The 67,500-nt window shown below is 39.6% G+C and overlaps 2 protein-coding genes and 1 long non-coding RNA gene across 5 annotated transcripts; 2 read left to right on the top strand and 1 right to left on the bottom strand.

The window, feature by feature from the left end:
- Positions 1-22,403: 22,403 nt before the first annotated feature.
- LOC115218985 lies at positions 22,404-25,586 on the top strand. Its single transcript, XM_029789024.2, has 2 exons — positions 22,404-23,235; positions 25,270-25,586. The coding sequence occupies exons 1-2, from the start codon at positions 22,545-22,547 to the stop codon at positions 25,563-25,565; spliced, it is 987 nt and encodes a 328-aa protein (XP_029644884.1). The 5' UTR covers positions 22,404-22,544; the 3' UTR covers positions 25,566-25,586.
- Positions 22,833-23,691, bottom strand: LOC118765888. Its single transcript, XR_005001798.1, has 2 exons — positions 23,553-23,691; positions 22,833-23,304 (listed from the first exon to the last, which is right to left on the bottom strand). It is a non-coding gene; the product is annotated as an uncharacterized LOC118765888 (long non-coding RNA).
- A 4,766-nt stretch (positions 25,587-30,352) lies between the features above and the next one.
- On the top strand, positions 30,353-55,962 carry LOC115219239. 3 transcript variants are annotated; one of them, XM_036508630.1, is made up of 2 exons: positions 30,353-31,126; positions 55,638-55,962. In XM_036508630.1, the coding sequence occupies exons 1-2, from the start codon at positions 30,436-30,438 to the stop codon at positions 55,934-55,936; spliced, it is 990 nt and encodes a 329-aa protein (XP_036364523.1). In that variant the 5' UTR covers positions 30,353-30,435; the 3' UTR covers positions 55,937-55,962. The 3 variants fall into 3 exon arrangements, with proteins under 3 accessions (XP_036364523.1, XP_029645244.1, XP_029644883.1); XM_029789384.2 differs by lacking the exon at positions 55,638-55,962 and adding an exon at positions 34,666-34,985 and having other exon boundaries at positions 30,356-31,126; XM_029789023.2 differs by lacking the exon at positions 30,353-31,126 and adding an exon at positions 46,474-47,226.
- The last annotated feature ends 11,538 nt before the right edge of the window (positions 55,963-67,500 follow it).

Genomic DNA, 67,500 nt, shown 5'->3' with positions numbered 1-67,500 from the left:
TCCATGTCCCCCTACATGGCCTTGCTTTTTGCTTTTTGAGCCAAAAATTAACTAACTAACTAACTAACTAACTAACTAACTAACTTGATGACATCAGAGCTTCAATTTCTAACACGAATCAGCTCTTACTTAAAAAGAGAATGAAATATTTTAAGAGCCTGCGATGAAACTTATGAAGTTGAAACGAGGATAAAAATCTAGAAATATTCACACTGACCTTGGTTTCAAACTCCCATCTTTACTCCTAAAGAGAAAATTTCATTTACTATCTTTTACTCTTTTACTCTTTTACTTGTTTCAGTCATTTGACTGCAGCCATGCTGGAGCACCGCCTTTAGTCGAGCAAATCGACCCCAGGACTTATTCTTTGTAAGCCCAATACTTATTCTATCGGTCTCTTTTGCCGAACCGCTAAGTAACGGGGACATAAACACACCAGCATAAGTTGTCAAACAATGCTAGGGGGACAAACACAGACACAAACACACACACGCATATATATATATATATATATATATATATATACATATATACGACAGGCTTCTTTCAGTTTCCATCTACCAAATCCACTCGCAAGTCTTTGGTCAGCCCGAGGCTATAGTAGAAGACACTTGCCCAAGGTGCCACGCAGTGGGACTGAACCCGGAACCATGTGGTTGGTAAACAAGCTACTTACCACACAGCCACTCCTGCACCTATATGTTTTTATCTTTATTTTTTAAGCTTTTCTTTAACTTGCTTTTAATCATTGCACTGCAGCCCCATCCTGGGGCACCGCCTTAAAAGGTTTACTCGAACAAATCAATACTTGTACTTATTTTTAAGTCTGCTACTTATTCTGTCAGCCTCTTTTGTCCAAAGTCATGGGGATGGAAACAAACACAAAGACACACATCATACACACACATACACGCATGTATGTGCATACATATACACATATATAAATATATATGAGTAACTGTGTGGTAAGTAGCTTGCTTACCAACCTCATGTTCTGAGTTCAGTCTTACCCCGGGCCTTTGGTTGATGGAAACTGGAAGAAGCACATCGTATATACACGTACATATATATGTTTATGTGTCTGTGTTTGTTCCGCCACCATCGCTTGACAACCGATATTGGTGTGTTTACATCCCCGTAACTTAGTGGATCAGCAAAAGTAACCAATAGAATAAGTACTAGGCTTACAAAGAATAAGTCCTGGGGTCAATTTGCTTGACTAAAGGCAGTGCTCCAGTATGGCCACAGTCAAATGACGGAAACAAGTAAAAGAATAAAAGAATATATGAGTGGCTGTGTGGTAAGTACCTTGCTTAATAACCACATGATTCTGGGTTCAGTCCCACTGCGTGGCATCTTGGGCAAGTGTCTTCTACTATAACCCCAGGCCGACAAAGCCTTGTGAGTAGATTTGGTTGATGGAAACTGGAAGAAGCCCATTGTATATACATACATACATACATATATATATATGTATATATATATATATATATATATATACATATACTTATATGTTTATGTGTCTGTGTTTGTCCCCCACCATCACTTGACAACTGATGTTGGTGTGTTTACATCCCCATAACTTAGCAGATCAACAAAAGAGACCAATAGAATAAGTACCAGGCTTACAAAGAATAAGTCCTGGGGTTGATTTGTTCGACTAAAGGTGGTACTCCAGCATGGCCACAGTCAAATGACTGAAACAAATAAAAGAATAAAAGAACACACACACACACACACACACATATATATATATACATATATATATACACACACCGGAGTAAACACATAAATGTGAAAAAGGTGGAGAAAAGATAACTCAAATACCAGAGGTAGAGTAATATGCTTTATTTAAAAGCAGCAGAAATTTAACAAAAGCTGTTACTCGGAGTTTCACGTTCCCATTCGTCAGACAGTTTTGTTAACAAAAATTTCTGCTGCTTTTAAATAAAGTATATCATCATCATCATTGTTTAACGTCCGTTTTCCGCGCTAGCACGGGTTGGACGGTTTCGACTGGGGTCTGGGGAGCCAGGGGCTGCCCCAGGCTCCAGTCTGGTCTGGCAGTGTTTCTACAGCTGGATGCCCTTCCTAACGCCAACCACTCCGCGAGTGTAGTGGGTGCTTTTTACGTGCCACCTGCACAGGTGCCAGAGGGGTCTAGCATCGGCCACGGTCGGTTGGTGCTTTTTATGTGCCACCTGCACAGAAGCCAGTCGGGGCGGCGCTGGCATCGGCCACGTTCGGATGGTGCTTTCTATGGGGGGGGGCAGAAATATAGGGGAGCACCAGTGGGGAGGGGTGTTCGTAGAACGTTGACAGTTTCTAGACAAGTAGAACGTAGGATATCACGAGAGGGGTAATGCATGGTGAAATAGCGTATTGAAGAGGGGGTTCGAAGAGTAGACACCTATAATGGTGGGGGGAGAAGCGACATCCGGTATAGATGGAGCAAAAAATATAGAGATATCCGGTATTGGTGGTGGGGGTGGGCAAGGGCGGGTGCACCGCGAATACGCGAAGTGAAAATAAGTTTTCAACTTATCTGTACTCAGGAATATCGCTGCTAGGTGAATGAGAGAGCACGTCTGGGGTGGCCTTTTAAGTATAAGTTGACGACCGGAAGGGGAATTTTTGGACAAGGCGGAAGTGTACTAAAGAAACAGACTTCAAGATGGCGAAGGTTGATAGACGAGAGAGCGAGGACTTGAAGGGCAAAATTAATAAAGGAATACGCGAAGGTTGATAGACGAGAGTGCGAGGCTTCGGAAGTGAAAAAGGTTGATAGACGAGGGAGCGAGGGCTTCGAGAAGTGAAAAAGGTTGATAGACGAGGGGGGGCGAGGACTTCGAGAAGTGAAAATAAGTTTTCAACTTATCTGTACTCAGGAATATAGCTGCTAGGTGAATGAGAGAGCACGTGTGGGGTGGCCTTTTAAGTATAAGTTGACGACCGGAAGGGGAATTTTTGGACAAGGCGGAAGTGTACTAAAGAAACAGACTTCAAGATGGCGAAGGTTGATAGACGAGAGAGCGAGGACTTGAAGGGCAAAATTAATAAAGGAATACGCGAAGGTTGATAGACGAGAGTGCGAGGGCTTCGAGAAGTGAAAAAGGTTGATAGACGAGGGAGCGAGGGCTTCGAGAAGTGAAAAAGGTTGATAGACGAGGGGGCGAGGACTTCGAGAAGTGAAAATAAGTTTTCAACTTATCTGTACTCAGGAATATAGCTGCTAGGTGAATGAGAGAGCACGTGTGGGGTGGCCTTTTAAGTATAAGTTGACGACCGGAAGGGAATTTTTGGACAAGGCGGAAGTGTACTAAAGAAACAGACTTCAAGATGGCGAAGGTTGATAGATGAGAGAGTGAGGACTTGAAGGGCAAAATTAATAAAGGAATACGCGAAGTTGATAGACGAGAGAGCGAGGGCTTCGAGAAGTGAAAAAGGTTGATAGACGAGGGAGCGAGGACTTTGAGAAGTGAAAATAAGTTTTCAACTTATCTGTACTCAGGAATATAGCTGCTAGGTGAATGAGAGAGCACGTGTGGGGTGGCCTTTTAAGTATAAGTTGACGACCGGAAGGATATATATATATATATATATATATATATATGCACATACATATATGAAAGGCTTTCATACAGTTTCTGTCTACCAAACTCATTCACAAGGTATCGGTTGGAAGACACTTGCCCAAGGTGCCAAGCTGTGGGACTGAAACATAAAGCTATGTGGTTGCAAAGCAAACCTCTTAACCACACAGCCAAACCTGCCCTTATTTCTTTTTTATCACTTAGGAGACAGGGCAATGTCTATGGCTCTTTCAAAGGATTTCAAGACATATAGATAGGAAGGGTGAAGCTATCCTCAAACAGAAGGCCTGACCTGAATACTAGCAACAGAATGGACTTTGCTAACACCACCCAAGGGCCAAGTGGTTTTGTCAATCTGAGCAATAAAGTAGGCCTGCCATCCATGTAGGCCAAGGAAGGATCTGAATTTGGAACACCAGAACAAAATACCACAAGGCATTCTATTCAGCACTGTTATTGTTCCATTTGTGCACCGCCCTAGACAGGTACTTTTGTTGTCTCTCCCCACCCCTGAAGGATGAAAGACAAAGTTTACATCAGCAGTTTTCAATTCAGAATGCAAAGCATTTTGTTCTAATGCTTCTGTCAACTTGATACCCCAAAACTGTGAATATTAGAATACCAACACTATTGTCATCATCAGCATCATCATCATCAACATCATCAACATCATCATCATCATCAGCAGCAGCAGCAACAAGTGGAGGTGCAATGGCCCAGTTGTTAGGGCAGCGGCCTCGCGGTTGGAGGATCGTGGTTTCGATTCCCAGACCGTGTGTGTTTATTGAGTGAAAACGCCTAAAGCTCCACAAGGCTCCAGCAGGGGGTGGTAGTGACCCCTGTTGTACTCTTTCGCCTCAACTTTCTCTCACTCTTTCTTCCTGTTACTTGTCCCCGACTTCCTACGCAACTGCTGAGCCTGGATGCGCATTCATCCATCTGTCGATGCTCTGGGTGTCGAGGGTTGACCTGCTTTCTCTTCTGCGGGTCTCACAAATAGCAAAGGACCACGTTTCGAACTTCTCCCATCTTGCGAGCTCTGGGACGAAGACCGTTCGCTCAACAGCAACAGCAGCAACAACATCATCATTATCATAATCATCGTCAGTAACATCTCCATCATCATGTTTATCGTCATCATTGTTTGAATGTCTGTCACTCCATGTCTATATGGGTCAGACAGAATTTCTCTGAAGCAGAGTTTCTACAGCTGGATGTCCTTGCTGTCACCAACCAACCCTCACTTGTTTCCGAGCAGGGTAATGTTTTTCAGATGGCTGGACATAGTAGGCCTTTCATAGAAGACTAGAAAGAAACAACACTGCTTCTATGACAATGAGTGACAGTTGTTTACAGCCATCATACAATAGGAACACAGGGACACACACACACACAGATTATTAATATATAGCAGAAGTAACAGAGTGACTCAAGGCCCGACAGTTCCATTGATAAGTGCCATCGCATGAAACTCTTGGAGCTTGAATCACTTTGTTATTTCTGCTATTCTTTTTTATTCTCTTTTACTTGTTTCAGTCATTTGACTGTGGTCATGCTGGAGCATCGCCTTTAGTCGAGCAAATCGACCCCGGGACTTATTCTTTGTAAGCCCAGTACTTATTTTATTGGTCTCATAGCAGGATCTGAACTCAGATTGGGAAGTTGTAACTACACCACCAATTATACTAATCCACTAACCTATCCTAAATATTAATTTCAAATTTTGAACCAGGTGCAGGAGTTGCTGTGTGGTAAGCAGCTTGCTTACCAACCACATGGTTCCGGGTTTGGTCCCAGTGCGTGGCACCTTGGGCATGCTAGCATGGGTTGGACGGTTCAACTGGGGTCTGGGAAGCCAGAAGGCTGCGCCAGGCCCAGTCTGATCTGGCAATATTTCTATGGCTGTATGCCCTTCCTAACACCAACCACTCTGTGAGTGTAGTAGGTGCTTTTTACGTGCCACCGGCACAGGTGCCAGATGAGGCTGGCAAACGGCCACGATCGGATGGTGCTTTTTATGTGCCACCGGCACGGGGGCCAGGCAAGGCTGGTAATGGCCACAATCAGATGGTGCTTTTTACATGCCACCGGCACGAGGCCAGTTGGGGCGGCGCTGGCAACGGCCACGTTCGGATGGTTCATGTATGTGTGTGTATATGTTTGTCCCCCAACATCGCTTGACAACTGATGCTGGTTTGTTTACGTCCCCATCACTTAGCGGTTGGGCAAAAGAGACTGATAGAATAAGTACTAGGCTTACAAAGAATAAGTGTTGGGGTCGATTTGTTCGACTAAAGGCGGTGCTCCAGCATGGGAGCAGTCAAATGACTGAAACAAGTAAAAGAGAGAGTAAAGAGAGAGGCCAGCAATTTCAGGGAAGAGGAGAAGTCAATTACATCAACCCCAGTGCTCAACTGGAGCCTTACTTTATTGACCCTGAAAAAAAATGAAAGATAAAGTCGACCTTGGTGGAATTTGAACTCAGAATGTAAAGAGGGATGAAATGATGCTAAGCATTTTGCCTGGCATGCTAACAATTCTTATTTATTTTACTGCCCACAAGGGGCTAAACACAGAGGGGACAAATAAGGACAGACAAACGGATTAAGTCGATTTTATTGACCCCAGTGCATAACTGGTACTTATTTAATCAACCCTGAAAGGATGAAAGGCAAAGTTGACCTCGGCGGAATTTGAACTCAGAACGTAACGACAGACGAAATACCTATTTCTTTACTACCCACAAGGGGCTAAACATAGAGGGGACAAACAAGGACAGACAAACTGATTAAGTCGATTACATCGACCCCAGTGCGTAACTGGTACTTATTTAATCGACCCCGAAAGGATGAAAGGCAAAGTCGACCTCGGCGGAATTGGAACTCAGAACGTAGTGACAGACGAAATACTGCTAAGCATTTCGCCCGGCGTGCTAACGATTCTGCCAACTCGTAGCCCTTTATGCTAACAATTCTGCCAGCTCACTCCCTTACCTCTGCTAAATATTGATATCTGTGATCTTGAGCACATTGGTTTTGAACATACACATAGGTGCCCCATCATGGCCACAGCTCAAGAGCTGAAACTGGAAAACACAAACACAATAGGTAAAACTTTTTTTTCAGCAGAGTTTGCTTTAGTAATACAGTTTCATTTTAAAGTTAAAAAATACCATTCCCATTAGAATATATATAACATTTTATTTTCATTGAAGATACTTATATGTTTTGACAGCCAGAGACCCATTCTATATTTCTTAAGGCATTTTGTTATGATATATGTGTGTGTGTGTGTATATATATATATATATAGATATATATACATATAGATATATATACATATAGATATATACATATATATATATACACACATATATATACACCACATATATATATATATACATATAGATATATATACATATATTACACACAATATATTAATATATATATATATAAGATATATATATACACCATACATACACCACACATATATATATATATACAGATAGATATATATACACACACATATATAATATAATATATATATACCTATATCTATATATAACAATATAGATATATAGCATATATATATACTAATATAGATATAGGATAATAGATATCTATACATAATATATATATACATATGTATATATACATATATATATATATAAGGTATATAAACATATAGATAGATATACATATATATATATATACATATATATATAATATATACAATATAATATATATAATATATATGTATAGGCATATACATATATATATATATATATATATTATATATATATATATATATATATATATATATATATATATATATATTATATTGTACATAGACAGATATTTTACAAATACAGATACACATATGTATACATATATAAGTGTGTGTCTGTGTGTATGTGTATCTTTATCATCATCATCATCATCATTGTCATTGTTTTACTGCTTAATTTTCCATGCGTGCATCAGTGAGATGAGAGTGTGATGGGGTAAAATCTTCTACAACCAGATGCCCTTCTTGTTGCCAACTACTCCCCCATCCTCCACTCCATCTGTTTCCAAAAAAAAAAAAAAAATTTCTCAGTCTATCAAATAACTTACAGCTCAGCTATGAAGATATGGAGAACTGGAAACAGATGACTATCAGTGAAGCCACTGTTTCTCAACTAGTGAGTGAAACTCATATCTAGATGAGAGAGATATGAAATCACTCACTCACTCACTCAATTACTCACACACACACACACAATGATACTATAAAAAAACAAGAGAAGCAGTAATAGTACAAAGCACAACCTTTCCAATTTATAAATAAATGTACGCACATGCAAATAAATGTATGTATGTATATATATATATATATATATATTTATCAAAAGAAAAGCAGGATGCAAAGGATTTTGCGGTACATATGTTTCTGGCTTTATTGAACAATTTATATTAATGCATAATTGATATAACATGTAGGTCAACATGTCGCGTACAATTACCACACCTAAGACATATATTACATTATAGCAGATTTGAGAAAAAGTTTGGGAAAAAAACGAGTTTCATTGGGAAGGTAAATCCTCATAGTCGTATATATATATATATATATATATATTTGGTTTAAATGTTTAACAACTCAACACCATCCATTGGACAGGGGGGCGTTTTGCAAGTGTACTATATATATATATATATATATATAATATATATATATATATATATATATATATGTACACTATATAAACGCCCCCCTGTCCAATGGATGGTGTTGAGTTGTCAAAAATTTAAACCAAATTTTCTCAAAACAACTTGTCCGACCGTCCCATAGGCATCCCCTTTGAGAAACACTGATTTAACCTAAATTTGAGACACCAGCAAAAGAAGAAATAAAGATAGCCTTTTTTCTATTCCAAAGAAAAACGATTTTATTCACTTTATCGATTGCATTCTCACCTGGAATCGATTTTTGTAATTTTTTCAAGACTTATACATGCCCTGATACCATCGGTATCTACATATCAAATTTGAGTGCAATCGGATGGAAGATGCCCGAGATCCCAGAAGACACACACACACAGACATACAGAACGGATTTTATATAATAGATGCATCATCATCATCATCATCATCATCATCATCATCATCGTCATCATTTAACTTCCATTGTCTATGCTGGCATGGGTTGGATGGTTTGACTGGAGCTGACAAGCTGGGGAGCTGCACCAGACTCCAGTCTAACTTAGCATGGTTTCTACAGGTGGATGCCCTTCCTAATGCCAACCACTTTACAGAGTGTGCTGGGTGCTTTTATGTGGCACCACACAAATGCTTTTACATGGTACTGACACAACTGCTTTACTCCACCAGAGTAAAACTTATGTATATATATATATATATATATAGGCGAAGGAGCGGCTGTGTGGTAAGTAGCTTGCTACGCAACCACATTGTTCCGGGTTCAGTTCCTCTGTGTGGCACCTTGGGCAAGTGTCTTCTACTATAGCCTCGGGCCAAACAAAGCCTTGTGAGTGGATTTGGTAGACGGAAACTGAAAGAAGCCCGTCATATATATGTATACATATATATATGTGTGTGTGTATGTTTGTGTCTGTGTTTGTTCCACTAGCATCGCTTGACAACCCATGGTGGTGTGTTTACGTCCCCGTAACTTAGCGGTTCAGCAAAAGAGAACGATAGAATAAGTACTAGGCTTACAAAGAATAAGTCCTGGGGGTCGATTTCCTCGACTAAAGACAGTGCTCCAGCATGGCCGCAGTCAAATGACTGAAACAAGTAAAAGAGTAAAAGAGTATATACACACACACACACACACACACACACATATATATATATATATACATATACATAAATACACACATATGTATATATATATATGTATGTATATATATAGTCAATCCAAACATGAACAAGCAAGAAAAAACAACAACACGAGGACGTAGAACAAGTACAGTGTTATTGGACGCTCAGGAAAAGAAAGAAAAGAAAGAGGATTTCACGTTTCGAGCGGAGCTCTTCATCAGAAATATAGAAAAAGATCCAAAGAAGGGAAGATGGAGAATGAAAATTGCCAACGATACACACACGGTCATTTATTGAAATGACCAGAAGGAAACAGACAAAGAAAAAGTTCTTTCAAAGACAGGAGAGTGCAAGAGAAGGAGGTATGTGCGTGTATGTGCATGCACGCATGTCTGTATGTATATATAGATTTATAATTAAGGGAACAAGATAGTACCAGCATTGCTAAAAATCAGAGTTGAAAAATACTCAAATAAGCCACAATATCACTGCAAATTCTTTTGGTTAATATGCATGCTAGCCACTTGTATAATTATTATTTATTAATAATATTTGTATTATACACTTCTATCATTTGAATTTGGAACTAGTTTTTCAATGATTTTTACAAGTAGGAGTGGCTGTGTGGTAAGTAGCTTGCTTACCAACCACATGGTTCCGGGTTCAGTTCCACTGCGTGGCACCTTGGGCAAGTGTTTTCTACTATAGCCTCGGGTCAACCAAGGCCTTGTGAGTGGATTTGGTAGACGGAAACTGAAAGAAGCCTGTCGTATATGTGTCTATATGTATGTGTGTGTGTGTGTGTGTGTGTATATGTTTGTGTGTCTGTGTTTGTTCCCCCAACATCACTTGACAACCGATGCTGGAGTGTTTATGTCCCTGTAACTTTGTGGTTCAGCAAAAGAGACCAATAGAATAAGTACTAGGCTCACAAAGAATAAGTCCTGGGGTCAATTTGTTTGACTAAAGACGGTGCTCCAGCATGGTCACAGTTACATGACTGAAACAAGTAAAAGAGTAGGTATGATGAACTAGGGTATTAGTTTAACCCCAGGCAGCGAGACCCACTGAAGGGAACTAAGAGTAACATCTTAGAGTTTTAAAATCACATGATATGAATATATCTGCAAATTCTTTTCTGTCTTTCACCCACACAATGGTAGGTTAGCTTTTCACTCACTCCTTGATTTTGTCAGCTCGTTACATTTTCAGTGATATTATGGCTTATTTGAGTACTTTTCCACTCATATTTCTAGCACTATCTTGTGCCCTTAATTATAAATTTACCTTTTCATAAGGACCCCAAATTAAAGGAAATTCTAAACACACACCAAATCATTAAAAGCTACAAACAACCTAAATCACTTAAAAAGATTCTCACAAAGGCAAAATTGTTTTCTGAAATTACGGATGCAAAAGTAAAAAAATGTGGTAGATCGAACTGTGCAACATGTCCAAACCTGCTAGAAGGATTAGAATTCCTCTTCAAAGAGGGACAGAAATTCAAGATCAAATCTAATTTTACTTGTGCCTCTGAAAACATAATTTATGTCATAAAATGCTCGGGCTGCCACCAAAACTACGTGGGGTCCACGGGACTATCACTCAGACGTAGATGCACACTGCATCAACAACAGATTGCATTCCCAGAATACAGAATGATACCCTTTAGTAAGCACATTGAGAAATGCGCAAAAACTACTACCACAATTTTTAATCTTTCCATTTTACCAATGTGCTATCGGAACACCAACACAAATTAGACTAAACAAGGAAACATTCTTCATTGAAAAAGACAAGCCCAAACTTAACCATTCCAACATTCTTATACAGAGAAACTCACTCCAAAAAAAGGCAAAAAATATTAAGCGATTATCTCCCTTACACTGGAAGAAATCACTTATTACCTCCCCTTGACTGGAACTCTTTCTTCACACTTCTCAACGTAAACATAATGATGTAAGAAATTTGAAAAGCTGAACGCGAAACCGGTCATTTCTTCAAAAACTATGTCATTGTATAAAAAAAATTTATAACATTCTTCAGACATATTGACTCAAATATATATTTTTTAACCTTTTAAAACAAGCCTTCTGTAGTTTTTTCACTTTTTGCTATTTTCTATATATTCAACCACGTGCTTTCACACACCAACTTTCTCACCTATATATATAATATATATATATATAATATATATATATATATATATATATAGATAGATAGATAGATAGATACATACATACATACATACATACATATATATACATATATATATATATATATATATATATATATATATATATACAGTTTTTATTCCCCTTGATTGGATGAAAGTGAAAGTTGGCCTCAGAGGAATTTGACCTCCAAACTCAAAAACTGGAATGAATATTGCATAGCATTTTAGTTGATGCTCTAATGATTCTGCCAATTTGCTTGGCAGAATACACACATACAAACACACACATACAGACGTGCTTGTGTATGTGTATGTGCATGTGTGTGTGTGTGTGTGTGTGTGTTTTACACATTAAACTATACATAATAGCATGTAAATATTGGGCTGAGAATTCTTTTTGAAACCCAGAGGCAGCCTTTGGTTTTTCTATCCAAAAGGGATTTTTAATATCCATTACTTACATGCCATTAGTTATAGCTTTGTGTGTGTACTGCAAGATATTCCAAAAGGAATGAGTGTGTGTGTTTGTGTGTGTGTGTGTGTGTGTGTGTGTGTGTGCTCATATGGTAAAGAAATCTTTCTAACATGAGTCCTCTGGGACCCACAAATAAAGAAAGGTATATATATATTCTTTTATTCTTTTACTTGTTTCAGTCATTTGACTGTGGCCATGCTGGAGCACTGCCTTAACTCTTGAACAGTCAGATTATTCTGTCGAATGTAATGCTCATTTATTTACATTAATTTGAATTACCCATGCATTATCTTGTAGCTTTAGTATTCCAATGGTGTGATTATTTAATTTTAGAATGAAATTATGGGCTTCTTTCAGTTTGTGTTACAATGCTTTGGTCACAATGCTTTGGTCAGCCTGAGGCTATAGTAGAAGACACTTGCCCCAAGTTGCCATGCAGTGGGACTGAAGCCTGGAACCATGTGGTTGGGAAGCAAGCTTCTTACCACACAGACATGCCTATGTCTATACACGCACATACACATATGTAAAGCATTTTCAGCTTTGCACCTCTGATACTGTTACAATCAAGTAACCAAGTCCAGCAGACACAAAAGTTTTAGAATAACAAGAATTTTCAAATGAAATATATTACTAAATTGCAAATAATTTACGGACACTTTTTCATCCCCACATCTAGTCACAAATAAATTTCAACTAATCTTCAATTTCTTCTAACTATAGAAAATACTTTTAACATAAAATTCATTTTAACTAACAGTAATGGCTTCTTTTGATAAATTATATTCCATATATTGGCAAAGCTCTTTCTTAGAACACGTACCGTACCATCTGATAAATTCAGAACTTAGACTTGAATATCATTTAATGTGGATGTGTGGTAAGAAGCTTGCTTCCTAACCACATGATTCTGGGTATAGTCCAACTGTGTGGCACCTCGGACAAGTGTCCTCTACTTTAGCCTCAGGCCACTGAAACCCTTATGAGTGAATTTAGTATACAGAAACTGAAAGAAGCCTATCATGTATGTGTGTGTGTGTATATATACTTATATATATATATATATATATATATCATATCATCATTCATCTCATGTTAACGTCCGTTTCGTGCTAGCACGGGTTGGACGTTCGACCAGGGTCTGGGGAGCCAGGGGCTGCCCCAGGCTCCAGCTGATCTGGCAGGTACAGAGGATGGCTTCAACGGCCACCACTCGCGAGTGTGGGTGCTTTTTACGTGCCACCTGTAAGGTGCCAGCGGGCTGGCAACGGCCACGGTCAGTTGGTGCTTTTTTGTGCCACCTGTACAGTGCCAGAGCGGTCTGGCATCGGCCACGTTCGTGGTGCTTTTTTTTTTTATGTGCCACCGGCACAGAAGCCAGTCAAGGTGGTGCTGGCATCGGCCACGTTCGGATGTTGCTTTTTATGTGCCACCGGCACAGAAGCCATTCGAGGCGGGGTTGGCATCGGTCACGTTCGGATGGTGCTTTTTATGTGCCACCGGCACAGAAGCCAGTGGAGGCTGCACTGGCAACGGCCACGTTCGGATGGTGCTTTTTATGTGTCACCGGCACAGGTATCACAACTACTGTTTCCATTGATATATATATATATATATATATATATATATAATTATATATTTATGTGTCTGTCTGTCTTTGTCTCTGTTTGTCCCCATCCCCATCACAGCTTGGCAACTGGTGTTGGTGTGTTTACATCTCTGTAACTTGGTAGTTCAGCAAAAGTTACTGATAGAATAAGTAAAAAAAAATGAGTCTACAGGTTAATTTGTCTGGCTGAAACCCTTGAAGGCAATGCTCCAGCATGGCCGCAAGTCAAATGACTGAAACAAGCAAAAGAATAAATGAATAATATATCTAGTCTAACCTTTAACCTAGTTACTGTTTGACCATTTACTAAATTTTTGGCTTATTAAATGCTCCATTTCTCTTCTAAATAACGTTTGTTTTAATTTTCAATTTATTACAAAATTCCATCTTGTTTTGCTTCTTTCAAAACACTAAGTTGTTGCCCTTGCAATGCATTCTCTAAACTACTTCATTAAAATTTTTGGTAAACAATAAGTTATTTTTATTTTATCGTCATAGAAATGGATTTTAAAAATCCTACTAATAATAGGTTTTAAAAAGATTGACTTGAATCTACAGTAATAAGTAAATGATTTTAAAGTTAATGAAAATTGAAATATTAATTAAAATAAAATCTTTTTGACATTTTTCTTTTTAATACAACTGAATCTCAACTGAACAATGCTGTGTATTTTTTTAGAGCTTTACTGATAATTAATTAAAATTAAAATTAAATTATTAATTAAAACAGAAATATTTATAAATTAAAAATGATAATTAAATACAGAATACTTTCACTTCATCACCACTGCCATCATCATCATCATCATCACCAACACCACCACCACCATCACCATCACCATCATCATCATCATCATCATCGCTGCTGCTGCTACTGTCATCATTGTCATTTTAGCGGCACAAGCAGTCAGTGCTGTATTAGATGAGATCTCGCGGCACCCATTGCCATCTCCAAGACTGGAGCGAGACTTCACCTGCATCCATTTGCCGTACGTGAGATCACAACGAGGCTCGCGATGGCAAACTGTATATAAGGGCAAAACAGATTGAGATTCCTCCTCTTTTGCTGCCTCTTAGCAGCAGCGCTTGCTGAGCACACTTCACTGGCTGGGCCAGTCTGTATGTTGCACCTCCAGAGACAATGTGCCCGCACTAACAGAGCTACTACACAATGCACACAGCTAAAGATGGTTGCTGAGAGCAGCACACTTCACCTGTTCTGTGAACCCTGTAAATAAAACCAGGTGTAAATTGCATTTGTACTTGAAGTCTTCTCTCTTCACCTGCCGAAGCCTAAACTACATGAAGAACAAAAAGAGATAATGGAAGAAGGGGATATTCTCCCAATATCATAAACCTTGCCATCCATTATATCCTTTTATGTTTGCTTTCCATGCTAGCATGGACTGATCAGGTTATCACAGTCCGAGTCACTTCTTTGGAGCCCCTGCTCTCAAAAACAGATCAGAAGACCATGGTCTCTTTCATATGTTTTAGTTTTGATAAAGTTTTTAAGGCTGGCTACCCTTTCCTATCATCAACCAGTGGCACATAAGAGAATCATCCGAACGTGGCCATCGCCAGTGCCGCCCCGACTGGCTTCCGTGCTAGTGGCACGTAAAAAGCACCATCCGATCGTGACCATTTGCCAGCCTCGCCTGGCATCTGTGCCAGTGGCATGTAAAAAGCACCCACTACACTCATGGAGTGGTTGGTGTTAGGAAGGGCATCCAGCTGTAGAAACACTGCCAGGTCAGACTGGAGCCTGGTGCAGCCTCCTGGCTTCCCAGACCCCAGTTGAACCGTCCAACCCATGCTAGCATGGAAAACGAACGTTAAACGATGATGATGATGATATATGGATGCCATTATTAGTACTGCTAACAAGGAGGTGAGCTGGCAGAATCATTAGAATGTCAGACAAAATACTTAGTGGCATTCTGTCCATCTTTATGTTCCGAGTTTAAACTCCACCGAGACCAACATTGCCTTTCAGCTTTTCGGGGTCAATAAAATAAGTACCATTTGGGCACTGGGGTTGATGAAATCAACTATTCCCCTCCCCCAAATTTTCAGTCCTTGTGCCAAGAATAAAAAGGATTATTATAATAATAATAATAATAACAATAATAATAATAATAATGATAATAATAATGAAATTATTGTATACAGTGCTCAGGTGCACCACAACTTGTCAGAGCATTTGCAGTAATGTACAAATGTCTGGAAAGCGAACAGTGTATGCTTGTGTGTGTATGGAGGGGAGAAGATCAGGTGTAGTGTTGGCGAATCTCAGAAAGCATGGAAGTTTTGAAGGATGCAGTGCTCCGACAACTAACAACTGATGCCGGCAGTTTGTTCCATGCTTCAGCAACTCTCAGCGTGAAAAAATGTTTCCTAAAGTCATGGGAGCTGTGCTGTTTTCTGACTTTGGCTGTAAAGAAGACATTTTAATTAATTAAAGAAAGGAAGAATTTTGAAGACAGTTAGGAAGTTATTACTGAAGTTATTTACAAAAAAAAGATTCCTGTTTTCATGCAAAAGGCAGGCTTATAAATCCTGTAAAAAGAAATGAATTACTCGATGGTGAATAAATACAGATATTAGGTTCAGGTATGATGTGTACACATGTGAAGTATGAGCAAGTTATGATCTCTGGAATGTGTACCATCAAATCGTAAAATAAGCTGACTCAAGAAATTTCTGTAAGATTGGTTGTCATTGACAAAATTAGTACATTTTGATAGTAGAAAATGCGCAGGAGTGGCTGTGTGGTAAGTAGCTTGTTTACCAACCACATGGTTCCGGGTTCAGTCCCACTGGCTTCCGTGCCGGTGGCACGTAAAAAGCACCATCCGACCGTGGCCGTTGCCAGCTTCGTCTGATCTCCGTGCCGGTGGCACGTAAAAAGCACCATCTGATCGTGGATGTTTGCCAGCCTCATCTGGCACCTGTGCCGGTGACACGTAAAAAGCACCCATTACACTCACGGAGTGGTTGGTGTTAGGAAGGGCATCCAGCTGTAGAAACACTGCCAGATCAGACTGGGCCTGGTGCAGCCTTCTGGCTTCCCAGACCCCAGTTGAACCGTCCAACCCATGCTAACATGGAAAGTGGACCTTAACCGACGATGATGATGATGATGATTTAAATACAGAAATCCATATAGAATGTCCTAATATATGATCAATGAACAGCACATTTAAGAACTATAAGGAAATCTTCCAGTTTCCAATTTTTATAATAATTAAGTAGTCTATATTTGATCTCAGACTTTACTATTACAAAAATGAAGAGGGCTTTGTACCGTAAATCCTCGTGTAAAATCCGCACTTTTCCCACAAAATTTAAAGGTCAAAATCTCAAGTGCGTACTACATACGAGGTTAAAAATGAAAATTATTTTCTAAGCAATGTCCGAGTTTCTATTTGCTGTCCGGCAATGTTCATTCAGACGCATTTTGTGATGTTGGGTGCGAAAATAAGTCGATCACATCGTTTCCCCTGTTCAACTAGTGTGCATCTATACAAATTTATTTATGTCCCCTTTTCAAGCCTAGCCAGTCTCATGAGCCCGGTTTCCTGGTTTCTATGGCGTATGTGTCCCCTCCCCCCAGCTGGACGGGATGCCAGTCCATCGCAGCGTTACTCAAGAAACAGGACGAAAGAGTGAGAGAAATTTGGGGTGAAAGAGTACAACAGGGGTCACCACCATCACCTACTGGACCCTCGTGGAGATTTAGGTGTTTTCGCTCAATAAATACACGATTCTCCGATCGCGACTCCGCTGCTCTAACCACTGAGTCATTGCGCCTCCACTATATATACAAATACAGAAATGTATTTGACAAGATATGTTTTGCCCCCCCCCCCCTTTTTAATGGTTTTTTTACGTTCAAGTTAATTACTGCAAGGGGGAACAACCTAGGGAAAAAAATAATGCTGTAGATTGAATTATGAATTTTGTTATCTCCCCTGTTTATTGGGCGATTGCAACGTTCAGAATAGGAATCACTTTGCTATATAAGAATACCAAATCGAGCTAAAGGGGGAGCCTCGATATAATCATGTGGCCTGCTAGAAATAGAAGTAACATTTCCCTCAAATCACACTATGCTGTCTTGAAATGTCGACCCCGCCCCGCAAAGAAAAACAAAATGTAACAGTATCAGCTCTATTAGTACCTTGTTATATAAATCTGTATGCATTTACATTCATACACATACATAGGAAAATATACATACATACATACATACGTACATACGTACTTACATACATACATACATATATACGTAATCAGCAAAACTTTCCAGAAGTTTGTCATTTAAGTATATATGAGCATGTCTAGATATGTGACCTCGTGTGTACCGTTGGCGATTTTATTTCCCTCTGTCTTCCCTTCTCTGGATCATTCCTTCTCCTATGTTTCTGACGAAGAGCTCTGCTCGAAACGTTAAACCCTCCTACTTTCCTTAGCGTCCAATAATACTATATTTGTTCCACATCCTCATGTTGTTGTGTTTTATTGTGCTTTCTTGTTTGGATTAACTGTATATGCAAGTATATGGATGAGAAGACATACATAAAACAAAGCGTACAAAACTGCATGTATACAAACAAACAAAAATATCCTGTTGTTGATGATGAAATTCCGATGAAGGAGCCTTGGATCTAGGTTATAATCTGGCTCTTTCTCTATTTGCGCAAAATTTTGAAATATAACAGGACAATGACATACATACATATATTTTGGTGGGGTGGTTGCATGGATGAAAAATAAGTGTGCTACAGTATAGGCTAAAGTAACCTGGACATTGTCTTCCTTTATCAACTGTTTACTGGAGATGACAGTTTTCAGCAATGTCCAACAGTATTGCTTCTATCAACAGAAGGGTCCCATATAGCATGTTGTATGCAACATTGTCTGTGTGTGTGTGTGTGAATATGTAGATGATGATCTATACATATATGAATATGCATATTATATATATGTGGCTGTGTGGTAAGTAGCTTGCTTACGAACCACATGGTTTCGGGTTCAGTCCCACTGTGTGGCACCTTGGGCAAGTGTCTTCTGCTATAGCCTCGGGCCGACCAAAGCCTTGTGAGTGGATTTGGTAGACGGAAACTGAAAGAAGCCCATCATCTATATATATATATATATATATATATTTATTTATATATATGTGTGTGTGTGTTTGTACCCCCAATATCGCTTGACAACCGATGCCGGTGTGTTTACATCCCCGGTTCGGCAAAAGAGACCGATAGAATAAGTACTAGGTTTACAAAGAATAAGTCCTGGAGTCGATTTGCTCGACTAAAAGTGGTGCCCCAGCATGGCCACAGTCAAATGACTGAAACAAGTAAAACAGTATATGCTCATATATGTATGTTGTGTGTGCATTTACATACAAACATGTATCCATTATTAAATATGAAAATGTTTAAACAGCTTTTGACAGGGACACTTTGTTCATATGACAATCGACGAGCGATCTACAAGACCCAACACTATTCCCTTTTCGTTGTCATCACACAGAAGGGAGACAATTACGAATAAATTGTCTCCTGTTAAATTTTAGCATTAAATAAATAAAATAAAATTTATTTTCAGGTGCACTGTAGGAAGCAATTTAATTTCAGGTGCATTGTAGGAAGCAAAAAAGATGGAGCTTGAGCTGGACCTGAAACAGAATAGCAATTATGATTTTACTTTGTATCGGGTGGGGCAGAGAGGATGGACATTTTGAAAAATTCACAAAATCACTAATTTTAGCTGCAAACAAATTTTATTGACATCAATGTGTTCGTATTGAATTTGCATTCAATTGAATTAGCAAAATTTAGTGTGGAAAACAGCATCCGTCATGTGGTGTCCGTTTTCATTGATGCATATCTGAAGGTGTTCTTGGAAGTTGGCCTCACTCTCTCCAGCATTACTCTATGCATAGTCCCATGGTTTCAACTGTTGCCCAATGACCAATTTGTACGGGTGGAAATGCAGGTCTTCATGCAAAATATGCTTTACTGATCGATTACCGATGACAAGTTCCAAGGAATGCCTCCGAGCAGAGCTATTTGGACTCCGTATCAAAGCTTGTCTGATGCATAACTGTTGTAGGCAAACACACGATGCTCTATCGTCCACAGTGCTAGGGCTTCACTTGAAAAAACAAAATGCTAAGACACCATGGATGAAATGGCACCTGTTGGACATATGTCCCTCTCCCTGGGGCTGAGCAATAGCCATTTCAAAAACAGCTGTCCTCTCTGCCCTACCCTGTAAATGGAAACTTATGAATCAGTATTCTAATATCTTAAAACTCAGTTGTCTCTGTTTAATCACGGAACATTAATTCCTGAAAGACTAGTGATATTCCAAAAATTTTCAATACTTCAAGAAATTGGAAAAAATTTAACAAGATCCCCATGAAGGGAAAATAAAAGGTTAATGGATAAGAATAATTTTAAAGTAAATTTTTTTTTCTATATGCATAATACTTTTATTAACTAACTAGCAGTATCGCCCGGCGTTGCTCGGGTTTGTAAGGGAAATAACTATATAAGCATTTTTAGAGAGTTATAGCCAAAAATTAGCAAAAAAATACATTAAAAATGGGAAAAAAATTATGGTAAATTTTTTAAATCGTTGACTCATCGTAGACATTTTTAGAGAGTTACTTCCCTTATATAATAGCGAAAAATACATTAAAATGGGAAAAAATTATGGTAAATTTTTTTAAAAATCGTAGACTCATCGTAGACGCGCGCTAATACCCAGAAGGGCTCGATATGAATCACGACTATAAGATACCCGGTTTTGGTTAAACTGCACCGCAAAATGTGGGAGTAGTTTAGGAATCTAAAACGTAGGAGACAGACACCACACAACCTCACTTTTATATATAAAGATTTACACATAAAAAAGATGACTATAAAAGAAAAGAAAATGAGGGGGTGGGGGCAAAGAAGCGGAAGGCGGTGGTGGAGAAGTGATGGAGGAGGGGGGGGGGGCACATATCCTCGAAAAGGAAAAGTCACGACCTGAGTTAAAGACGCTCATCACAGTGTGAACAGGTTAATCTAAATTCTTTTTAAAAGTAGGTGTACTTGGGACGGTTGAATTGTAAGCCTCGTTGTGAAATGTTTATATGTATCCACGGGCAACGAAATATTCGGTCGTTTTGGTAGCGAGTTCTGTTTGGAAATATGAAACTGTCGACCAACGCATGACAATGTTATTTCGAACGACCACGTGCTTGATATAAATAGTTGTATTTTTTAAAACGTTTAATCCACAATCGTTTGTCCGAGAAACAGAAACATTTTGCCGGACTAACGATTTTTCCCCCTCTCAGACTTATCTTTATAAACCTAGTAGTTATTCTGCCGGTCTCTTTGCCGAAACGCTAAGTTACGGGGGTCATCAACACACTAGCATCGGTTGTCAAGCGTGGCAGGACACACACACACACTCACACATACATATATATATATATGTTTTCGTCTATCAAATCCACTCACAAGGCTTTGGCTGACCCGAGGCTCTAGTAGAAGACATTTGCCCAAGATGCTACGCAGTGGGATTGAACCCAGAACCATGTGGTTAGGAAGCAAATTTCTTACGACACAACCATGCCTGTGCCTATAAACTATAGCTATACCCTATAAATTTCTCTGGGCCATAAAACGAAGTCACGTGTTCTCAATAAATCTACAAATAGTCAGGGCAATTCCAATATTTTGCACGCCGCGGAGATGCATAAAGGTTTGTTTATATTACACAGCGAAGCTTATAACCTCAAAATATTAAGTATATCGCCAATATATCAGATCACGGTACTGGCAGAATCGTTAACACGCCGGGCGAAATGCTTAGCAGTATTTCGTCTGCCGTTACGTTGTGAGTTCAAATTCCACCGAGGTCGACTTTACCTTTCATCCTTTCGGGGTCGATAAATTAAGTACCAGTTACGCACTGGATTCGATGTAATCGACTAAATACCTATGTCTGTCCTTGTTTGTCCTCTCTATGTTTAGCCCCTTGTGGATAGTAAAGAAATAGGTACTACTAGCGAACACGCAGTTGCGCATCCGCACTAGCTAGTCGTAAATAGTCGATCCTACAACGACTACCTAGCGAAGTAAATAAAACACAAAATAAATAATTTTTTTACCCAAAGTAAATAAGTTTTGTTAAACAAAATAAATAAAACACAAAAACGCAAAGTAAGTAATTTTTTAAACAAAGTAAATAACACACAAAGTAAGGATCGACTTGTCACGACTAGCTAGCGTGAATACGCGAGCGCGCGCACTGGGACCACTATTCGCTAGTAGTACCTCAGATCACATTACTTTTGTAATACTTCAAACAAATTATTTATGGAACTAAGGGAAATTCAGATTAATTATTTTGTGTATTAACAACGAATTTTGGTACTACTTAAATACAGAGGCCCCAACGCATCTACATAAACCTAACTCTAATCCTAACCCCCTAAAACAGTGCTTTTCAAACTTTTTGCTGGAGCGGAACCCCAAGGAAACATTTCACTGGCTCGAGGAACCCCTGTGCAATAATTTAATGGTTTTATGCACAAATATCTGCACAGGAGAATTAAAAATTACTGCCGATTTTAGCAGTTTTGTAACTTCTTGCGGAACCCCTGGACTGTACTGGGGGGAACCCTGGTTGAAAACCACTGCTGTATAAACATATCGTTACGTAGATGCATCGGGACCTCTATAGTTCAGTAGTGCCCGAACATTTTCCGTAACGTAAAGCAATTTATACGAAATTAGTAATTTTTTCATAGCATTAGTTTCGCATAAAGCCAATATTATTGTTTACGTTCTTTGCCATGTCCCGCGGTAATCGCCCAATTCGGAAAGTGATTTGCACCGACATCGTCGATGACGAAAACATTAGGCAAGAGTCTTGGACATTTTCTGATCTCTTTCAACAAACTTCCACAAAAGATGTAGCAGTTACATGGTTAGCAAGATATAAACTCATAAGCAATTCTTTTAGGTGTCTCGTTTGTGACAAACAATGTACATTTATAAACCAGAAAGATATTATCGATGGAAAACGGTGGAGATGTCGGAAGCATAACTTCGTCCGATCGATCCGGAAGGGGTCCTTTTTCGAGAATAGTCACCTCTCGCTGACAACATTCATATGGCTTATGTATATGTGGTCAAGAGATTATCTACATAATGAAATCACTCATGAGACAAATGTTTGTGCAAAGTCAACTATTGACCTGTTCAGGCTCATCCGAGAACTACTAGAACGGTTTCTGGAAGACCATCCCACTGAAATAGATGACGCACCTGAGATAGGCGGCTTCGATTTACAGACAGGTGAACCAAAAGTCGTCGAAATAGATATAACTACATTTTCCAGATCTAAATCCAATAAAAGGCATTTGAAAGGATTTCGTGTTTTTGGTGGGATCGAACGTGGCACTGACAAATGTTTCCTTGTACCTATTGAACATGAAAATAAAGACGCGTTCGAAGCTGCAATTATCCGATGGATTTTACCAGGTATGACAAAATCAAGTTTCCTTTGGAGCGGAGGTAAAGAATACGCACATCACCCATTTTCGGCGTAACCTTAACCTATTTCTTTACTACCCACAAGGGGCTAAACACAGAGGAGATAAACAAGGACAAACGGATTAAATCGATTATATCGACCCCAGTGCGTAACTGGTACTTATTTAATCGACCCCGAAAGGATGAAAGGCAAAGTCGACCTCGGCGGAATTTGAACTCAGAACGTAGCGGCAGACGAAATCCCGCTAAGCATTTCGGCCGGCGTGCTAACGTTTCTGCCACCTCGCCGTAACCTTAACCCTAACCCTAAACACCGGGTGTTCGTATTCTTTACTTTCGCCTTCCTTTGGTTTGTGTGGTCGTCGTTTCGATATACTATTCCTAAAATCCAGCTTTGCCTTTACTTTTCTTTCGTTCTCCCTGTTGGGGATTCTTAGATAAAGGGGGCACGTTGTCAAACTGCTTCTTCTACAATTTCTTTTGACGGCCAGCGACCTAGGACTAAACAACGGTTAATATTTAACAATACTTAAAATGAATAGTTTATTCTTTTACTTGTTTCAGTCATTTGACTGCGGCCATGCTGGGGCACCGCCTTTAATCGATCAACTCGACCCCGGGACTTATTCTTTTGTAAGCCCAGTACTTATTCTATCGGTCTCTTTTTGCCGAATCGCTAAGTAACGGGGACATAAACACACCAGCATCGGTTGTCAAGCAATGCTAGGGGGACAAACACAGACACACACGCATATATATATCTGGACTCTTCGAATTTGAAACACACACACAAACGGAAGGGTCTTTTAAAGATATGTATATATTGTAGTTTAACTTCAGGAGACCGGATTAAACAAAATTATACCAGCTGTAGTTTGAAAAATGAAAGCAGAGCCTGGTACTACTTAGAAGAGTGATCCCGGTGCGCGTACTCGCGCATCCGCGCTAACTAGTCGATCCTTACTTTGTGTTTTTGCGTTTTATGTACTTTGTTTTAACAAAACAGACAATACAATTGGTTAAAATTGCAGATTTAAACTACGTTTAAACTTATAAAATACATTTTTCTCAAAAAAACTAGTTGAAATTAATGTTTTCTTTTGACACATTCTACCAGTATACGAAGTTTCAAATTATTTAGTTAACTAGAAAAATCTGGCCTTCTTTTAGAAAAGATCCAAAAAATTATTTACTTTGTGTAAAAAAATGATTTATTTTGTGTTTTATTTACTTTGCTAGGTAGTCGTTGTAGGATCGACTAGTCACGACTAACTAGTGCGGATGCGCGAGTGCGCGCACCGGGACCACTCTTCTTAAGTAGTACCGCAGAGCCTGATATTCAAAGGTCACAATCCTTGGCTAAATTTTTTTCTTTTTCCCTATCGCACTAACAATTTAGAAGCGCAACTCTCCAAGAAAATGATGTTTACTTGTTAGAAAAAGTTACAAAAATGGGAAATATCTGGAAAGTGAACAGTGTATGAGTCAGATACATGCTTGCGTGTGTATGGAGGGGGGGAAATCAGGTGTAGTGTTGGCGAATCTCAGGAAGCATGGAAGTTTTGAAGGATGCAGTGCTCTGACAACTAACAACTGATGCCGGCAGTTTGTTCCATGCTTCAGCAACTCTCAGCGTGAAAAAATGTTTCCTAAAGTCATGGGAGTTGTGCTGTTTTCTGACTTTGTAAATATGTCCACGGGTGTTAGACAGGTGGAGTTTGAAAAGGTGCTCAGAGTTAGTTTGTAAAATGGTTAATAATTTTATGGGTGTCTGCCAAGTCAGCTGCCGGACGTCAGAGTTTCAATGTATCCATGCCCAAGGAAAGACATTGGAATCAGGTTCTGGGGAGGTGGCTGTGGTCACCGAAAGTAGGGGTCCTGATGCACAGCCAATTTGCCCCTGGTCCACTTGATTAAATCTTTTTGCTCATTTTGTCCTTTGGAAAATGTATTAATGAAACACCTCATTTTAGTTCTACAAATAAGTCATCATTTCTGTATAAACTATCATCTTCATTACAGGCACTCATATTATATCAGATATATGGGCTGAATATCTTCAAATTGACCAGATTGAACAAGGCATATACACTCATGAATATATAGACTATGAAAATCCAAATGATCCGGAGATCCACACCCAAAATATTGATGGGATGTGGCTGAGAGTTAAACAAAAATTGCAACGTAAACATTCAATAAATAATAAAGCCTTATTTCACTCTTATTTAACCGAATTTATGTGGAGATCTCATTTTAGGAATAATGATAAATTTGCTGCTCTCATTTATTGTATCAAACATTTGTATAAAGTCTAATAAATTTGATTTTATATTTTTCTACTTAATTTAGTTTTTTTTTCTCTCATAATTCTTGTCCAACATTTAAGCCTGTGTTCAGTTATGTTACAAAACATATTGTGTACAGAGAGGTTCTTATCTGAATAATGTGATACTATGAAATTTACACCTGCTGAGCTGTGCTAAATATTTGGCATTGTTTCTAACAATATGTTTGTTCCTTCTCAAGCCATGCCTGGCTCATAATGGACCAGTTTCTCCAGTTCCATTGGCGTATAGGTTTCCCACCTGGATGGACGCTGGTCCATTGCAGGTGAGCTGCTAGATATAGGAGGAAAGAGTGAGAGAAAATTGTGGCGAAAGAGTCAGCAGAAGTTTGCCATTACTTTCTGCTGGAGCCACATGGAACTTAGGTGTTTTGCTCATAAACACACACATTGCCCTGTCTGAGATTCGAACCCACGATCCCTCAACCGCAAGTCCGCTGTTCTAACCTCTAGGCCATGTGCCTCCACTTCTAACAATATAAGTTACCTAAATATAAATTTTTCAATAACCTCAATTGTTGTCTAGCTTATTATCATAAAAACCTTTAGCATAATGAAACAATATTATGATAGCTTATAGTTTTGTGATCAAAACTCAAGTTATATGGTGCAAACATTTACAACAGAAATTCAAGTAGTTGACCAGCCACCTTATCATCTAAATATTAGGCAAACACCGACTTCATTCTCATGAGCAAACAAGACAGGTAGATGCTTGTAAAAGCTAAGTGTTTCTCTAGTGAAGAAAGCACCAGCATAGATGAGTGATTAGTTACTTTAGAGTATGAGATTGATAGACTCAGAGACAGAGTACAATTTGGAGAAAGATGACATGGAAGGTAAAAGAACCTCCAGCTAGATTCTGAGAGATTCTAGCTGATAGTGGAAGCACTCCGTCGGTTACGACGATGAGGGTTCCGGTTGATCCGAATCAACGGAACAGCCTGCTCGTGAAATTAATGTGTAAGTGGCTGAGCACTCCACAGACACGTGCACCCTTAACGTAGTTCTCGGGAATATTCACAGAGAGTGACAAGGCCAGCCCCTTGAAATACAGGTACAACAGAAACAGGAAGTAAGAGTGAGAGAAAGTTGTGGTGAAAGAGTACAGCAGGGATCACCACCATCTCCTGCCGGAGCCTCGTGGGGCTTTTAGGTGTTTTCGCTCAATAAACACTCACAACGCCCGGTCTAGGAATCGAAACCACGATCTTATGACCGCGAGTCCGCTGCCCTAACCCCTGGGCCATTGCGCCTCCACTCTAGCTGATACTTATGACAGGAAGAAAGACAAGATAGAGACTTTTCAGCACAGAAGATCTGGAAGTTATTAGCAATCTGTTGCAGGCTGCAGATGAAGCCTGTGGTTGGTGCAAGGTTCCAGTTCAACACAAGCTGAAAATGTGGTGGAATAGTACTGTAAATCATCATCATCATCATCATTTAATGTCCGCTTTCCATGCTAGCACGGATTGGACGATTTTGACTGAGGGCTGGTGAACCAGATGGCTGCACCAGTCTCCAATCTTGATTTGGCAGAGTTTCTACAGCTGGATGCCCTTCCTAACGCCAAGGATGCCCTTCCAAATGCCAGGGTGCCCTTCCTAGCGTCACTCTAAATAGAGTATTAAAATCATATAGTCATACTTAAGAAGCCAGGAAGGAAGGGAGCAGCTGAGTAAAATGTTAAATAGCTTGCAAAGGGAGAGGCAAAAAAAAAAAATGGTTTGCGTACGTTCTATGATGTGAGACTCAGAGGTGTGAGGCGTGTCATGAAGAATAACTGCACACTTTCTGTTACTGATGTTGAAATAAACTTATACTATTAAGAGAGCTTATGAGCATGGAGAATATATAAAGGAGAAAGAGATGATGGCTATCTGCAAGTATGAGACCTGTGAGTCAGAGTGGCTGTTCCATAGCATCTCCCTTGCCATCCTCCAGAGCGATGTGTTTTCCATTTTGTTTGCTGGGATTATGAGGTGGTCTGAATTACAAAAAAGTGAGAGAATTAAAAAATTTCATAGCTTACTACCCGCAGCTGGTTTAGTATTGATATCAACAAGAGACAAATTGTCATTGTTAACTCAATGACCATTGGTCACAGCTTACAAAATGGGTACAATATGTCTGAATGATTAAGAAGAAGTGAGAAAGATTAGATCCGGGTCAATGTAATTCTAAACAAGGCCTAACTGAAAAATTAGGACTTGTGTAGAAAGAATATTTTTGTGTTCTTTTTTCATAATTATATGATTAAGAAGTGAGAAAGACTAGATCCATGTCAATGTAATATCTTTGTGTTCCTTTTTCATAATTATATTTTTCTCCTGCACACATGCAAAACAAAAGACGTTTTTGAATAATCTGAGCACGTGTGCTGACACACACACATGCACACATACAAGACACTTTTATAATTTGTATACTCAGTCACAAAGAAGCTTTTACAATTGGTACCATGCACACACATACACAAAATGAAAGAAGCTGCAGTAGTTTATCTCTTGTTTCTCAGAGACCTTGAATCATTCATAACTTTTGCTATTTCTGAAAGTGCTTTCTTAGGTGCAAAAGATCACAAAATTTGTTTTTCGAATCATACTGCCCACCTTTCCAAACATACAAAAATAAATAAATAAACAGGCGCAGGAGTGGCTGTGTGGTAAGTAGCTTGTTTACCAGCCACATGGTTCCGGGTTCAGTCCCACTGCGTGGCACCTTGGGCAAGTGTCTTCTGCTATAGCCCCAGGCCAACCAAAGCCTTGTGAGTGGATTTGGTAGACGGAAACTGAAAGAAGCCCGTCGTATATATGTATATATATGCATGTGTGTGTTTGTCCCCCTAGCATTGCTTGACAACCGATGCTGGTGTGTTTATGTCCCCGTTACTTAGCGGTTCGGCAAAAAAGACCGATAGAATAAGTACTGGGCTTACAAAAGAATAAGTCCCGGGGTCGAGTTGCTCGATTAAAGGCGGTGCTCCAGCATGGCCGCAGTCAAATGACTGAAACAAGTAAAAGAGAAAGAGAGAAAGAGAAACAAGCTGGAAAAGAATTTGAAAAATGTAAAAGGAGGATATTTGGCACTACTTAAATACAGAGGTCCCACTGCATCAATGTAATGATATGAAGGGGAGGGTTAGTTTTAGGGTTATGGTTAGGGTGTCATTACATGTCCACATAACGTATATTTAAAATGTTGTGTACGTATCACCTGTATTTAAGTAGCACCAGATGTTTTGGATGCAGTAGTTCTGGAAGACTTATCACTGTTTCTTGAAGGAAAAAAAAAAAAAAAAAGAGCATGAAAATTGTAGAAATTTAAAATTTTGTTGGGTGGTGGCATCTCTGCTGTGTGGAAAAAAAGAGGGAAGACTTTCTCCCAATTATTTTTTCCAAAAACCGTTGTTTTCGGATACGGAGATTCCAGGAAAAAAATCGTCATTTTGAAATTTCGGCCCCCTTCCCCCCAATTTCTTAATTTTTCACTTTTTTCCCTAACCCTATCCTTAACCGTAATCCTAAAACCCTAACCCTAACTTCAAAAATTTTTGGACATTTTTTTCAGAATCATAATCTCCGTATTTTACCGCATATTTTGAAAAAAAAAAAATTCTGAAAAACGAGTCAAAAATGAAGAAATTGGGAGTGGGGGATTTCAAGATGCTAATTTTTTCGTATTTTTCCCAGCCGAAAACAGGGGTTTGTTTAGGAAAAAAAATAAAAAAGGGGTGTTTTTTGTGGAGTGGGGTACAAAAGGAAGTCTCGCCAAAAAGAAAATAGATAAAGGAAAGAAAAAAAATCCTTGATACATGTCAGTTATCTTCTCCCACGAGGTTGCAATCACCTGTTAAAAATTTCCGCTGAAAAATTCACCAAAATATTACTCTTTTACTCTTTTACTTGTTTCAGTCATCTGACTGCGGCCATGCTGGAGCACTGCCTTTAGTCGAGCAAATCGACCCCGGGAGTTATTCTTTGTAAGCCCAGTACTTATTCTATCGGTCTCTTTTGCCGAACCGCTATGTGACGGGGACGTAAACACACCAGCATCGGTTGTCAAGCAATGCTAGGGGGACAAACACAGACACATACATACATATATATATATATATATATATATATATATATATATATATACATATATACGACAGGCTTCTTTCAGTTTCCGTCTACCAAATCCACTCACAAGGCATTGGTCGGCCCGGGGCTATAGCAGAAGACACTTGCCCAAGATGCCACGCAGTGGGACTGAACCCAGAACCATGTGGTTGGTAGGCAAACTACCTACCACACAGCCACTCCTGTGAATTTTTTTTTTTTTTTTTTAGCATAATCATAATCTTTCATACTGAAAACATTTAATTCGTCGAGGCGATAGAACACCATATAAAAAATGCGTGAAAACTATTGAAAAAAGCGAAGCAACAACAAAAGAAGTTCTCGCCGTTTATTTATGTATGAAGGTGCTTTGGATCCGGACTCCACCCCTTTCGGATCTGAAATGCAACATTTGTTTACATTTCACAACGAGGCTGACATTTAAAAATCTAAGTTTACCAACATTAAAAAAAAAAGAAAAAAACAAAATAAAAAGATTAAATTGCATCTTTTCCTTTCTGTTAACGAAAAGAGGCAATGCTTCAAATAAGTTACTTTATTAGAATTAAGTCCTATATTTCTGAATAAGAAATTTTATGTTAATTATTATTAATTAATTCATTCATTTGTGATGCAAATTGATTGATACGAAACTGACATTTCCTTTAAGAATCTTGATTTCGCCTGTAGAGAAATTTTCTTCCCTGATTCCTTTTCGTGGTTTGGTTTTGTATCAGAATGTCTCGCCCTAAGCAACCCAGCCGCAAAATGATAAGTACGGACATCATAGACGATGAAGAAATTAGGCAAGAGACCTGGACGTTCTCCGATCTCTTCCAACAGACCTCCACGAAAGATACAGCGATGATGTGGTTAGCTAAATACAAGCTTATAAGCAATTCTTTCCTGTGTCCCACTTGTAGTAACCCTTGTTCGTTCGTCACTCGCAACAGCGGAGGCGACGGCAAACGATGGAGCTGCCGGAAGCATAACTTCGTTCGATCTGTCCGCAAAGGGTCCTTTTTCGAAAACAGTCACCTCTCCTTGACAACGTTCCTATGGTTCATGTACATGTGGTCGAGAAATTACCTGCATAATGAAATCACCTTTGAAACAGACATCTGCACGACATCAAGCATTGACCTGTTCAGGCTCATCCGAGAACTACTAGAACGGTTCCTGGAAGACCACCCCACCGAAATAGATGACGCACCTGAGATAGGCGGCTTCGATTTACAGACAGGTGAACCGAAAGTTGTTGAAATAGACATAACTACATTTTCCAGATCTAAATCCAATAAAAGGCATTTGAAAGGATTTCGTGTTTTTGGTGGAATCGAACGTGGCACCGACAAATGTTTCCTTGTACCCATTGAACATGAAAATAAAGATGCATTCGAAGCTGCAATTATCCGGTGGATTTTACCAGGTATGAGTAATAGAATCTACGATTTTCAAATCAGGTGTAAGTGCAAAGTTTGGCGCTACTCCTTCCGATTTTGTTACCTGTTTTTTTCTTTTCTTTTTTTTGTAAAATGCATATTTTAAAATTATATTTACTATTGGGTTTTTGAAGGTGTATACCACAATTATATTAATATAATTTAGAAACTTTTCTGGGAGGTGTTTCGGATAATTCTCCTTTCATTCATTCAACTTTTGTTTCTTCATAAAATGCATAATTTTAAATGTAATTCGACATAAATACGTTTCCGGTGGGGAAAATTACGATTATGTTGATAAGATTTAGGGAGAAAAAATGGTTTTGAGGAAATGAGCTCAAGATGTGAAAAGAAAATTATCTGAAACTTTTCCATATTTTAATTTATTCATTTATTATTAGGCATACCTACACAAGTGTGCCCCGAGCTAACTGAATCGTTAGCACGCCGGGTAAAATACTTAACACTATGTCTCCCGCCTTCTCTGTTCTGTTCTGTTCTGTGTTTAAATGCCGCCACTGTCGACTTAGCCTTTTCATCCTTTTGGAGTTGATAAAATAAGTGGCGGTTGGATATTGGGGGTGGAATGGGTCGATGTAATTGACCTAACCCCTTCTCGAACTTGATGGCCCTGTGCCAAATTTGAAACCATTATTATTATTACTGATTTTTGTTTGTTACAGAAAGCATTTATTAATTTTGCTAGCATAATCTATACTTCTCGAAAACTTATCACTGCAAAATTTAATTTTTTTTTTAAATATGCATTTTCCAAAAAAGTTATGAAGAAACAGAATCAGGTTTAGCACAAAAATGTTGTTAGGCTTCACGTCATTAAATTGTTTATTTTTAGGTCATTAAACAGTCTATCTTTTTAAAAAAATTAGCTTCACCGATACTTACTTATAACCCCTTGACATAGTAATTGGACCACTTTAGCTTTGTTACATGTAGCTATCGTTTTATTTCACGATCTGGGCCTGTTTTACAACGGTTTTCTATTCATGGTTTTTTTTATCTAATTCGAAACATTAATGAATTCGGTTTAATTCTTGTGTTTCTGTTGTGATCAGAAATCACTCAACAGCTGACTTTAGTTGCAACATCTGGTTGTTAATAAAATGATTGATTATGTCAACCTGGCCTTGCAACGTCGATGTAACTGCACATCCCCACTTCTTATAGTGCAAGACCTGTCCGAAACCTGTAACAAAAAGATCAGTATGAATATAATAGTATTAGGTTTTGTAAATACCTTTAACACCTGTATCGTTTAATAAACTAATATATATAAATGTAAACTCTATCAACACTAGGGCTCTAGAGCAGTGGTCCATAACCTCTGGAGGGCCATATAAGATTTTTGGGGGTCCATGCTTCTTTCAGTTTCCGTCTACCATATCCACTCACAAGACATGTTTACAAAGTCAGAAAACAGCACGGCTCCTATGACTTTCGGAAATATTTTTTCACGCTAAGAGTTGCTGAAGCATGGAACAAACTGCCGGCATCAGTTGTTAGTTGTCGGAGCACTGCATCCTTCAAAACTTCCATGCTTCCTGAGATTCACCAACACTACACCTGATTTTCTCCCCTCCATTAACACACAGGCATGTATCTGACTCATACACTGTTCACTTTCCAGACATTTGTACATTACTGCATATGCTTTATACGCATTTTTGACAAGTTGTGGTGCACCTGAGCACTGTATACAATAATTTCATTATTAGTAGTTTTTTTTATTCATTATATATGTTTCTGGTATAAATTAATATTACTAAGAAATATTACTGGTCCCTGGCACATTGAAAAAAAAAAGGCACCTGCTAGTATGCCACATCAGATAGTTTGAGAAGCACTAATCTACAGAATGACAAGCTTAGCCCAATTTACAGCAAGTGAAATTTAAGACAATTTTGAACTTTGATTTGTAACCATGTGTCATCATCATTTGATGTCTGTTGTCCATGCTGGCATGAGTTGGATGGTTTGACCAGAGCGGCGAGCTGGCAGAAACGTTAGCACACCTGCAGAAATGCGTAGCCGTATTTCGCCTGCCGTTATGTTCTGAGTTCAAATTCCGTCAAGGTCGACTTTGCCTTTTATCCTTTCGGGGGTCGATAAATTAAGTACCAGTTACACACTGGGGTCAATGTAATCGACTTAATTCATTTGTCCTTGTTTGTCCCCTACTGTGTTTAGCCCCTTGTGGGTAGTAAAGAAATAGGTTTGACCAGAGCTAGCAAGTTGGAGAGCTGCACCGGACTCCAGACTGATTTGGCATGGTTTCTACAGCTGGATGCCCTTCCTAACATCAACCACTTTTCAAAGTGTGCTGGATGCGTTTACATCACACTGGCATATGTACTTTTACAGGATACCAACACGGGTGCTTTTACATGGCACCAACACAGGCACTTTTATGTGACACCAACACGGGTACTTTTATGTGACACCAACATGGGTACTTTTATGTAGCCCCAGCACCCACGAGCCTGCATGATTAAGCTCACTTGAAAGTGAGGGTATATAGAGGACATGCCTGTATACTTGGACAGCCAGTTCATCTTTTTTTTTCTTTTACATAATGTCGTGCATGTCAATTTAGACTCATTAAACATCATTATCATCATCATCATCGTCGTTTAACGTCCGTTCTCCATGCTAGCACGGGTTGGACGGTTCGACCGGGGATCTGGGAAGCCAGGAGGCTGCACCAGGCCCCAGTCTGATCTAGCAATGTTTCTACAGCTGGATGCCCTTCCTAACGCCAACCACTCCGTGAGTGTAGTGGGTGCTTTTTATGTGCCACCTGCACAGTTGCCAGGCGAGGCTGGCAACGGCCACGGTCGGATTGGTGCATTTTATGTGCCACCGGCACGGAAGCCAGTCGAGGCGGCACTGGCTTCGGCCACAATTCGGATGGTGCTTTTTACGTACCACCAGTCCAGGGGTCATGGCATCCAAGGGGTCCTAAACAGTGAAGCTTATAACAAAAGGCAGTATATTACATGAAGTAATTGAGCTTCTTGGGATTAAATATGTTAAACATGGGAAATCTAACACATAAAACAGGATTGTAAGATCTTAATGGCAGAATCTGTAAATTAACTTTGAAGATGAAATGGTTTAACATTTCTGTTCACTGCTCACCATCATTGTTTAACCATGGTCAAGACAATGGAATTTACCATGCTACGCCAGACTTCACGGTCCATCATAGCATTATGAAGGTCCTGTTGCTGGATGCCTGTATCCCTGGAGATTACATCAGTATATAGTACAGTATGTGACTCTGTAGTCATTCACACTTGGATATACCTTCTTTCAAGACAGATTACTGCATATATAGATGGTAACTATATTATTTTAGTTTTGAAATTACTATGATACATCAATATGTTTTTGGTGAGTGAAGTCTGTGATTTAGTTTTGCTATGTTAAATCTCTGTTTCACTTGTTTTTTAACTTTGGAAAAACGTATAAATCTTTTATAAATAACTCTTCATTACTTTCATTACAGGCACTCATATTATATCAGATATATGGGCTGAATATCTTCAAATTGACCAGATTGAACAAGGCATATACACTCATGAATATATAGACTATGAAAACCCAAATGACCCAGAGATCCACATTCAAAATATCAGCAAAATGTGGCTCAGATTCAGGCAACAGCTACGACGAAGACATTCAATTAATAACAAAGCCTTATTTTATTCTCATTTAACAGAATTTATGTGGAGATCTCATTTTAAGAATAACGATAAATTCGCTGCCCTAATTTACTGTATCAAACATTTGTATAAAGTCTAATAAATTTGCTTTTATATTTTTGTAGCCAGTCGTGTAATTTTCACATCATAATTTTTGTTAAACATGTGCTTAAGAAAAATTGACCAAAATAATTACAGGCACAGCCATAGTTGTGCGGTTATGAAGGTTACATTGCAACTACACGACTTCTGGTTCAATCCCACTGCGTGGCACTTTGGGTAAGTCTCATCTACTATATCTCCAGGCTTACTCTCTTTACTCTTTTACTTGTTTCAGTCATTTGACTGCAGCCATGCTGGAGCACCGCCTTTAATCGAGCAACTCGACCCCGGGACTTGTTCTTTGTAAGCCCAGTACTTATTCTATCGGTCTCTTTTGCCGAACCGCTAAGTAACGGGGACATAAACACACCAGCATCGGTTGTCAAGCAATGCTAGGGGGACAAACACAGACACACAAACACACACGCACACACACATATATATGCATATATACGACGGGCTTCTTTCAGTTTCCGTCTACCAAATCCACTCACAAGGCTTTGGTCGGCCCGAGGCTATAGTAGAAGACACTTGCCCAAGATGCCATGCAGTGGGACTGAACCCGGAACCATGTGGTTGGTAAACAAGCTACTTACCACGCAGCCACTCCTACGGCTGTTGAAGAAAATCTTTGAACTGAATAAATTACTGACCATGTCTGTTCATTATTACACCATGAAACTTCCCTCAGTAATCTCTTTAGGGAAATTGTCAATCCTTCAAAAGCATTGTCATATCTTCTGTATATGCTGTCAGCGGATGTTAAACGATGATGATGATGATGATTTCATTTCATAATGATTAAAGAAAGTTTAGTTCCATGTCTGTCTTGATTGTGCAAACATGATCAAAGGTATTCCAGTCACGACCATTCTGTATTTTTGAGGGATTTATTCAAATTCTACAGCAAACTAATCTTCCTCAGGGTCTAGTCCTTGTAGAAAAGTGGTAGCTTGTGTGCATCAATGACCCTCAAAGTTATACTGGCAGATCCCAAGTAGGACCACCCATGCTGGACAGTGTAAAGGATAGAAGCCATATGGATGTGAATCACTTCTTCCCAGGGGTAAAAATGAGTTTATGTAAGGTATCTCTATGGGGTCAAGTGGCTACATAGCTTCTCCCTTTTTCCGAGACATTGCACCAAGACCACGTTGCTCAAGCTGTCCTTTTTCTGTAAGATGTTAGGTTGTGATTTGGAGGATGCTTCACTACCCTCTCTTATTTCTTTCTTGCCCACAAGGGGTTAAACGTAGAGGGGACAAACAAGGGAACACAAAGGAATTAAGTTGATTACATCGACCCCAGTGCATTACTGGTACTTAATTTATCGACCCTGAAAGAATGAAAGGCAAAGTCGACCTCGGTGGAATGTGAACTCAGAACGTAATGGCAGACAAAATACCTATTTCTTTATTGCCCACAAGGGGCTAAACACAGAGGGGACAAACAGATTAAGTCGATTACATCGACACCAGTGCGTAACTGGTACTTTATTTATCGACCCCGGAAGGATGAAAAGCAAAGTCGACCTCGGCGGAATTTGAACTCAGAACGTAACCACAAACGAAATATTGCTAAGCATTTCGCCTGGCGTGCTAATGATTCCGCCAACTCTTTAGCAGGTTGGCTGATCCATTCACTTTTACAATTTTCACATGAAGGTTCATTTTCATCAAAGAATAAATGACTGGATATTTAACAGAGCACAAACTTATCTGATAGGATTTTATTTTCCAAGATATTTTGATAAGACGTTTTTTGAGAAAACCAGTTGTACATCTATTTGAATCCCAACAAATTTTTATTGTACCAAAGGAACTGTGAAACATACATAGGCGCAGGAGTGGCTGTGTGGTAAGTAGCTTGCTTACCAACCACATGGTTCTGGGTTCAGTCCCACTGCGTGGCACCTTGGGCAAGTGTCTTCTGCTATAGCCCCGGGCCGACCAATGCCTTGTGAGTGGATTTGGTAGACGGAAACTGAAAGAAGCCTGTCATATATATGTATATATATATATGTGTATGTGCTTGTCCCCCTAGCATTGCTTGACAACCGATGCTGGTGTGTTTACGTCCCCGTTACTTAGCGGTTCGGCAAAAGATACCGATAGAATAAGTACTGGGCTTACAAAGAATAAGTCCCGGGGTCGATTTGCTCGACTAAAGGTGGTGCTCCAGCATGGCCGCAGTCAAATGACTGAAACAAGTAAAAGAATAGAACTGAATACATTTCACAAGTTCATGATAACCTGGATAAATGTTGAATTGATTGAAACAGCTGATTCTGCCCAAGAACCAGTGGTAAAAGTTGGATGGGGGGGAGTTTCAAGACATACAGCTCTTTGTTTTACCTTGATGTAAAAGAGAATTGGTAAAGAGTTGTATGAGGTGAAAAGAAAGGAAAATAACAACACTGCCCATCTGCCTATCTACGTGTGAGTGTTACTGAGTATTTTCAAATGAGAATATGTGTGTGAATTTTTCTTGTGTAATTTCACTGAGAATAAGTGAGCATGAAATAGAAAGTTTGTGCAACAATCATGGTAATGATTGTGGGAGCGTTTGCAAATCGTAAAATAATATCTATTTCTTTACTACCCACAAGGGGACAAACAAGGACAGACAAACGGGTTAAGTCGATTACATCGATCCCAGTGCGTAACTGGTACTTAATTTATCGACCCCGAAAGGATGAAAGGCAAAGTCGACCTCGGCGGAATTTGAACTCAGAACATAGCGGCAGACGAAATACGGCTACGCATTTCGCCCGGCGTGCTAACGTTTCTGCCAGCTCACTGCCTTTCGTAAAATAGTAAAATAATATAGGCTGGTTTCCTAGCTACTAAGGCCACTAGTATCTCACTGATTAAATTTGTGGATTAGGTGTTTTAAACAGTGAGCGATAGGCTTCCCAATGGGAGTTTGCTTAGATTTTGATGAGTGAAACTGATTGGCTAATTTTCACCAATGGAAAGCATTGAACTGACTATGTCAGATTATTTCATCTTCAAATGAAAATTAAAACGTTAGATGAAATTGACCAATGAATTGAAATTTCAAAATTCTTGTAGTGGCTGTAATTGTTGTTTCTATAGTGAATGTATGTAGGTTTGACAGGATCAAATGATAGAAACAAACTATGGAAAGCTAGAGAAGTCATAATCAGTACACGTGTGTGTGTGTATCTGTATCAGATGTAGCATGCAAGAAAGAGTGACATCTGCATGAGTATGAGCTGACTACTCAAAATAAATAGTACCTGTGTGAAAAAAAAAGCAAAAAAATGGCTTGGAATGAGATGATGAAGAACAATTTTAAGATGCTACAGCCATAGTAGATGACAGTGGACCATGTCAACAGGTGAAATGCAATACAATACTGCAAAAGACCTGTACCACTTTGTGGAGTTGACATGTTTCTTGGCACCTACTGAGTATGAAAATAAAGATACTTTCGAAGCTGCAGTTATCTGATAGATTTTACCAGGTATCATTAATAGAATCTACAGTTTTCTTTGGTTTGAGGAGTTTTCACATTATGGCTGTAGTGAACCGTCGCTCCGTCCAGCTGGAAGATTTCACTTATTCCATTTTCTCTTTCAATGTCTGCAATTTGACGGAACACATAAATTTCTAGCATGTCCAAGTAACTATCGCCGCAATCGTGTTTTCTGCTAACATGAAAGAGCTAACACGATTATGCCGAAGTCCACACCACACATTAACCCTGGGCGAATCACGGACGTACTGGAAAACTCCTTTGGGTCACTGAGCCCCCTCATATCCGACTGTTATGTCGGTTAACACAACCATTTATGTGGAATGCTGCTTCATCACTAAATACAATTCTGTTAAGATAACTATCATCTTCATCAATTTCTCTCAGCATCGTTACAGCAAATTCAACGCCTATATTTGAGGCCTATGTGTCTCCTTAATTTTGTCTCATTTGAATTTTGTAAGCATGCAGTCTTAGGTGTTTATGCTGCACATTTTGAATTGCTGTTTTAGGCATACGAAGTTCCAAACTACGTCGAGTGATGGACTTCTTAGTTGTATCAAAACATGACAGTCTCATGCAAATGTATATGCATGTGTTTGAGAGAGAGAGAGAGAGAGAGAGTGCGTGACAGAGTGTGTGTGTGTGTGTGCAAGTGTACGTGTGTATGTATCTGAATATATGTGCGTCTGCTATGTTTGTTTATCAATATCGATAACGCAGCAAATGACTTCAGCTCAAATGCTGGCATTTCATTGGTTAAAATTCGAAGAATTAAACTACGTTAAACTTACAAATTACAATTTTGTTTACAATAATGTTTTCTTTTGACACATTCTACCAGTATACGAAGTTTCAAATTGTTTAGTTTACTAGAAAATTCCGTCCATCAAAAGGAAAAGATCTCCACATTCTCTTCCGATGTGCGTGGCTGGCCTGGAGGTTTAATGTTTATATTTCCAGTTTCTTCAAACTGGTTAAACCGACGAACAATGGTTTTGTCTGCAGGTGGATCTTGTCCATAAGTACGCCAAAAATGACATTGCACAAAAACAACTGACTTAAACTCAGCGTACCACACACAACATGTGCTTTCTGCCATACAACCACCATAATCGCGCATGCGCCCACTCATTTCGAGTACAACACGGTGGCTAATAGCAGAACTCCTACAGCTGTTATACAGTCCCACTCTCTTTTACTTTTTTACTTGTTTCAGTCATTTGACTGCAGCCATGCTCGACCCCGGGACTTATTCTTTTGTAAGCCCAGTACTTATTCTATCGGTCTCTTTTGCCGAACTGCTAAATAACGGGGACATAAACACACCAGCATCGGTTGTCAAGCAATGCTAGGGGGACAAACACAGACACACAAACACACACATGCATAGATATATATACATATATACGACTGGCTTCTTTCAGTTTCCGTCTACCAAATCCACTCACAAGGCTTTGGTTGGCCCGAGGCTATAGCAGAAGACACTTGCCCAAGATGTCACGCAGTGGGACTGAACCCGGAACCATGTGGTTGGTTAGCAAGCTACTTACCACACAGCCACTCCTACGTTGATTTTATAAAAATCGTTTGCTTACAGCTAGTGCAATTGACAACTAAAATCACAGAAACCTTTTTCGATGACCCTGTATGTGTACACTGCTGATATAATTGTAATCTACACTATCTGAAAGGTATTTACAGAAAAATTTATACTCATTCTTCTGAAAGTTATGAGGAAAACAAAGTTGGTTCATGTAAATTATTTAAGACTCTTCTCCTCACCCCACCGAAAAAATATTTGGATCTTTTCGGTTTGAACGGCAGTTTTTTCTAGCGGTGTCATATGAAATTGTCACCTTTAATTATAACCCTAGTATCGATCTGTTTTAGGGTTAGGGGGAAGGGTACCTTTTGTTCTTCAGAAATGTAAATAAATCCAATCTGTTTCTTAAACGAGGGACATATTCATACGGCTCTGAATGTTTTCACCTCAATAGACGTCATTGATTGGTTGAAATTGCAGAAATTGAAGAAAAAAAACAACAAATATCTTACAAACTATAGAATTTTCTCAATAAAGCCAAGAGAAAAAGATGTTTTATAATCACATTCTACCAGTATATGAAGTTTAAAAGTGTTTAGTTATGGGGAAATTATTTTAAAAAACTGCTGTTCAAACCGAAAAGATCCAAATATTTTACTACAAATTCTAATGTAATCAGAATCTACACCATCTGGAAGATACTTACTCTTACTCTTACTTGTTTCAGTCATTTGACTGCGGCCATGCTGGAGCACCGCCTTTAGTTGGGCAAATCGACCCCGGGACTTATTCTTTGTAAGCCCAGTACTTATTCTATCGGTCTCTTTTGCCGAACCGCTAAGTGACGGGGACGTTAACACACCAGCATCGGTTGTCAAGCAATGCTAGGGGGACAAACACAGACACACAAACACACACACACATACATATACATATATACGACAGGCTTCTTTCAGTTTCCGTCTACCAAATCCACTCACAAGGCATTGGTCGGCCCGGGGCTATAGCAGAAGACACTTGCCCAAGATGCCACGCAGTGGGACTGAACCCGGAACCCTGTGGTTGGTAAGCAAGCTACTTACCACACAGCCACTCCTGCGCCTATGCTTGTTGAAAATTTAATTAAAATATATACATTTTTCTGAAAGTTATCATGGAACAATGTCAGTGTAGAGCAGGGTGCACTCGGGTAGATATGCAAAAGTTGCTTATAAAATGTTATTATTTTTGACTAACCATGCCCGTGGAAATCCCATGGTAATTTTTTAAAAACTGTAAGATGGTTGGATGTGTATAAAGAATCATTGGAAAGACGTTCATATACCTGTACTTGAACCCACAACCCTAGCAAATGAAGCATAGTAACTGGCTCGCTGAGCTGTGAATTTAAGGAATTGAGCCAAGGATTCAAGGAACTGAGCTATGGATGCAAGGAATCAATAATATAAGCACAGGTTGGTTAAAAAGCTCACTTTGTAACTTTATGGTTCTGGGTTTGGTCCCACTGGGTAACTCCTTGGGCAAGTGTTTTCTTCTGTAGCAGTGGTTCCTAAACTTTTTCAGGTTGCCGCCCCCTTGACACCCAGGCCACATTCATAGCGCCCCCCACCCCAACTAACCATCACAAGCATAGACCTCTTTCTGAAGCAAATTCAAAGCAATTGTATTTCACAAATAGAATTTGACCTAATGAACCCACTATTTTGTTTGTTTTTACACGAATCGCTACCCCATCATCGCCCCGCTTTTCTTTAATGACCCCCATTTGGAACTTTCCACTGACCCCAGGGGGTTGGGCAATACTGCCCACATTAGGAACCACTGTTCTATAGGCTTGAATTTTTGTTTTCTTTTTTATGCTTTGAGCGAAAAATAAGCTCTGGAGTCAAATTTGTTCAACCAAATCCTTCACGGTGGTATCCCAGCATGGCCACAGTCTAAGTGAAATGATGTAAAAAGATTTTCATAATATATATATATATGGAATGGTTGTATACTGTCAATTTAATGTGACAGTAAGGGATTACACCACCGCTGTTTAGCCCTAGGAAGCATCGACGCCTCCTGATGGCGTCGACACATTTCCTGTGTCCTTATATATTTACGAAGAGGAGACAAATACCCCCAACAGCTGGACACAGGAAATGTGTTGAAGCCGACAGGAAGCGTCGATGCTTCCTAGGGCTAAACAGTGGTGGTGTAATCCCCTACTGTCACATTAAATTGACAGTATACAACCACTCTATCACCCCCACCACCGTACATATCTCTATGAGATATTTAGAAATTTAATATTTATATATATGTGTTTACATATATTATGCATTATTGAGGAAGTTATAAGGAAACAATGTTGGTGATTGGGTGAGTGCCAAAGTGAAGTTATGCCACTTTGTGATTTGACTGACTCATTTATTATTAACACCTGTAAGCAGAAGAATATTCCTTTTAACTATTCACTTCAGTTACATCTATGATGGTGCCATGTAAAAAGCACTGGTGTAGGTGCCACATACAAATCACCCAGTACACTCTGCAAAGTGGTTGGTGCTTAGAAGGGCATTCACTTCAGAAACTATGCAACGGCCTTACATCACCATGCTTATCCCACAGAGGGGACAAACAAGGACAGACATAGGTATTAAGTCGATTACATCGACCCCAGTGCGGAACTGGTACTTAATTTATCGACCCCGAAAGGATGAAAGGCAAAGTCAACCTCGGCGGAATTTGAACTCACAACGTAACGACAGACGAAATACCGCTAAGCATTTCATCCGGCGTGCTAACGTTTCTGCCAGCTCGCCGCCTTGTTTTATAATTACCGTACGGTATTTTACTTTAGTGCACCACCTTGCCGCTATCACAGATATTTCGAACCTACATCACCATAGCCTTTAGAATGAACAAATTTAATAATGACGTTTGCTTAACCATATGCAGGACACTTTTTCAGTCCTCTCTGCTTCGGAACTCAATTTCATAATCTTACATCAAAGTTATCTCCCTTACCCCTTGGCGGCTAATGCAAAATTTGTGCTGACCTTTGGAAAGATCACGTTCCACCCACCGTGTTGTTTGTTGCTGTTTATCTTCAACCAAAATAGCCAGCCGATGATTTGAGTGCTCACGCTTTGATGAAAGAAGTGTTTGTCCTGACTTAACGAATAAAATTAAATAGTTTGGGGTAATTTGTGCTTACATCTGGTTGGTGATCTTCCTTCGTTTTGACACCAGGAAAATATTTTAACCAGATCAAGGCTTTTCTTCATGAAATTCATATTTGTGACTTTATACTTCTGTCTGTGCAGAAGATTGCTGTGTATTCAGATCACATCAGGGTTACTAACCCTTTTGTTACCAACCCGGCTGAAACCGGCTCTGGCTCTTTAGTATAAATGTCTTGTTTTCATAAGTTTTGAATTCAAATCTTCCACCAAAACTTAGTCACAGTTTATGTTCCTAACACTAGCTTAATGATAAACATGTTATTTTACTAAATTCTTCGTTATATTTTAAATAATTGGAAGAAACACAGAGCATCTCAAAATAAATACAGTAACGAAAGAGTTATGATAACAGCTTCTTATTCCATTAAGAGCAAGTTGATCACAGCAGTTTGAAACAGAACCATAGATTCAAAAATATAATATAAGAAAAAAATGACAATAAGGTGTTGTTGTGTGGTAAAAAGTTTGCTTATCAACCACAGGATTCTGAGTTCAGACCCACTGTGTGACACCTACTATTATAGCCTTAGGCCAATGAAAGCCTTGAGAGTGGATACCTGTGTAGTATAGACTACTGGAAAACAGAATATCTGATACCATATTAAAGATTGTTTGTTCCTTCTCGAGCCATGCCTGGCTCATAAAGGCCAGTTTCCCTGTCTCCTTGCCGTATAGGTTCCCCACCTGGACGGTACGCCGGTCTGTCACAGGTGAGCTGCAAGATGCAGGAGGAAAGAGTGAGAGAAACTTGTGGTAAAAGAGTCAGCAGAAGTTTTGCCATTACCTTCTGCCGGAGCCACGTGGAGCTTAGCTGTTTCGCTTATAAACACACACATCGCCTGGTCTGAGATTCGAACCCACGATCCCTCAACCATGAGTCTGCTGCTCTAACCACTAGGCCATGTGCCTCCACATGTTAAAGGTTAGTAATATTTTATTTTTGTTGAGCTAGTCTCTTGCTTCTTTGGGTTTGCCTGAGAGTTAAAAGTGTCTTCAAGTAAGTAATGACTGAAGAAATAGTGGAATTCACATATCTATATACTTAGGATTCTTGTTGTGTGTGGGTATTTGTACCTCCTTGTCTTGACATCAAATGATATTTGCAACTGAATGTCACTATTATACAAGCAGTGACATTTATCTGCAATATTCTGAGAAATATTACCTTACTCTTTACTCTCTTTTACTTGTTTCAGTCATTTGACTGCAGCCATGCTGGAGCACCGCCTTAAGTCGAGCAAATCGACCCCGGGACTTATTCTTTTGTAAGCCCAGTACTTATTCTATCAGTCTCTTTTGCCGAAACACTAAGTGACGGGGACGTAAACACACCAGCAATGCTAGGGGGACAAACACAGACACACAAACACACACACACATACATATATATATATATACATATATACGACAGGCTTCTTTCAGTTTCCGTCTACCAAATCCACTCACAAGGCATTGGTCGGCCCGGGGCTATAGCAGAAGACACTTGCCCAAGATGCCATGCAGTGGGACTGAACCCGGAACCATGTGGTTGGTTAGCAAGCTACTTAACACACAGCCACTCCTTGCTTTGAAACAGGTAAGGATTGGTGACAGGAAGGGCATCTTGGGCTGATGTCGTACTTAGTAAGCAGCAGCATATTGAAATTTCTCTGTTTTGATGGCGAATTTTCAGATTCTTTTTTTTCAAGGTGCCCTTTGCAAATGCTCTGGACTATAATTTTAGCAAAAAAAAAAAAAAAAAAAATTGCAGAAAAGGAAATTTTTTTTTCCTGGACTGATTTTGGTCGATTTTGTGGGCACTATGTATAATGAGTTTTTTGGTGTACAACGCAATTAAAAGCTTTAGGAGAAGACTTTTTGGTAAAAAGAAAAAAATAATTCATATAAAAAGGTGTGTGATTTAAGGGAGATTTGGCTGTTGTTTCTAGCATATCCCATGACCAGTAAGGTTTAGGTTTGATAAAAATCATAAATTTTCGAAAAAAATTTTTAATAACATAAAACGAGACTGAAAATAGTTCAATTAACTTCTTCAGAAATACGGAACTTAAGTAATTTTCTTGAAACTTTCTTGATTCATATTCTTTTTTGTATGAAAGTATCCATCTTTCGCCCTAATTTAAGTATTTTTAATTCAAAGGTTTACTCTGGCAAATTAAAATGCAAATTGATATATATTTCTTTACTGCCCACAAGGGGCTAAACACAGAGGAGACAAACAAGGACAGACAAACGGATTAAGTCGATTACATCGACCCCAGTGCGTAACTGGTACTTAATTTATCGACCCCGGAAGGATGAAAGGCAAAGTCGACCTCGGCGGAATTTGAACTCGGAACGTAACGGCAGACGAAATACGGCTACGCATTTCGCCCGTAAGTGCATCCTTGATCAGGACATCATAATCATCATCATTTTAACGTCAGCTTTTCCATATTTGCATAGGTCACTTAGGGTTTACTGAGGCAGATTTTCTATAACCAGATGCGGCGGACGTGGGACTTAGGAAGAAGCACTAACAAGTTGAAATTTCGGTCGATATAAACATCTCCACCCAGGGTGGGGGGAACAAAAAAAAAGGCGATCTTTCGTCTCTAGTAGACCTTTCCGTCGATTTCCGTAAAATTTTTTTTTTTTTACATATGGGCTTGCGGGAACTTTTGAAGTAATATACATACATATACATATACATATACACCGAGTAAAAAATTTCAGTTATCTCTTTCTTTCACACATTACTCTGTCTCTTCACACACACTAACAGAAGCACTTCACTTACACAACATACTGTCTGTCTCCCACACCCCATCAAACACACACACACACACATGTACATCAATGCTTCCCATGCACGGTAACTTCAAAAGAACTTCCCTCGTCATACAATCGCTTTCTCTTAGTCTCTTTCGCTCTCATTACTTCAAAAGTTCCCGCAAGCCCATATGGAAAAAAAAATTTTTTTACGGAAATCGACGGAAAAGTCTACTAGAGACGAAATATTGCCAAAAAAACCCAATTATTAACCAGCCTGGTGAGTGTTTATAAGTATGTAGAAAACGAATATGAATGAAAAAAAAGTGCGCGCTGACGACCCTGGGGTGGGTGGGGCAGAGGACTTTCGAAAAACCAGATTTCAAACTTAGAATGAATGAAAACTTTTTTGTTTTGTTGTCGCAATGAATTAATTACTTGTGATAATTAAAATTAATTCATACGAAACTGATATTTTCTTGTGAGTAATAGTTTCGTATTACGATTGTGTTTGCAATGTTTTTGTTATTTCATTTGAAATACGATGTCACGCGGTAAACGATCGAGCTATAAAATGTTATGCACTGACGATGTCGACGATGAAAGAATTAGGCAGGAGTCTTGGACATTCTCCGATCTCTTCCAACAAACCTCCACCAGTGATGTAGCAATTTCCTGGTTGGCGAAATACAAGCTCATAAGCAATTCCTTTCAGTGCCTCATCTGTGGCAAACCCTGTTCGATCGTCGGCTACAAGAAAGGGATCGATGGAAAACGGTGGAGATGTCGGAAGCATAACTTCGTCCGATCGATCCGGAAGGGGTCCTTTTTCGAGAATAGCCACCTCTCGCTGACAACATTCATATGGCTTATGTATATGTGGTCGAGAGATTATCTACACACTGAAATGACCCACGAAACAAACGTCTGTCCCAAGTCGACTATTGATCTGTTCCGGCTCATCCGAGAACTGCTAGAACGGTTCCTGGAAGACCACCCCAAAGAATTAGACGACCCACCTGAAATTGGCGGCTTCGATTTACAGACAGGTGAACCAAAAGTCGTCGAAATAGATGTAACCACATTTTCTAGATCTAAGCCTAATGAAAAACATGTGAAAGGATTTTGCGTTTTTGGTGGAATCGAACGTGGCACCGACAAATGTTTCCTTGTACCCATTGAACATGAAAACAAAGAAGCTTTCGAAGCTGCAATTATCCGATGGATTTTACCAGGTATGATAAATAATATCTATGGTTTTCTTTGACCTGCATTGTCTTCAGATCTTTGACTATTCTTAAAACACTGTTTTGCCAATTCTCTTCCTATCGTTTTTGTTCTGTTTTCTTTCCATCGCACTGTCACTGAATAATTATGGCCTTGTATCTATATGAAACAACAGGCACATGTGAAATCACATCATCAACAGAGCTTTTAATTTAAATTTCCAAGTGAAAATACACTTAGTTCCAGTTGATATACGGCCCACAACACCGAGGAAAATTTGCGAAATTGACATTTCAACAATTAAGTCAACACGAATATATGTCAAAATGGCGATCTTGGCGTATAACGTACCACTTCAACTTTTAATTCCTCGGGGATCTTTTCTATCAGTACTCTTTTACTTGTTTCAGTCATTTGATTGCGGCGATGCTGGAGCACCGCCTTTAATCGAGCAACTCGACCCCGGGACTTATTCTATCGGTCTCTTTTGCCGAACCGCTAAGTTACTGGGACGTAAACACACCAGCATCGGTTGTCAAGCAATGCTAGGGGGACAAACACAGGCACGCATATATATATATATATATATATATACGACGGGCTTCTTTCAGTTTCCGTCTACCAAATCCACTCACAAGGCATTAATCGGCCCGAGGCTATAGTAGAAGACACTTGCCCAAGGTGCCACGCAGTGGGACTGAACCCGGAACCATGTGGTTGGTAAACAAGCTACTTACCACACAGCCACTCTAGTAGTTTTCATTATTGCTGGCTTTTGCCTCTATCTCTATATGCTATAGAACTGCTAGAATCGTGAGACATAAATTACAAATGTACCAGAAATTGTCGAACAATAATCAAAACGATGTCAGGCATAATTACAGTTTGATGCTCCGCCTCTGAATTTAGCTCCCGTTAACTTTCCTTTGTGATGCATATCTTTTAATGACTATTTCTTGAAAAGAAAGCCTATGTTTTAGAAAGCAAAAGCTGTAAATTATACCGTGAGATCGCCGTCCAAACTATCGAATATACATTTCGTGGTAAAACAACAACAAAAGAAAGCGATTTTTAATTTTAAAAAATTACTGAAGCTAATTACTAATCATAATGTGATCATCTTTCGGAATAAGTACAAGGTACTACTAGCGAACTAGCTAGTCGTGACTAGTCGATCCTACAACGACTACGTAGCAAAGTAAATAAAACACAAAATAAATAATTTTGGGGATCTTTCGTCTCTAGTAGAACTTTCCGTTGATTTACGTAAAAATTTTTTTTTTTTTTACATATGGGCTTGCGGGAACTTTTGAAGTAATGAGAGCGAAAGAGACACATTACTCTCTCTGTCTCTTCGCACACACTAACAGAAGCACTTCACTTACACAACATACTGTCTGTCTCCTACACCCCATCAAACACACACACACACACACACACATACACACACATGTACATCAATGCTCCCATGCACGGTAACTTCAAAAGAACTTCCCTCGTCATACAATCGCTTTCTCTTAGTCTCTTTCGCTCTCATTACTTCAAAAGTTCCCGCAAGCCCATATGTAAAAAAAAAAAATTTTTTTTTACGGAAATCGACGGAAAGGTCTACTAGAGACGAAAGATTGCCATAATTTTTGTTAAACAAAGTAAGTAAAAGACAAAGTAAATATTTTTGTTAAACAAAGTAAATAACACACGAAAGCACAACGTAAGGATCGACTAGTCATGACTAGCTAGCGCGAGTAAGCGCGTGCGCGCGCCGGGACCACTGTTCGCTAGTAGTACCAAAGTACAAAATTAACCTACAGAGGAGAAAATGGTAATCGTGAATCATTTGCTGGAAGCACCAAATCAGTGTTACAAATATTTTGATATCTTTCTAAAGACTACGGTTATAATACAAATTAGCTATGATTTCAGCTGAGATCACATTTGAAAATATTCTTTTCTATCCTAGGCACAAGGCCCGAAATTTTGGGAGAGGGGGCGTGTCTGTTAGATCGACTCCAGTATGTAACTGGTAATTAATTTATTGAGCCCAAAAGGATGAAAGGCGAAGTCACCCTCAGCGGAATTTGAACTCAGAACGTAAAGACAGATGAAATACCTTTACTACCAACAAGGGGCTAAACATAGAGGGGACAAACAAGGACAGACAAACGGATTAAGTCGATTACATGAAGAAGGGAAATTATTACAATTAAGAAAGACTCATTTGAAGAAGAATTAGGTAACTGGTACTTATTTAATTGACCCCGAAAGGTTGAAAGGCAATGTTAACCTTGGCGGAATTTGCACTCAGAACGTAGCGGCAGACGAAATACCGCTAAGCATTCAGCCCAGCGTGCAAATGTTTCTTCCAGCTCACCACCTTCATATTAGAAAATATTGTGTATGTGTCAGTATACACACATTCCCATAGATGTGTGTGTATCATAAACTATATACACATTACCTGATTTTTCACACAAATTTAGTGATTCATCTTAAAATTTTTGTGCATAAGTCTCAAAATTGAAAGTAACTGATTGCATAGTTTAGTGGCAATATATAATCGAAGAACTAAATGTCAAATATATTGTTTGTTGACAGGAAGCCAACTTAAACTTTTGTTGGCCATTTAAAATACTTATCGAAAGATCATTATTATTTTACAAACCGTTTATCACAATTTTTGATAGGATCTTGATCAAATTTCATTAAACAACAGAAATTATTGTTGCAAGCAATATCACAAACCATTGTCGGTGGCACATAAAAACACCATCCGAGCGTGGCCGTCTGCCAGCCTCGTCTGGCACCTGTGTCGGTGGCACATAAAAACACCATCCGAGCGTGGCCGTTCGCCAGCCTCGTCTGGCACCTGTGTCGGTGGCACATAAAATCACCCACTACACTCTCGGAGTGGTTGGCGTTAGGAAGGGCATCCAGCTGTAGAAACACTGCCAGATCTGACTGGCCTGGTGCAGCCTTCGGGCTCCCCAGACCCCAGTTGAACCGTCCAACCCATGCTAGCATGGAAAACGGACGCTAAATGATGATGATGATGATGATGATTGAGATGCTAAAAGAATGATTGCTTAATGTGACATTGTTGCAAATCCAAGCTGTGGCCTAGCTACAATAAAGATAAGAGTGAAAGAGATGGGCATCAGACTTACAATAGCAGTGTGCAACTATTATCATATTGTTTACACGAAAACTTTAAGTCCAGCATGTAAGTCCCTATACTTGTTTCATTCAATATATATATATATATATATATACTCTTTTACTTGTTTCAGTCATTTGACTGCGGCCATGCTGGAGCACCGCCTTTAGTCGAGCAACTCGACCCCAGGACTTATTCTTTTTGTAAGCTCAGTACTTATTCTATCGGTCTCTTTTGCCGGACCGCTAAGTGACGGGGACGTAAGCACACCAGCATCGGTTGTCAAGCAATGCTAGGGGGACAAACACACACACGCACAAACACATACACATACACATATATACATATATATACATATATATGACAGGCTTCTTTCAGTTTCCGTCTACCAAATCCACTCACAAGGCATTGGTCGGCCCGGGGCTATAGCAGAAGACACCTGCCCAAGATGGACTGAACCCGGAACCATGTGGTTGGTTAGCAAGCTACTTACCACACAGCCACTCCTACACATATATACATATAAGTCAAAATGAGGGTGAAAAAATTGGATATTAATTTAATAACATCAATTTAACACCTGTGGTTTAGCGCATAAAAGACTGAGATTCAGTAAATATTATTAATACACAAATATGAGAGAGAATCCACTATGTGGACGCTCTTACGCTAGATATAAATCTGCAAAGGGACTGAACCACTAAGAATTGTTCTCGAGAAAAATTCAATACACCAAGAACGTAAGTGAGCAGGACAAATGAAAAATAACAAAAATATAGATTAACCCCATACAATTGTTTCACTGTTAATAAATTATGCAATTTTACTTACATAATTATCCTCAGATCATCGGTGGAGTATGTCATAAAATATAATTTGTTGAACTGCACGCTATATATTAACACGAGAACAATTCTTAGTGTTTCAGTCCCTTTGCGGATCTATATCTAGCGTAAGAGCGTCGACATAGTGGATTCTCTCTCATATTTGTATATATATATATATTATTTATATCCATTTAAAAGAAGAAAAGAAAAGGGAGATTATATATATACACATACTCCTTTACTCATTTTTACTCTTTTACCTGTTTCAGTCATTTGAATGTGGCCATGCTGGCGCACCACTTTTAGTCGAGCAAATCGACCCCAGGACTTATTCTTTGTAAGCCTAGTACTTATTCTATTGGTCTCTCTTGCCGAACCGCTAAGTGATGGGGATATAAACACACCAGCATTGGTTGTCAAGCGATGCTAGGGGGACAAACACAGACACACAAACATGCACACACACACACATATATATACATATATATACTACAGGCTTCTTTTGAGTTTCCGTCTACCAAATCCACTCACAAGGCTTTGGTTGGGCTGAGGCAATAGAAGAAGACACTTGCCCAAGGTGCCACGCTGTGGGACTGATTCCAAAACCATGTGGTTGGTAAGCAAGCTACTTACCACACAGCCACTCCTGTGCCTATTCACTTTATTCAAATTATGTTAGTATTTAGTAGTGGAGAGAAAGATGATATAACTTTATCGAACTGATAGATTCTTAGATGTTTTATAATGTTTAGAAGAAAAACTTGTTGAGTGAAATGGAGAAAGAAACCAGGGATATTGCTTTTCAAATTCCGAAGTGCTTTAGTTATTACTTCTAGTGGAGGCGCAATGGCCCAGTGGTTAGGGCAGCGGACTCGCGGTCATAGGATCGCGGTTTCGATTCCCAGACCGGGCGTTGTGAGTGTTTATTGAGCGAAAACACCTAAAAGCTCCACGAGGCTCCGGCAGGGGGTGGTGATCCCTGCTGTACTCTTTCACCACAACTTTCTCTCACTCTTACTTCCTGTTTCTGTTGTACCTGTATTTCAAAGGGCCGGCCTTGTCACTCTCTGTGTCACGCCGAATATCCCAGAGAACTACGTTAAGGGTACACGTGTCTGTGGAGTGCTCAGCCATTTACACGTTAATTTCACGAGCAGGCTGTTCCGTTGATTCGGATCAACCGGAACCCTCATCGTCATAACCGACGGAGTGCTTCCATCCAGTTATTACTTCTGTAGTTTCACTGGGTTACCTCCAAATCCCATTCTTGTTGGAGAGATCTACAAGCTATGAACAGAATGTTGGAATATATACTGACTGATAGGGCAATAAGAGAAAGGATTGCTAGTAACAAAACCAATTTTTTTAAAAGCATCCAAGGTGTAGACGATGGTTTAAAACAGGCAGCATGTTTTGTACACCATACCAAAGTTAGTCACTATGTGTAATGGCACCAACGCAAATAGGTTATTTTCTTATCAGCTTGGCCCAGCTTGTAAATGGATTGCCTTAACTGTGGCTCTAGAACTAGTTGTCTCTTTAGGATCTATTGCAAGGGTATTAAGCTTAACATTATATAAAAGTGATCGTTCACTTGACTCACTAAACAATGGAACATAGGAAAAGGCAGTATATTTCATTAGGTACCGTAAATCTTCGAGTATAATCCGCATTTTTTCCCCCGAAATTTAAAGGTCAAAATCCCTAGTGCGTACTATATACGAGGTTAAAAATGAAAAATATTTTCTAAGCAGTGTCTATTTGCTGTCCGACAATGTTTATTCAGACGCATTTTGTGATGTCTGGTGTGAAAATATCTTAACCCTTTTGTTACCAACCCGGCTGAAACCGGCTCTGGTTCTGTAGTACAAAAGTCTTGTTTTCATAAGTCTTGAATTAGAATCTTCTACCAATCCTGAGTCACAATTTATGTTCCTAGCATTAGCTGAATGATAACTAAGTTATTTTACTAAATTCTTTGTTATATTCAAAGTAATTGAAAGAAACACAGAGCATCTCAAAATAAATACAGTAACGAAAGGGTTAAGCTAAGCCTGAAAGCAATGAAGTCATAAAAGAATCATCCATAACTTGCAGTAAGCAACATTTATTAAAATAAAAGTATTCAGAAATAAATGAAAGTGAATCTTCTGATGTTGACTATGAATCTGACGACGACGGAGATTTATATACTACAATGATGCTGACATGTTTACGGAAGAACAAATGAAACAATTATTTGATGCTGAAAGTGATGTTGAATTTGAAGGATTTGAATAAATGTTTTTTGCTTTTGTAACTGATAGTGATAAATATATAAAGGCAATTTACTTAATATTTATTTTTCACTGACGTTATTACTGTTATTTCTTTATTTCCCCCAAACAAAATGCATGAAAAAAAACCTACACGTTTGCATTATACTATATATACAATAATAATAAAGGACGTTACCTATCTTTACTCTTTTACTTGTTTCAGTCATTTGACTGCAGCCATGCTGGAGCACCGCCTTTAGTCGAGCAAATCGACCCCAGGACTTATTCTTTGTAAGCCCAGTACTTATTCTATCGGTCTCTTTTGCCGAACTGCTAAGTAATGGGGACATAAACACACCAGCATCGGTTGTCAAGCAATGCTAGGGGGACAAACACAGACACACAAACATACACACATATATATATACATACATATATACGACGGGCTTCTTTCAGTTTCCGTCTACCAAATCCACTCACAAGGCTTTGGTCGGCCTGAGGCTATAGCAGAAGATACTTGCCCAAGGTGCCACGCAGTGGGACTGAACCCGGAACCATGTGGTTGGTAAGCAAGCTACTTACCACACAGCCACTCCTGCGCCTATACATTTTTACAAACCAAGGACGTTATATAGACCTCCTTGACTCAAGTTAGAGAAGGGGTGCGTATTATACACAAGGTTTAGGTTTTTCAGAGGTACAGCCCCCTAAAAATCCCCTGCGTATTATACTCAAGGGCGGACTATACTCGAGGATTTACGGTAATATTTTTCATTTAAGTATCTAAGAGAGGTAACTCTAACATTCTTAACAGGATTGTAAAATTGTAATGTTGAATCAACAAACCGTGAAGAAGGAAAATAAATAGATACCTGTGTTTTCTGTCATAGTGTAGCAAGTAAAGATAGAAATATATTTCTAAGATGGTGTTGACAATTGCTTTGGAGGAAGTAAAGTTTGTCAGTAAAAATTGAATAGTGTGCAGGAGTGGCTGTGTGGTAAGTAGCTTGCTTACCAACCACATGGTCCCGGGTTCAGTCCCACTGCGTGGCACCTTGGGCAAGTGTCTTCTACTATAGCCTCGGGCCGACCAAAAGCCTTGTGAGTGGATTTGGTAGATGGAAACTGAAAAGAGCCCGTCGTATATATGTATATGTATATATATGTGTTTGTCCCCCCCCCCCAACATTGCTTGACAACTGATGCTGGTGTGTTTATGTCCCCGTCACTTAACTGTTCGGCAAAAGAGGCTGATAGAATAAATACTAGGCTTACAAAGAATAAGTCTTGGGGTCGATTTGCTCGACTAAAGGCGGTGCTCCAGCAAGGCCGCAGTCAAATGACTGAAGCAAGTAAATGAGTAAAGAATAAAGAGTGAAAGACAAATTTGAAAATCCCCTTTAAAAAATTATAACTGGTGTTACCTGTCGCGTATGTCGCAAACTCTCTCAACAACGACTATGCTCACCAATTTTTACTCCCAAAGGTGAAGCAACTGTACAAAATGATGTAATACTTGCATATGTTTGTTGACACTATACTCGGCACTTAGAGATACCTTCCTTCAAGATGAGCTACTGCTTCTATAGGTGATGATTAAATTTTTAATAACAGGTGTTGCCACTAAGATACAACAATATATTCGGATCTTTTGGGTTTGAACGGCAGTTTTTAACATAATTTCTAGGTAACTAAAAAATTTTAAACTTCCTATACTGGTAGAATGTGTTTATAAAACATCTTTTTCTCTTGGCTTTATTGAGAAAATTCCACAGTTTGTAAGATATTTGTTGTTTTTTTTCTTCAATTTCTGCAATTTCAACCAATCAATGACGTCCATTGAGGTAAACAGCATTCTGTGCCATATGAATATGTCCCTCGTTTAAGAAACAGATTGGGTTTATTTACATTTGTGTAGAAAAAAAGATACCCTTCCCCCCACTCCTAACCCTAACCCTAAAATAGATTGAAATGCAATAGATCGATAGTAGGGTCATAATTATTGGTGACAATTTCATATGACACCGCTAGAAAAAAACTGCTGTTCAAACCGAAAAGATCCATTTATTCTTGGTGTACGATTTGCTTTTGCTTTTCCATTGAAACTATTTTCACTTCATCTGTTATTCTGTTGATGTGAGTTTTCATTTCTGTATTAAATGTCATTACTTTCATTACAGGCACTCATATCGTATCAGACATATGGGCTGAATATCTTCAAATTGACCAGATTGAACAAGGCATATACACTCATGAATATATAGACTACGAAAACCCAAATGATTCAGAAAGCCACACTAAAAATATTGACAGGATGTGGCCAAGAGTTAAGAAACAATTGCAACGTAAACATTCGAGTAATAACAAAGCATTATTTAACTCCTATTTAACAGAATTTACATGGAGATCTCACTTCAGAAATAATGATAAATTTGCTGCCCTTATTTACTGTATCAAACATTTGTATAAAGTTGAATAAAATTGATCCTATATTTTTGTAACTAATTATGTTGTTTTTCTATCATAATTTTCGGCTTGAACTGCAGTTTTTAACATAATTTCTAGGTAACTAAAAAAATTTTAAACTTCGTATTCTGGTAGAATGTGTTTATAAAACATCTTTTTCTCTTGGCTTTATTGAGAAAATTCTATGGTTTGTAAGATATTTGTTGTTGTTTTTTCTTCAATTTCTGCAATTTCAACCAATCACTGATGTCTATTGAGGTAAAAAAACATTCTGTGCCGTATGAATATGTCCCTCGTTTAAGAAACAGATTGGGCCCTAACCCTAACCCTAAAACAGATTGAAATGCAATAGATCGATACTAGGGTCATAATTATGGGTGACAATTTCATATGACACCGCTAGAAAAAACTGCTGTTCAAACGGAAAAGATCCAACTGTTGTTATATTTGGGGATGGCCATATTTTGCCAATTAATGACATGCACTTTATATTTGGTGTTCAGTTCAGCTTTATTATTATTATTATTTTAGTTTCCTGTGACCTTAAACAACTCTCTATCCCCCATGTTTCCTGTTGTTCTGCTTATTCCATTTTGTCTTTCAGTAGTATGTATCCCTATCTACCGATAATTGGTAAAATACGTCCATCCCCCAAGAATAACAATATTTGTTTCAACACACGATTTCACATCAAGAATCTTGCAAAACAAATACGTAATTTTATTATACTACTAGCAGTATCGCCTGGCGTTGCTCGGGCTTGTAAGGGAAATAAGGAATGCTTATATTATTAAGCATTTTTAGAGAGATTTATAGCAAAAAAAAATCGGAAAAAAATGATGGTAAATTTTTTTTTAAATTGTTGACTCATCGTAGACATTTTTAGAGAGTTACTTCCCTTATATAATAGCGAAAAAATGCATTAAAATGGAAAGAAATGATGGTAAATTTTTTTTTAAATCGTAGACTCATCGTAGACGCGCGCTAATACCCAGAAGGGCTTGATATGAATCACAACTATAAGATACCCGGCTTTGGTTACACTGCACCGCAAAATGTGGGAGTAGTTAGGAATCTAAATCGTAGGAGACAGACACACAACTTGACTTTTATATATAAAGATTAAGCTTAAAAACTGATTAGAATTAACGGATTGGGTTAAATCTGAGAAATATTGATTTAGAGCCACAGAAGGGAAATTATTACAATTAAGAAAGACTCATTTGAAGAATATAACAACAGTTGGATCTTTTCGGTTTGTGTGTGTCTTTGTGTCTGTGTCTGTGCCCCACCCCTCAACCGCTCGACAGATGGTGTTGGTATGATTGAATAAATACCAGACTTGAAAAAAGTAAGTACTGGGATCAATTCCTTCAACTAAAATTCCTCAAGGTGGTGCCCCAGCATGGCCTGCTGTCTAATGACTGAAACAAGTAAAAGATAAAAAATTTATCTAGACTGATGCAAAATATTACATTTATTGAAGCTGCTAATCTTGACATATATAGTGATAAAATATAAAACAAAAAAAATTATCCTAGGTGCAGGAGTGGCTGTGTGGTAAGTAGCTTGCTTACCAACCACATGGTTCCGGGTTCAGTCCCACCGCGTGGCACCTTGGGCAAGTGTCTTCTACTATAGCCTTGGGCCGACCAATGCCTTGTGAGTGGATTTGGTAAACAGAAACTTTAAGAAGCTTGTATATGTGTGTATATATTTATATGTATGTATGTTTGTGTGTCTGTGTTTGTTCCCCCAACATCACTTGACAACAACCGATGCTGGTGTGTTTACGTCCCCATCACTTAGTGGTTCGGCAAAAGGGACCGATAGAATAAGTACTAGGCTTACAAGGAATAAGTCCTGGGGGTCGATTTGCTCGACTAAAGGTGGTGCTCCAGCATGGCTGCAGTCAAATGACTGAAACAAATAAAAGAGTAAAAAAGAGTTAGGGTAGCTGAAATGTCTGTGATAATTGGTCAACTCAATAACGGCTGACATGGGGCAAGAAAAGCAACAGATACAAAAATAGACTAAACAATATAGAGAATGGCATATGTCCAGACTATTACATTGACCCTTTTAAAAAATTTATCATTGAATATTTGAGTATGCGGTATGGTTTTCAGTTAGGCAAACTGGGACACTAAATCTGTGAATTCTAAGTCATAGAGACAGCTGTGTGTCATTGGACTAAGATATTCTGTAAAATTGAAATAGTCTCTACCACTGTATCATTAGATGACAAATACTGAATTTCAGCGTTTATTTCAGGATCTGGAAAATCTTTTAATAGAGATTCGGTGAAACAACAGAATTTATACAGAAATTCATAAATTTCTGTATATACTGAAATTTAATAATTTCTGTATACTCTCTTTTACTCTTTTACTTGTTTCAGTCATTTGACTGCAGCCATGCTGGAGCACCGCCTTTAATCGAGCAACTCGACCCCGGGACTTATTCTTTTGTAAGCCCAGTACTTATTCTATCGGTCTCTTTTGCCAAACCGCTAAGTAATGGGGACATAAACACACCAGCACAGACACACAAACACACACACACACACACATATATATACATATACATATATACGACAGGCTTCTTTCAGTTTCCGTCTACCAAATCCACTCACAAGGCATTGGTCGGCCCGAGGCTATAGTAGAAGACACCTGCCCAAGATGCCACGCAGTGAGACTGAACCCGGAACCATGTGGTTGGTTAGCAAGCTACTTACCACACAGCCACTCCTGCGCCTATACTGAAATTTATATTTTTGTATATTTATAATATATACAGAAATTTATAAATTTCTGTATATATTATAAATTCATGAAATTTATTAAGAAACAACAGAATTTATACAGAAATTCAATCGCGAAGAGCAACCAACGTTACTTTTACTGCTATCATCATTCTGCCCTAACGCAGTTGCCTCCCTTACATTTATCTCTCTTAACAACGTGAAGTGTATCAATTCCTGAGGACCCGAGGACGCATTTAATGCTTTTGATACAAGGGTACTCGAGATTGTCTCTGATTTCCTAGGATGCAAAAATTCTTATTTTAAAGTGCTCACATCTAAATTTAATCCTCCCATGGTAACTGCATGGAAGAACATTTTATGTTGTTACAAATCATCCGTTTACAAGAGCTATTTCACTGACTCCCTCCAAATTTTTTGGATATTTAAAAGAAATGAATAGAAACACGTTGTCATCATCATCATCATCATCAGCAACAGCAGCAGTGAACATTTTGACGTTCACGTTTCCAGGTTTGTAAATGTCAGATAAATTTCTTTGAGGCAGGTGATATTCTATGGCTGAAAGGCCTCAGCCTCACCTGTTTCTCATGTAGAGGAAACTTCAACTATGTGTACTGATTGCTATTTTCTTTCATTCTCTCACATGTATGTGTGTGTGTGTGTATGTGTATATATATATATATATATATATATAATAATAATTATTATTATTATTCCTGTAGCGAAAGAGGTGGTATGGTGGACCCTTTTGAAAAGCCTCATCAACATTTTCAAGTTTCACTTGAAAAGGAAGGTGAGAGTAGAGAGGGAAGTGCTGTCTGATAGCAAGTTTACTGAAAGGTGGATAAATGTCGCAAGAATGGCCAGTATGAAAGGAGCCATTCTGAGGATTCACCTGTAATTTAAAAAGGTATTACAAAAGGAGAAAGGGGCTCTCTACTCCCCTTCTGACCAGGCTCCCGTAGCTTTTATGGGTTTTTCCACCAGGAACCTTTTGTAATGCTTCCCCCTATTGGGAGTTTTTCGTTGTTATATTTTCGTTGTTAAACTGCCTTTTTTACTTGGATTTTACAAACGGACAAAACCCTTTGTAACCTTTCGTCCTGTTTTGTCCCTTTTATGTGATAATTGATTTTGTCAGCCCTTGTGGCCAATAAAAGAATTTATTATTATTATTATTTCTGTAGCGAAAGAGGTGGTATGGTGGACCCGTTTGAAAGGGCTAAGGTCAGACACTTTCCTCTTTGGTCCAGGCCTCATCAACTTTTTCAAGTTTCACTTGAAAAGGAAGATGAGAGTAGAGAAGGAAGTGCTGTCCGATAGCAAGTTTACTGAAAGGTGGATAAATGTTGCAAGAATGGCCAGTATGAAAGGACCCATTCTGAGGATTCACCTCTGATTAAAAAGGTATTACAAAAGGAGAAGAGGGCTCTCTACTTCCCTTTTGACCAGGCTCCCTAGCTTTTATGGGTTTTTCCACCAGGAACCTTTCGAAATGCCTCCCCCTACTGGGAGTTTTTCGTTGTTACACTGTTTTTACACGGTTTTTTACAAACAGACAAAACCCTTTGTAACCTTTCATCCTGTTTTGTCCCGTTTTTGTTATAATTAATTTTTGTCAGCCCTTGTGGCCAATAAAAGAATTAATTAGTATTATTATTATTTAGCTGATGTCTTGAGTGGCTTCAGCAGGTTTGGATGGAACTGCGATTTAAAATAAGGAGCAGCAAATGTTGAAAATGCTCATTTCTAAATTCTATTTGACACTCCATTGTCATATGTCTGAAAAGTGGTAAAATTTACTCTGACACACATGTATGCACACAGGCATGCACACACACACACATGAAGTGGTGCTGAAAAGTTCCTGGCTCTGGGTAAAAGAAAATACAGGAGGATCAGTTAATCATGATTTTATCCAACATATTCCTCTCTCAGATTCATGCACATTGCAGAGGTTGTTCAGTTTTTCTAAGCCCTGTAAAAGAACATGGAAGGTTGGGCCTCCAACCAGGCCTTTTGTGATTCCCTTAAAGCCAGGAACTTTTCAGCAACCCATGAATAATGCGCTTTTTATATTCTCTTACTCTTTTTTACTCTTTTACTTGTTTCAGTCATTTGACTGCGGCCATGCTGGAGCACCGCCTTTTAATCGAGCAACTCGACCCCGGGACTTATTCTTTTGTAAGCCCAGTACTTATTCTATCGGTCTCTTTTGCCGACCCGCTAAGTAACGGGGACATAAACACACCAACATCAGTTGTCAAGCAATGCTAGAGGGACAAACACAGACACACAAACACACACGCGCATATATCATCATCATCATCATCATCGTTTAACGTCCGTTTTCCGCGCTAGCACGGGTTGGACGGTTCGACCGGGGTCTGGGAAGTCAGGGGCCGCTCCAGGATCTAGTCTGATCTGGCAGAGTTTCTATGGCTGGATGCCCTTCCTAATGCCAACCACTCCGTGAGTGGAGTGGGTGCTTTTTACGTGCCACCTGCACAGGGGCCGGGGGGTCCGGCATTGGTCACGATCGGTTTGAGCTTTTAACGTGCCAGCGGCACGGGGGCAACGGGGTCCGGGGTACTTTGGGGATCCGGGGTACTTTGAATGGGTAGCGGGTATGTGGAATTGCTGCAGAAAGCAGCCCGGGTCTTTGCAGTCACAGCATATCTCCAGAGATCTCGGTCCTTCGCCATTGCCTCAGTGAGGCCCAATGCTCTGAGGTCATGCTTGACTGCCTCATCCCATGTCTTCCTGGGTCTACCTCTCCCCCTGATACCTTCAACTGTTTGGGAGTGGCACTTCTTCACACATCTCTCTTCATCCATCCGCAGCACATGACCATACCATCGCAAGCGTCGCTCTTGCACACCACATCTGATGCTTCTTATATCCAGCATTTCTCTCAGGATGCTTACACTCTGTTTTGCGTGCACACTGACATTACACATCCAGCGGATCATGCTAGCTTCATTTCTTTCAAGTCTACGCATGTCCTCTGCAGTCACAGCCCATGTTTCATTACCGTGAAGCATGGCAGTTTGCACACATGCATCATACAATCTACCTTTCGCTCTGAGGGAGAGACCTTTTGTTGCCAGTAGGGGTAGGAGCTTTCTGAACTTTGCCCAGGCTATTCGTATTCTAGTGGTGATACTCTCTGTGCATCCACCTCCGCTACTAACTTGGTCACCCAGATAGCGGAAACTATCAACTATTCTAGTTTCTCTCCCTGGAGTGTGATGGAATCTGTTTTCTGAGTGTCTGTTGTGTCTATTGTCCCTGTGCATCTGCCGCACATGAAAGCTATCTTATCTGTTAATTTCCCTTAATGTTGCTGCACCTCTTATGTGTCCATAACTTACATTGGGTGCATCTTATGGAGTTTCTACCTGTTCCTTTCCTACAGATTGAGCAGGGCCACCTACCCGAGGGGGTGTGTGCTGAGTACCTCTTGCTGCTTACTAATACTTTGGTCTTTGCTACATTTATTCTAAGGCCCTTTGATTCCAACCCTTGCTTCCACACCCGAAATTTCTCTTCTAGTTCCGGTAGTGATTCTGCTATGAGAGCTAGGTCATCGGCATAGAGGAGCTCCCAGGGGCATCCGTTTTGAATTCCTCTGTTATTGCCTGAAGGACTATGATGAATAAAAGGGGACTGAGGGCTGAGCCCTGGTGCACACCTACTTCTACCCGGAATTCTTCACTATATTCGTTGCCAATCCTAACCTTGCTGACAGCCTCTCTGTATAGAGCCTGTACAGCCCTTATTAGCCTTCTTCAATCTCCAGTTTCCGCATCGACCACCAGATAAGGGAACGGGGAACCCTGTCAAAGGCTTTCTCCAAGTCTACAAAAGCTATGTAGAGGGGTTTATCTTTAGCTAGGTACTTCTCCTGCAGTTGTCGGACCAGGAATATAGCATCAGTGGTGCTTCTACCTGGTACAAAACCGAACTGCATTTCATCAAAACAAATTCTCTCCCTAATGAGATGGGTTATGACCTTCTCTGAGACCTTCATCACCTGGTCCAACAGTTTGATACCTCTGTAGTTATTTCTATCTAGAGCATCACCCTTACCCTTGTAGCAGTTGACTATGGTGCTGCTGCACCAGTCATTGGGTATGACTCCATTGTGAACTACCTGGTTTACAATGCGGGTGACTATGGTATAGCCCACATAGCCAGCTGTTTTAAGCATCTCAGCAGTGATTCCTGATAGGCCAGGGGCTTTGCCTGGTTTCATATCCTTAATTGCCTTATCTACAAGGGAGCTTTCTATTCGGGTAGCTGGTCCCTCTACTGGGTCAACATTTGGCAGGCTCTCCTCCTCCCATTCATTCTCCTCATTCAGCAGTCTTTCATAATGGCTTCTCCAAGCCTCTTTCTTTTCACTAGCAGTAAAAGCAAGTGCCCCATCATCCATGCGGACACATTTCTCTCCTATAACATCACTATTTTCTCTGACACACTGTCTGGCAATCCGAAATACTTCAGCTCTTTGATCCTCGTGTCGCTGGACATTGGCAAACTTCTTCTTTTCTGCTACATCTTTGGCTATGTATACCTGCCGCCCAGCCTCCCTTTTGGCTATCTGGTACAGTTCCCTGCTGCCCCCATCCTTCCAGGCTTTCCAGGCCCGTCTCTTTTCACAGATGGCTTTATCTACTGCACAATTCCACCACCATGTAATTCTAGGTCTGGAAGGGACTTTGCACCATCCACAGACTCGGTCTGTGGCACTCAGCAAGCTGTCCCGTAGGAATTCCCAGCTACCTTCTATGTCTGACGTCTGAAGCTCCTCCTCCCTCTCATCAAATTTCTTGATGAGTATGTCCCTAAATTTCTGACCATGTGAAGGGTTCTTTAGCCTCCAAATCCTTCTTTTCTGGATTGGTTTGTTTCTTGGAGTCCTTCTGGCCTCAAGCTTAAAGTCACTGATGATTAGTCTATGCTGAGGGATACATTCTTCACCCGGGAGGGTCTTTGTATTCAAGAGCAACCCTGCATCCCGCTGTCTGGTGAGGATGAAGTCTATTTGGCTAGCGGAGTCTCCTGACTGATAAGTTATAAGGTGGCAGACTGGCTTCTTGAAGTTAATGTTGCAGATTGAAAGGATACATGCATCACAGAATTCCAGCAGTCTAGTTCCCTCATCATTTCTGGTGCCAATACCATAGCCACCATGTACCCCAGTGAAGATACCCGATTCCCGCCCAACATGCCCATTAAAATCTCCACCTACAAAGATGAGGTCCTTGCTACTAGTCTTTGAAGTAGCCTGCAGAAGGGTATCATAAAAGTTGTCCTTCTGATCATTTGGTAGTCCCGCTTGTGGGGCATAGGCGGAGATAATCATAGCTGTGCCACTCTGTAGGACCAACCTGAGCTTAAGCACTCTATCGCAAACCCTGACAACCTCTATGACCTTATCCACCCATTTCTCCGCAAGGAGAATGCCTACACCCCCTACACCTTCCACGTTACCTTGCCAGAAGAGTTTGTACCTAAGTGCCTTGCCCGTGAGAACCCTAGCCAAAGCACCTCTCCATCTTATCTCTTGTATGCAGCATACATCAACCTGTCTTCTCTCTAGCATCTCTACAATCTCACTAGACTTGCCTGTCAATGTACCAACATTGATAGTGCCAACTCTGAAAACTGGGAAGGAGATGTGGGGGGAGGGGGGGAATTCAGCGCCTGAGAAGAGGAGGGTTGTTGTGGTGGTGATAGTTTTCGTGGCATTTTTCTTTTGATCTCTCTTCCGACCTGTCCACGCCGTGGACAGGAGCTGGTGTTAGCAGTGGACATTCGTTATCGTCACTGAGTAACGTAATTAGGTAGCGTAGTAAGGAGGAAAAATACAGATATTCTAGAGTTGAGTTGGGGGGGGTCCAGCTGAGAAAGGTTTCACCAGTGAAAAGAGAGGGAGAGATAGTAGAGGGGATGCGGGTAATATAGGGGAGCACCAGTGGGGAAGGTTGGGGTAAGGAGGAACGATGGCAGGAAGGGTTGGTGTAGGTTCGTAATATATATATATATATATATATACATATATACGACGGGCTTCTTTCAGTTTCTGTCTACCAAATCCACTCACAAGGCTTTGGTCGGCCCAAGGCTATAGTAGAAGACACTTGCCCAAGATGCCACACAGTGGGACTGAACCCAGAACCATGTGGTTTGTAAGCAAGCTACTTACCACACAACCACTCCTGCTTCTTTTACTTTTCAAAATTAAGATAAACAAAGCTCTTTCTAAATCTAAAATATATTCTCTTTCATTTTCTACGATGCTCTTCCATTATCCGGTAGACTTGCAAGGCACCTCTTCCAAAATTCACTTGTCCATGATGATACTTTTATTGAAATCATAAAGCATATTATGCCAAATATATTCCTTTGTCACTTCCATTATAGCTTTGAAAAAACTGTTAAAATCGAACTGCACTCTTCAAAACATGCACTAAGAATAAGCACAAGGTAAAATTACTATCTGCTTTTATAGCAAGTTGATGCAGGTAGTTTATCCTGTCTCCCTCCAATTTTTAGTTCATGCAATTGAAAAAACTGCATTATTTATGGGATGACCCACTATATATATATATTGTTTGTTCCTTTTTGAGCCATGCCTGGCTCATAAGGGCCAGTTTCCTGGTTTCCTTGATTTATGGGTTCCCCACCTGGCTGGGACACCAGTCCGTCGCAGGTGAGCTGCAAGATGCAGGAGGAAAGAGTGAGAGAAAGTTGTGGCGAAAGAGTCAGCAGAAGTTCACCATTACCTTCTGCCGGAGCTGCGTGGAGCTTAGGTGTTTCACTCATGAACACACACATTGCCCGGTCTGAGATTTGAACCCGCGATCCTTTGACTGTGAGTCCACTGCTCTAACCACTAAGCCATTTGCTTCCACAATATATATATATATACTCTTTACTCTTTTACTTGTTTCAGTCATTTGACTGCGGCCATGCTGGAGCACCACCTTTAATCGAGCAACTCGACCCCAGGACTTATTCTTTTGTAAGCCCAGTATTTATTCTATCGGTCTCTTTTGCCAAACCGCTAAGTAATGGGGACATAAACACACCAGCATCAGTTGTCAAGCAATGCTAGGGGGACAAACACAGACACACAAACACACACACGCATACATATATATACATATATACGACGGGCTTCTTTCAGTTTCCGTCTAACAAATCCACTCACAAGGCATTGGTCGGCCCGGGGCTATAGCAGAAGACACTTGCCCAAGATGCTACGCAGTGGGACTGAACCCGGAACCATGTGGTTGGTTAGCAAGCTACTTACCACACAGTCACTCATATTTAAAAAAAAAAACTTTTTGTAAAATTTCAGAAAGTTAAAATTTTTTTAATAGTCATATGAATTCATATGCGTAGAAAACAAATTCTCTGAAATTTTCTGAAAATTCCTCAAAATGAGGGGTTACATGCCCTGCGTAAAGCAGAATTTCACTTAATTGAAGTGTTAGTAACAGGAAGACCATCACCTTATAAAATAAAATCTCAATGCATACTCACCTAACCCATGCTAGCATGGAAAAAGCAGATGTAAAAAAATTAACAAATAAAGTCACAGGAGTAGCTGTGTGGTAAGTAGCTTGCTTCCCAACCACATGGTTCCAGGTTCAGTCCCACTGCGTGGTACCTTGGGCAAGTGTCTTCTACTATAGCCCCGGGCCGAATAAAGCCTTGTGAGTGGATTTGGTTGAAATCCCGTCGTATATATGTATATGTGTATATATATATGTGTGTGTGTGTGTTTGTGTGTCTCTGTTTATCACCCCAACATTGCTTGACAACCGATGCTGGTGTGCTTACGTCCCCGTAACTTAGCGGTTTGGCAAAAGAGACTGATAGAATAAGTACTAGGCTTACAAAAAATAAGTCCTGGGGTCAATTTGCTCGACTGAAGGCGGTGCTCCAGCACGGCCGCAGTCAAATGACTGAAACAAGTAAAAGAGAGTAAATATGTACTCAATCTATCCCTGGCAGAATCTTTAAGGTATCTGACTAAATGCCTGCTGTATTTAGTAATGGTTCTTTGAATCTGAGTTCAAATCTTACTGAGGGTATCCATCATGCAGCCATTGCTGTTAAAAACATGCAACAGTCAAGAGTGCCTGGTCAGTTTGATATTTATATATAGTAAAGTGGTGAGCTGGCAGAATCGTTAGCATGCCAGGTAAAATGCATAGTGACATTGTATCCGTCTTTATGTTCTGAGTTCAAATTCCCACTGAAGTCGACTTTGCTTTTCACCATTTAGGGATTGATAAACCAGGGTTGAGGTAAATGACTTACCTGCTTCCCCAAAATTGCTGGCTTTATGCCAATATTTGAAACCAATACCTTTATAAAGTATGCTCAAGTGAACGAAATTATGATACACTAGCACTATGACCCAGCAACGCCGGGTCATAGTGCTAGTGCATGCATATACAGCTGCGTGTGTGTGCACATACACACGAGTACTGTCCAAATCTCCGACCAATCACATACAGCTAGCTGGCATTCAATTGGCGTATCAAGTCATGTGTAAAATGCACTCGTGCTGGTGCCACATAAAATGCACTTGTACCAGCACAAGTGCACTTTACATAGTGCTAGCGCCTGGAAGACAAAGACTTCTCAGCTGGGAGAAAGAGTAGGTGCGGGGTATGAAAATAAAAGATATGCCTGTACATACGGATGGCTGTGAATTTACTTAGTTTGATATGTCTTCTCAAGTAAAGCAAATTGCTACAAGTCAAGATTCCCTGTCATGTCCTCAG

The sequence above is a fragment of the Octopus sinensis genome, linkage group LG14 (assembly GCF_006345805.1).
Source record: "Octopus sinensis linkage group LG14, ASM634580v1, whole genome shotgun sequence".
In the NCBI taxonomy this organism is placed as follows: Eukaryota; Metazoa; Mollusca; class Cephalopoda; order Octopoda; family Octopodidae; genus Octopus; species Octopus sinensis.
The sequence above is the reverse complement of the archived record's forward strand: the minus strand, read 5'-3'. Positions and strand labels throughout refer to the sequence as shown.

Coding starts and splice junctions, on each gene's coding strand:
- LOC115218985 (XM_029789024.2), top strand. CDS start 22,545: ATGTCCCGCGGTAATCGCCCAATTCGGAAAGTGATTTGCACCGACATC. Junction 23,236..25,269: donor TATCCGATGGATTTTACCAG/GTATGACAAAAT, acceptor TCTTCATTACAG/GCACTCATATTATATCAGAT.
- LOC115219239 (XM_036508630.1), top strand. CDS start 30,436: ATGTCTCGCCCTAAGCAACCCAGCCGCAAAATGATAAGTACGGACATC. Junction 31,127..55,637: donor TATCCGGTGGATTTTACCAG/GTATGAGTAATA, acceptor CTTTCATTACAG/GCACTCATATCGTATCAGAC.